Here is a 72,089-nt window from a genome sequence, read left to right as displayed (position 1 = left end):
CACTGAATCATGCATAACACTTGTGTTGACAACCACATCGCGGGCCTTGGTTACATTTGTGGACTTTCTTGCCTGTTCTCCCTAATTATTCTTCTCCTGTGTTTCTTTTCCTCTTATTTATATTCCTGTCTCAGGGATGTATACACCCTGCCCTCTTCCTTCCAGTTTTCCACTGTTTCTTCGTTATTTTTATTGCTTGAGACATCACTCTGGCCCTGAATGTCAGCCATACTTGATGTTATTACACGTGATCCAGATACTGACCTCTCATTGGCTGTTTGAGGTTGGAACAATGTTGCACTCAAACAAAACGGAAGTTTGTTCAAGGGAAGAAATTAATGGCTTCTAAATAATATGTACAAGGTGATATTGGTCTATGCTACATGACAGAAAGGTAGTTCACCTCACTAGACAACAGATGGCACCAATATCTCATTTTCGTATTGGAGAGAGTTAGACAACTGTTGCGCCCCCCCCCCCCCCCCCCCCCCCCAAATTGATAATGGAAACAAGAGTATAGAAAAAATCAAGGCACATTCAAAGGATTTGTTGATCTGGAAAAAGTGTTCTACAATGTAAAATGGTGCAAGATGTTCGAAATTCTGAGAAAGATAGGGATAAGCTGTAGGAAAAAGACAGGTAATATAGAATATGTACAAAAGGGAACAGTAAGAGTGGAAGACCAAGAAGGAAGTGCTCAGATTAAAAAGAGTGGAAGACAATAGTGCAGTCTTTCATCTCTACTGTTCAATCTATACATAGAAGAAGCAATGACAGAAATAAAAGAAAGGTGTACGAGTGGAACTGAAATTCAAGGTGAAAGGGTATCAATGTGATTCACCAATGACATTGCTATTTTCAGTGAAAGAGAAGAACAATTACAACACATGTTGAACAGTCTAATAAGTACTGAACAGGAATTGAGAGTAAATCAAAGAAAAACAGATGTAGTAAGCAGCAGAAATGATAACAGTGAGAAGCTTAATATCAGGATTGCTAATCACGAAGAGGGCATTCCTGGCCAAGAAAAATCTGTTAGTAGCAACAGGGTTGCCACAAGTTTCCCCAAGTGAAATTTCCTGATTTCCAGAAAAGTTTTAGCATTTCTCCCTGACAAATTTTGAGTTGTCAAGAGTGAGTAAAGACATAAGTTGACAAAAAAATGTAAGGACTCCCGTATTTCTTCCCTGTTCCATTTTGTTTTGTTTTAGTGTACAAAAACAACTAGGGTCATACATGGCAGGGATGTGAAGGTCTATAAAATATGCTATAGACAAAAGGAGGTCCAGAACAAAACATTAAATGGCCTTCGCCATATTGCTACAACAGACAAAACATAAAACATAAAAAAATGGCCCGCATGCCATTCGCTAAAATCGCCTATATCTCGGACAGCAAACTCAAACAGGAAAGTAACCGTTAAAAAAAGGGAATTCCATCAGGAAATGGTGGACAGTTAAAAGTTGGGCGCAATGTTCACAAAGTGCTGGAGGAATGCCACATGGAGGAACACCACTTAAAAATGGCAATGGCTAAAAAGGCAGTGTCCAATATGCAATAATTAAAGTGACCTCACAGCGGAAGGGGCGAGAGGATGTCATCCAAGCCGCTGTGAGAGACTTAATAGCCCAGAACTTATTCCCATGAAGGGAGGACGCGTGGAGATGCCAAAGTCACACCACCTCTTGACAAATGGCAACACAGAGATCATCAGAGAGAATGTAAGAACTAGTGGGCTGAGGTACGAGGACTGCACCCTTGGCAACAACGTCAGTTGCCTCATTTCCTGTCAGGCCGACATGACTGGGAACCTGCATCAAAATCAGTGGCTCCCTCAAGAGTGAGCAAGTGCAAGTTTGTCTGGACCCATTGCACTAAGAGATGGAAGGTGTGAAGTGCACAGAGGCTTTGAAGGGTGCTGAGAGTGTCTGAGTAGATGACAATTGAAAAAACGGTATCGCCAGATGTACTCCATGGCCTGATACAGGGCAAAGAGCTCTGTTGAAAATACTGAGAAGTGTGTCAGTAGCCAATACCAAAAAATGTCAATGCCAATGGTGAAGGCACACCCGACACCACGACCAGTGTATGCAAAGGTACTATCGCAAAATTCGATGTGCAGGTTGTGAAATTGAAGGCAACAGAGAAAGGCTGGTGTAGTGCCCTTAGGAAGCAAATGAAGGCCAAGGTGAACACGGACCGCTGCATGAAGCCAAGGTGGTGAAGGGTCCACACCAACCACGAAAGTTGCAGCGAGCGTGAAATTAATCTGCCGGAGCAAGAGATGAAAGCGAACTCCAAGAGGTAACAGGGGAGAGGGACATGCCCCAAACTGGTGATCAAAGGAGTCGTTGAAGGAGGAGCATAGGATGGGTGGCCGTGCATGGCAGACAAACGGCTTGCATATCTGCTGAGGAGGAAGTCACGGCAGTAGTTTGGCAGCTTCTGTATACAAACTCTCAACTGGGCTTGTGTAAAAGGCACCAGTGGCCAAATGGATGACACGATGGTTGATAGTATGGAGACAGCATAAGAGGGACGGACATGCAAGTGCATAAACAAAGCACTCATAGTCTAGTTTGGAACATACAAAGGATTGGTACAAAATTGGAGGGTGGTTCGATCTGCACCCCAGGAAGCACCATTGAGTACATAGAGGACATTGAGGAACTGCGTACAGTGGGCTGCCTGGTACTGCGCACAGCAGGCTGCCAGGTAAGATATGGAAAGACCGAGAGTTTCCTATTGAGTATGAGACCCAGAAATTTCGTAGTTTCAATGAATGGGAGAGCAACAGGCCCAAGACGTAAAGATGGTGGGAGAAACCAATTGGTTCATACAAAGTTTTGACATTGGAAAAATGAAAGCCATTTTCAATGCTCCACGAGTAAAGACAATCAAAACATTGCCGAAGAAACTGCTCTATAAGACAGATCCAAGAAGAACTGCCCACAGTGTGTAAATTCATCTACAGAAAGGGAGCTGGAAATACCTGGCGGCTGAGAGGCCACTATACGGTTAATGGCGATAGCAAAGACGACGACACTCAGGACAGAACCCACACGTACTTTGAAAACTCGGTCTTTTAAAAATTCCTCAAGAAAACGGCGTAGGCAGCCATGGAAGTCCCACGTGTAGAGAGTATGAAGGATACCAGTCATCCAGTAGGTGTTGCAGGCTTTCTCCACATTGAAAAACACTGCCATAATCTGGGATTTCTGCAGACAAAGTGACAAGATGGTCAACTACAGAACAGCGTGCTCGAAATCCACACTGTGCAGCGGTTAGTAAATTGCAAGACTCGAGTCACCGTACCAGCTGGACATGAATCACACATTCCATCACCTTGCAAACATAGCTGGTGAGAGAGATGGAGTGGTAAATAGAAGGAAGGTGTTTGTACTTATTGAGCTTGAGTATGGGTATGACAGTGGCTTCTCTCAGCATCTGGGAAACTTGCCCTCTGCCCAGATGCAGTTGTACGCATTAAGCAGAAAGTGCTTGCCTGCAGGAGAAAGGTGCTGCAACGTCTGAATGAGAACAGTGTATGGCCCTGGGGTGGAGGATCTGGATGAAGTGAGAGCATGATCTCGCTCCCTCATAGTAAATGTGGCATTGTAACACTCTTGATTCTGAGATGATAATAGCGCCCTAAGGTGTTGGAGTTAGCAATAGGGTCGATGATGGCATCGTCTGCTACTGTCAGGCCGGAAACTGGTGAATGGATCTTGATTCCAGAGAGCTGTCGGAGGTTGGCCCACATGACGGAAGAGGTGGTGGAACTGTTAAAAGAACTAGTGAATGAAATCCAGCTAGCTTTTTTGTTATGTTGAAGAATGCAATGACACTGTGCACACATCTGTTTATAATGAATGCAGTTTGCCATCATAGGATGATGGTTAAAAGCGCGTAGAGCATGTCTCTACACACAAATTGTCGCGGCAGGCCTCACTCCACAAAGGGAACAGGACATGGTGTGGCAAAGACTAAAATTGAGGAATGGAACGTTCTGCAGCAGTAAGGATAATGTTTGTACGATATTCCACCTGGTCATCACAACTGTGGAAATCGTGTTCGTTGAAGGTTGCCTGGGGAGGGTAAAGCCTCCAGTCAGCCTTAATAAGCTGCAATCTATGTGTGCACGGAGGTGGGGTAGGAGTCAGCAAAGGGATAGCACACAGGAAATGGTCGCTCCAGTAGGTGACAGAAAGAACAGACCACTCCAGATGATGGGCAAGATGAGCAGTGCAAAAGGATAGGTCCAAATGGGAATAGGTGTATGAGGAGTCTGAAAGGAACACGGGTGCTCCTGTGTTAAGGCAGAAAAGATTAAGTTGATTAAGAATGTCAGCCAAGAGGGCACCTCCTGGACAGGTAGTTGGAGAACCCCAAATGGGATGGTGGGCAGCAGAAATGGGTGAGGTAGCTGCCAAATAATCTGGAGGAAGGCGGTCCTGGTTACATAGAATGATAGAGAGATGTGAGTGGGACAATGGCAAAGGTCAAGTGAGGAAGGAAAAAGCAAACTGCAACACCTTGAAGATGGGTAGTCAGGGAGATTGGCTGACTATGAAGGCCCTCCCATATGAGCAGCATGACTTCTCCTGAGATGGAATGCTGACCTTGGGCACAAGGTCAAAATGGACCAGGACGAAATGAAAAAAGCTCAAAGTGGTCGTGAGGACACAATTTTGTTTCCTGAAGGCAGAGTACAAGTGGATGCTGAAATTCTAAAAGCGGCCATAAATCCTCTTTGTTGGATCGAAGGCTGTGAGCATACCATTGGAAGACAGTCATGATGAGGAAAAAATGAATTGGTGTCACCTCAGTGGCTGCTGAGTGCCAACCTGTGAACACTCGCTGCTACAGGACACTGAGACAGGAGGATCCTGCTCCATGAGGTCCACAAAAGTGTCGGTTTTCTTCTGCTGTCAGCCTGCAGAGTCCACGCAGAAAAACGGTTGGTGATGCGCACCAGGGTGATGGAGGCAGGCCGGGTGAAGGTATCACACGGCAACACTGTAGAAAAGGATCTTAGAGTCGGCGAAGGAGAAGACCGGCTGCCTTTGTTGGACTTCTTCGAGCCTTTCTGGTTAGCAGAGGAAGACTCAGATGTTGGTTAGTTGGCTGGAGGGTCATAAAAAGTCTTTACAGGAGCACTCCTTATGTCCTTTCCGGCCTGCCAGTTGTATAGCTGGTGACTTCGCCCTGCAAGGTGAGAGTTTGACAGTTTGTTGCGCAGCTGGCCGATGGGACTGCGATGCTACCATGACACTAGGTAATTTCACAACCTCAGAGCTGCATCTGAGGTAATATGTCTGCGTGGTTATGTTATTCTTGGAGTGGAATGTAGCAAGAACAGTACTGTAAGTGCCAGATGGTAGAACACAGGGCTTGCGACTAGACAATAACTTGCGAGTGACTGGGTATGGATTTTTTTCCTTTACCCGGATCTCCTGGACAGCCCATTCATCGAGATATACAGGACAATCTTGAGAGGAAGTGGCATGGTCGCAATTGCGGTTGATACAACTGAGAGAAGGAGGTGGACAATCGCCCTCGTATACATCCCTACCACAGGTTACACATTTGGCCGGGTGCCGACAAGACATTCAAGTGTGCTTGAAATGATGACACTGTTAGTAGTGCATCCGGTTCGCAATGTACAGTTAGACTGTGAGAACCTTATAGTCCACTTTGATCTTGGACGGAAGCACCACTCTATCAAAGGTGAGAAAAAGAGTGCATGTGGGCACTAAGGAGGCATCTACCTTTATCATCAACCGATGGATGGCAATGACACCCTGATCAGATAGGTATGTTTGGATTTCAGCTCCAGTCAGTCTGTCGAGCAGCCTTGTGTAAATAACACCACGCGAAGAATTCAGTATTTGATAGGCCTTGACACAAACAGGATAGATGTGGAGAAGTGAAGCGGCAAGAAGTTGTGCTTGAGAACCAAAAGTAGTGTCCAAAAGCAAAGTGCTGTTCCGTAGGGGGGGAAAAAAAAAAGATTCCACAGGACCGGCAACTGCATCAACACCTTTCTGATAAATAAACCGTCAACAGTATGTGAAACCAAGAGGAACTGTGGTGCAGCTGGGAGGGTCTTTTAATCATTAACCTCATTCCGTTTATGTTTTGTAGACACTGACTGTGAAGATGACCGATTCATTACAAGAAAATCACCCACAGTTGCCAGTGCTCGGATGGCACATTGCTTCCAACTGGGGTCCCCCCTCACAAAAGGGGTGCACCCGCCTTTGTTGACTGTCAACACCTGACAGAGGTACCAATTGGCAATTAGGGAATGTAGCAGCTCAGTCAATCACCCCTCTCTGAACCTGGCCTGTACCCGGGGATATGTGCGAAACCTAGCTGTTGACCCGGGGTTGGGAATTGTGTGTTACCCAATCAGCTGTTATGCATCAGACGTATGGGCTGTCTTCAGAAGTGCACAGGGAGGAAGCAGAAAAAAAAAAGGAACCTCAAACACTGAAGCGGAGAAAGAATAAGACTAGGTGAACGAAGAAAGGAAAAAGGAACAAAATACAGTGGTGAGACTGTTCTTATGTCGGCTAAGGACATTGAAGAACATTCCTAGAAACACCCCAGACATGTTCCCCAAGGGAGGGGAAAAAGAAGATAAGACATGCAACATGAAAGGGAGGCTGGGGGCCCATGGTAGATTTCTCCCCCATGTCAGCTATAATGTGAAGTAGTAACATCAACACCTTTTGTAATGGACTGTTTTTAGATGGAGAAAGCAAAGCAAATGGCATTGTGTTCAATTAAGACCACTGTTGTTATTTTATTGCACTACAACGGAACATTGGTCACAAAAATACGCATTTCCTTGGAGTTGCAAGACATTTAAAATAACTTCAATGATTTCAGGAATAACATCAGAAAAAAAGTAGGTCTCTTGAAAGAAGTGTATAAGACAGGGAAGAGTTGTGTAAACCAGCACTATGTGTTACCACCAATAAAACGTTAGTTCTACTATGTTCATAATTGTCGGTTATAAGTCACTGTGTTATGTCTATTATTTTACAGATAATGTGTGATTTTTCTTTCGAGAAATATATGAGTACATAGTGTACAAACCGTCAGCAACTGCCACAGTTTTCTTACTCTTATCATCCATCCTTTCTAATATATAAATTATTTGCCAAGTGCCAAAATGTAGTAGAATAAATAAAACGTCTATAAAACACCACACTACACAATGTACTTGCGGTGACACAGTCGCAATTCCTGAAATTCATCGCCTGTAGCCTCTGGCCTGCCGAGGAGCACTGCAGTCCTGGGTCCCTGGATAAACCACGAAAATCTGCCACATTATGCCACTCACAAACAGACCCAGACTGCAGACAGATCGGTGAGACTAGGTCTGATGGGCAGGGCTTACAAATTAGTGGGAAATGATGGGCTTCAGATCAGCAGGCCCAATCCGTTAGAGATACCCACAGAAATGGCCTGTACTTTTGGCCCGTCGTGGAAGTCCACTTGTGTAACCAGCTATTCATGTGCCACAGACACATGTTTATGAAATGAGACCAATGAGATTTTTCCAGCGTTTTTCCCCCAATTTTCCCTGATACATTTCAAATTACCCAATTTCCAGAATTTGTGGCAACCCTGATCAAACATACGCCTTAATTTGAGGAAGAAATGTCTGATGATGTATGTATGGAGCACAGCATTATATGGTAGTGAAACATTAACTGTGGGAAAACTAGAACAGAAAATAATAGAAGAATTTGACATGTGGTGCTACAGAAGATAGGTAAGGAATGGGGAAGTTCTCTCGAGAAAATTTTGCAAGGAAAGGACTATAAAGAAAATGCTGAAAAGAAGAAGGGACAGGACAGTAGGGCATATGTTAAGGCATCAGGGAATAATTTCCACAGCACTGGAGGGACCTGCAGAGGGTAAAAACCATACAGGAAGATAGAGATTGATATATGTCCAGCAAATAATTGAGGACGTAGATTGCAAGTGCCAATCTGAGACAAATATGTTGGTACAGGAGAGGAATTCATGGTGGAACGCATCAAACCAGTCAGAAGACTAATGACTCTGAAACAGAGAGAAGGAGAGCAAGAGAAAGTCCTAATTTCTTCTATCTAATCTTTGTAGTCCTTACGCAGCAGTAAGATTGTTCCCAATCAGCTTTGATTGGTGGCTCTCTAAGTTTTCTCAATAGTGTTCCTGTAAAAGATCATCCCTCCAGGGATTCCGTCTGAGTTCCCGAAGCATCTCCGTAACAGCTGTGTGTTGTTCAAACAAATCTAGCAGCCTGCCTCAGAATTGCTTTGTGTCTTCCCATCCTATTTACAGTCTCCTTTACAGATGAACCACACCTTACTAAAATTCTAACTATAAACCAAAGTCAACCATTTACCTTTCCAACTACAATCCTCACATGCTCATTCCATTTCATATTGCTTTGCAAAATTATGCCTAGATATTTAAATGCTATGACTGTGTCAAGCAGGATACTACTAATGCTATATCTGAACATACAGGTTTGTTTTTCTTACTCATCCACAATGACTTTTTTTTCCCTACATTTACAGCCAGCTGCAATTCATCACACCTACTACAAATTTTGTCTAATTCATCTTCTATCACGTTAGTCACTCAACTTTGACATCTTACCATGCACCACAGCATCATCAACAAACTGCAGATTGCTGCCCACGCTGTCCAATAGACCATTTATATAAACAGAAAATAATGGTGGCCCTATTACACTTCCCTGGGGCGCTACTGACAATTCCCTTGTCTTTGATGAACACTTGCCGTTGAGGACAACACTGAATTCTATAACTGAAAAAATCTTGAAGCCAATCATATATTTGGGAACATATTCCTCATGTCTGTAATTTCTTTTAACTCTGCAGTGGGGTACTGTGTCAAATGCTTTTTGGAAATCTACAAATATGGAATCTGTCTGTTGCCCCTCATACACAGTTCACAATTCTGTGTGTCACAAGCAGTTAAGCTGAGTTTTGCATGAACAATGCTTTCTTAAGTCATGCTGACCTGTGGGCAGAAGGTTTCAGTGTCAAAGGAATTTATTTTTGTCTGAGGATATGTTCAAGAATTCTGCAACAAACCAGTGTGAAGAATATTAGTCTGCAATTTTGCAAGTCTGTTCTTTTACACTTATATACAGGAGTCATCTTCACTTTTTTCATTCGCTTGGGACTTCCATCCAGAACTGAAGGCTAATTTGTCTTCAGTTCTTACTGTACACCAGGGATGCTTATTACTACATTTCCTAGTTTTCAAAACTAATAGTCCCTTTCTTGGAGAGGTGAGATGGACAATTTGAGGGAGGTTAAATGGACTGGCAATCTCTCCTACCCACGGACAAGAGGGACCCACCTGTAAGCTTCTTTCAATTTCTCGTAACTATTTTCTATGGACTGATAATCTCGCCGTCTAAGTTATCCTCAGATGTGTTGCCAGACACCCCCTGCAAAAGATAATAAAGACAAAGTATGCAATGTGTACCACTACTGTTTACATAAACCTTTTTTAAAATTTGTTACAATTATTTCTCAAATAATCTTTTCCAAGCAGCCTTATCCTGCCCAAGATTTCCTTGCACACCTCTTCCTTCCACAACTAGGGACAGTTGTTTTCCCCATACCTCTCATGGTCTCTTTTTTTCACTTGTGGATGCAATTCCAATATTCTCCTTGGCCAACAGTATCATCCAAATTTCCTCATGTGGCCATAGCATTTCATTGCTCCTCTATTCTCCAGTACATCTTTTTTGTATTCCCCCCCCCCCCCCCCCCCCAATACTTTTTATTTCTTCATTTTTCTGGTGTTGTTGTCTCAATCTTTGACAGCTTTTAAAATCAATTTCCAGAGCTGCTAATCTTTGTCGGTCTCTATGCATTAAAGATTTACTCCATGAATATACAGAATTAACCTGAAATTTAATGACAAAATATCAGAGGCTGTTCAGGGATATTTTCTGGGTATGTTGGTGTAAGAAACCCTTAGTCTCTGGAGGCTCATTACACACAGTAATAAAGTAATTATTTATTTGGTTTGCTTCCCCAATTATCTTTGTTTCTGTAAAAAGATCTTCATACCAGTGAAGAAGTGTGCAATACGCACATCATCAAAAGGCACAACACATAACATGGAGTAATGCAACAACGATCACAAACAGAAGTACTATCACTGTGGGAACAGCTCAGTATTTCGTCATCAAGCTGTTCTCTCACTGCATTCAGTGAACCCATACACTAGCCGCATATCAGCCAATTGTTCATCAGTAGATTTGTCTATACTGCTTTGTATCACTGTTGATGTACAACCCTGCTGCAAAAACAAACCAGAGAGGGAACAAAGCAGTGCTGAGAGTAAATTGGGCTTTATCATTATCAAGGACTGTAATGTTTGTTTCCAAAGTCACAATGTGTATACAGTCAAAATATGCACTGTTTCTGCATTTCAATGAAAATATATGTGCAACAAAGATAAATGGTGATAAGAAATAAAATGAAATGCAATTATTCTTTAAGGAGGTACCAGAGATGAATGTATCGAAGTACCTTTGAGAAACCACATTTTTACCCTCTCCCCCGCCCCCCATTAGAGTTCAGTTTCACTGGGTATACACAGCCCGTATCACACGTTGACTTTTCGCAATTATTGAGTCCACTTGCTGCAAATTTTCTGTGTTATCTCAACCTCCCCCCCCCCCCCCCCCAAGAACTAATGTGCTATGTATGTGTCACTTGATATAAAGTACTAAATTCCAATACATCAAATAACTTCAACCAAGCTATAACTGTCTGAAGTTCTGCCTTGGAATAATTGCCACAATAACCACAATTCTTTCAGTACAAATCATTGTTAATTTCTTGTTGCTCTCTGAAAATCTGCAGCATTACAGGCAGCTGCTATACTCTTACTCAACCATGTCCCTTGCTATATGACTCATGTCAACACAACTGTTCCTGATTTCATAACCCCAGACCTACCCAAACCACTAACATGTGAGGAATCTATGAAGCAACCTGTGTCATACACCAGCTGATGTGATGTGAAACCACTCTTCAGGTTTAAAGGCTGGGTATCAGAGACTCTTTAACTGAAGAAATATAGATAACAATCTCTCACTGTCAGTCACACACTTGTGCAACATGTGATTCAACAGATATGTATGTACAGAACGCCCAAATTTCATTTCCTTACAAAATAAAATTCCACCTCAGACAATGCTTATACCATCCATGCCCACTTAAATGTCAATATTTAGTGGCGTTACACACAACTCACAGAAAACAATACACCACAAGACATTTCAAATTCATGCCCTCATTCTGCTTTCAGGAGCCATCACAATGGATCAGACCAATATCTGTTATCAATGGCACATAGCACAAACACCGACACACTACCCCAAAGAAAATAACAGACCCACACAAGAAAAATACACCATCTCCAATAAAATCTCAGTCTGTGATGAATCAGACACACATCCATGACAAACACAATTATGCAGGGCTAGCAAAGTAATTACTAGCAAAACATGTTACCTGGAAAATTTACAGGAGCCCAAAAATATAATTTACGTTTCTAACAGCTTGGCTGCTTCTCTTTGATAATGCATAAGCTTTCCACAAGCCCAAACATTATCTTACACGACAAAATCTACAAAACAATGACTGGATGGGTATCATATATTATTAGGGACCTATACAGTGTTGTACAGGAATGTGGGAAGAATACTGCTGTAAAAAGACAGTGCAAAGATATTACACTTTAGGTGACAACTGTTCCACCAATAAAAAAAGATGCATTCATTACATTTTTTTTTTTTTTAATACAGAAAAGATGTTTACATTATATTGAGAGTCACTGAAAGCACAAGCAAATTATTAATTTAAATAACATTAAATTTAATTGACGAAAGTCAGATGAATAAACTTTTTTACGGACATTTAAATGGTTTACCCTCAAGATCAACACAAAAATGTATAATAAGACAACTTAATACATACTGTATACATGAAAAAGGGCAAGGATGCACAAAATGGAAACAAACAATTATAAATAAATCTGAAAAAGACATAGGGCAACAAAGAAACAGATGGCTTCCCTGAAGGCAGAACAGGCTGTAAATATACTCCATAAAGTGAAGAACAAAGTATAAAAATTTGTCAGGTGTAGAATGCAAAAAGAGAATACAGATACCAAAACAAAGAAATTGTCGGAATATGCAAAGTGGTGAAATAGGAATGGCTACAGAAATGCAGAGATGTAAAAGTACGAGTGACTATGGAAAATATAAATGGAGGAAAGGACACTACAGTACTAAACAAGGGGAAGGCTGCTGCTGCTCATTGGAACATTAGAAATCATCACAGTGGTTGATTCTTCCCATTGTGTTGGAGTATTAAAACACTAAGCATTTTGCTTTCCTGTTGTCTTTGGTTGTGGTTGCTGTAATTTCTTGTCCTATCATCAGTGCTATCAGTATGAGGGTGGCCAAAGCAGCTGACTAGTCAGAGGCCTCTGGAGCTTTCCATGATGCAGGGACTGGCAGTTCAGTCTGCTGATTGTTGGGAAGCGGGCAGCATACCTGTTTCCACAGCCATCTTTACAGCAGCATAAATCCGTTGTGGGAGATTCCTGATTGTCTCCTCCAGCAGGGCAAACTGTCTAGGTATATCTGAAAGCTGTTCAGCAGTGGTAAAGCTGTTGCTGTGCATTATGTCAGTGCAGTTGGAGCCTTCAGCATGAACACTATCTTCACCTTTGAAATAGCTGGTGCCATTTCTGGAACTATTCTGGCCCATGGAGGTGAAGACCAAACCCTCCTGTTCTGCCTCCCCCGCGGCATGTGGACATCGCAGCTTCTGTTTTGGTGCACTGTCAAGCTGTAATTCAGACATACGCTTTTTGGCATGGGTCTGCCCACATCTGTTGGCTGTTGGGCCCATAAAGCTTGTGTCTGATGAGGACAGCAGCTTTGCTTTGCTAACATCACTAATGAGGTCCACATGTGGCAGTGCGGTTGGACCTAGATGGCAGACAGAATGGTTAGCCTTCTCTTGCTTAGGCTGGCTGTAAGGTACTTCATGCTGGTGAGCCCCACAGTTCATGAACTTCAGTGCTTTTTTTCCGGGGAGCAGACATTTCTGGCTTTGATGTTCACTGGCACACTGGATGCAAATGTCAAGCTGTGAACAATGGTGTGCCATATGTCCAATGGCCTGGCATCGGGAACATCGAGGGCCACCCCGCCTTCTCTTCAGGTTTTCCACACTAATGATTGTGTTGGCAATCAGCGTGATGCTAAAAATTTTCCTGTTCTGTGGGGTCTCAGGAACTACAACCAGAAATAGAGGCATTTCCCTCCCTGTCTTTGGATATTTCATGCGCACCACAAAGTGTACAGCAAATCCAAGCTCTTCCAGTTCCTTCCACAAGTGATGTGGCTGAAAAGTATGTGGTAGCCCACGGAAGACTGCTGTGATGACTTTGTCCGAGTGGGTAGTATGAGTGTAAAACAGAATTTGACGTGCTGCTGCTTCACTCTCGACTCTTTTATAGTCCGCAATGTTACAGAAATTGACCCGGATGAGGTCTTTACCTGCAGTTCTCACACTGAAGTCCTCTGTTGTCCACTCTTTAAGTAACTGTAGGAAATATCTGTAGTGGTCCTTGATGTGTAGGATGATTGGTGGTGGCTTAAGCTCTGCCTGCTTGACAGATTGTAGATCACTGTTGCTGGAACCAGGCCCTTCTTTCATTCCTCCTCCTGTGACTTCATTTGTTATTCTTCTTCCTAACACACCTCCGTTTGCTAATCCTCCTCCTGCGACAACTCCGTTCGCTGCCCCCCCTCCTGCGACAACTCCGTTCGCTGCCCCCCCTCCTGCGACAACTCCGTTCGCTGCCCCCCCTCCTGCGACAACTCGGTTCGCTGGCCCCCCTCCTGCGACAACTCGGTTCGCTGGCCCCCCTCCTGCGACAACTCGGTTCGCTGCCCCCCCTCCTGCGACAACTCCGTTCGCTGCCACCCCTCCTGCGACAACTCCGTTCGCTGCCACCCCTCCTGCGACAACTCCGTTCGCTGCCACCCCTCCTGCGACAACTCCGTTCGCTGCCACCCCTCCTGCGACAACTCCGTTCGCTGCCACCCCTCCTGCGACAACACCGTTCGCTGCGCCCCCTCCTGCGACAACACCGTTCGCTGCCCCCCCCTCCTGCGACAACTCCGTTCGCTGTCCCTCCTCCTCTGACTACTTGAATTGTTACTCCTCCTCCTCCGACTATTAAATTCTTTATTCCTCCTCTTATGACTACTAAATTCCTTATTCCTCGTCCTACGGCTACTCCATTCGTTATCCCACCTCCTCCAACTGTTCCATTTGTTATTGCTTCTCCTACAACTGTTCTACTCGTTATTCCTCCTCGTACAACTACTCCATTCCTTATAACTCCTCCCACGACTGCTCTGTTATTTATTCCTTCTCCATTCCTTATTCCTCTTGCTACGACTTCTCCATTCCTTATTCCTCCTGCTGCAACTTCTCTGTTCCTTAGTCCTCCTGCTACGACTTCTCCATTTGTTATTCCTCCTGCTACAACTTCTTTATTCGTTATTCCTCCTGCTATGACTTCTTTATTCGTTATTCCTCCTGCTACAACTTCTTTATTCGTTATTCCTCCTGCTACAACTTCTCCATTTGTTATTCCTCCTGCTACAACTTCTCTGTTTGTTATTCCTCCTGCTACAACTTCTCTGTTTGTTATTCCTTCTTCAATTTCTTCATTCATCAATCCCTCTTCTTGTTCTTCTGTTTTTTCATTCTCTAATCCTTCGACTTCCTCCTTCATTATTTCTTTATCATCAATTTCTTCTTCAAAATAAATTTCTTCTTCTTCTTCAAAATAAATTTCTTCTTCACCTATTATTCCTCCTTCTACTACTTCTCTATTCATTATGCCGTCTTCAGTTTCTTCATCCAATATTTCCCCTCCTTCGATTTCTTCATTCACTATTCCTCCTCCTTCAGTTTCTTCATTAATTAAATCTTCTTCTATTTCTTCATTCCTTAAATCTTCTTCTTCTTCTTCATTCCTTAATCCTCCTCCTCCTCTTTCTATTTCTTTATTCATTAATCTTTCTTCTATTTCTTCATTCATTAACCCTTCTTCTGTTTCTTCATTCATTAACCCTTCTTCCGTTTCTTTATTCACGAATCCTCCTTCCGTTTCTTCATCCATGGATCCTTCTTCCGTTTCTTCATCCATGGATCCTTCTTCCGTTTCTTCATTCACGGATCCTCCTTCCGTTTCTTCCTCTTCATCAATTTCTTGTTCTTCATAATCAATTTCTTCTTCGGGTATTTCTTCATTGACTATTTCTTCTTCACCACCATCATCATCATATTCATGATCTTGCACTATGGAGGCAATGTCAGTATCACTGTACAATGAATTAGCACAATTCTCCCCATCAGACGGGTTTTGTGGTAGAGCTGTGTGGTCAGTAGACAATCCTCTTCTATCGTGAACAACCTCTGTTTTCCACCTCCTGTTCAAGGGGGGTATGATGGCAGCAGGTCTCTTGCCACTAGCATATGCTTTCTGAAATGCAGTCAAGAAACGTTTGCGTAGCTGCTCCGAATCGATGTGATTTGACTCTTGAATTGCATTTTGTTGTTGTTGCTGCTGCAGCTTATATTCCTGATGGCACTCGGGAAGCTCTGCATGGACAACAGCGTTTTCTTCTGGCATCAGCAATGGCACTGAATTCCCTGCAGTTTGGAAGTGGCGAGGGTATACCAAGCAATGGTATTCCCCTGCTACATGCTGTGGTACCATATTGCGAGCTCCATCTGCGTCACATACCTCCATCTCCTCAGTTTCAAATTCGCCCATGAAGTGACAATAAGGCTGAAAGATGGAAATAATACATATAAGGTCTACATGAAGGAGAGAGACTTGAAGACAACAGTATGGAAAGGATAGAAGAAATGGATGAGGATGATGAGATGGGAATGTGAACTGCGAGAAGGATTTGATACAGCGCTGAAAACCTAAGATTGAACAAAGTATCGGGGTGCATGGCATTCCCTCAAAATTATTACGTTCATTGAGAGAACCAACCAAATTTTCCACCTGCCAAGCAGGATACATAATACATAAGAAATACCCTAAGGCAGATTATAATATTAACGAAAGTAAAACGAAGATACTGGTGTGAAAGACAAATTAAGTCATGTGATGTTGGTCAATGGAATTCATTTAGAAAATGATACCCTAAAATAGGCATAGACAAATGGGTTCTGCAATTGCGCCAGCCGTGCTCCTGCCTAGCACAGCAGCAAGTGGGGGTGAGGATGGAGGAGGAAACGGAAAGCTGCAGCCGGACACTATTACACATATTCCATCACCTTGTCAAACACAAAGCAGTTTGCCGACAACATTACTTATGTTAAATTAGATTTACATTCTGCATCAGGAATACTATGGCATCCATGCAGTTGTTCAAATACAAAAAAGTGGAGAAGCCGTATCATTCAATGCGACAGAATGGCAGTTGCTTTACTTTTCGTATTGTTTGAAGCCATGCAAAGTGCTTAACATGTTATCGTAAAATTACGAGCTGGAAAAACATTCACTGGAACATCATTACTCCAGCCACAAAGACAATGATGCACTTGTCTTCCAAGGAACAAGAATGAATGCTGGCTGAATTGAAAGAAGCCATACGGGAAAAACTGAGTTAAGGGTAAGGTAGTGAAAAAGTCTTTCATGGTCAACATCATCATTTCTTTGAATTCATTAAGTATCTTAGTGCAAAGGGAGTGTCATTTGGTAGCAGAAATTGCAGACAAAAGACTTATTCTATCAAACAAAAATTTATTCCATGGAAAAATCAACTTAAAGTTCATGATATGGAACATTTCTCAGAACTCAAGGCAGCTATTTGTGGACCAGACATGACTAAATATGTTTTTTAGTAATTGAAACATTTCATCATGAGTTCTCAAACAGAAGACTGATTTTGTTTGTTTGTAATGTACCACTTTACTTCTACCTTGATCTACTAAACATACAGTGTAGCATCCAGTTCAATGACTATTTTGTCCAGTCTGGAAATTTATAAGACTTCTATACAACATTACCCCAAGAGCAATGTTCTTGAATGCAGAGGCAAGCTACTAAAGTTGTTTCAATGTATGGTTCAACATGTGTGAGAGCTTTTTCTCTCTCTCTTTCATTAAATCAGCAAAGCACTGCAGACATTTAGTTGGTTTTAACAGATCTTAATCTGCGTAACTCCATGTGTTCCACTGCATGAAAAACCGTAGATGCAGACACATTATGTATTCTAAAATCAAAATGTGTATAAATTAATAAACATTACGACTTATTGTTAAAAGCCTGTAGGTAAAGCTCTTGTAGCACTGCTAATTCTGTTAGCTCTGCCTAACATAGTAAGTAATAAGTGTTACTGCTCTCACAAAAAAATAAAAAGGTGAAAAATCAACACTAGTGATAAAATCCTGCTTACAAAAGTTTGGTACAATATCTGCCTCTTAGAAGTAGTTGCACTGTGTTGCAAATACATCTTCCTTAGTTTCTCGGATGTGCAGCCTTCAGGATACAGTCATTTCAGTCGCACACCTTCTTGGGATAACGCACTGGTGGGTGAAGCTGGAGCACTGAGCAGGCTTAGCTGCATTAGCGGAGCGCGAGCGCACTTTGGGAGCGAAAATCTTGGTCAGGCCTTTACTAAAAGTAGTAGATGACTTCTGCTATTCAGGGAAGAAAATAAATGGCAAATGTTGAAGTGGTGAGGAAATAAAATATGGATTGGCAATAGTAAGAGAAGCTTCTGAAATGTAATGATACTACAAAATGCTGCAGATTGCGTGGATACATTGGATCATAATGTGGACATAGTGAATCGAAATGGGAGAAAAATTTATGGTACAATTTGAGTAATACAAAAGACTGGTTGATACAGCACATCCTGAAGCATACAGGACTCTCCGGTTTAGTAATACAAGGAAGTGTGGGGGATGAAACTGGGAAAAACAGACAAAGGCTTGAATACAGCAAGCAAGTTCATGGGGAAATAAGTTGCAGTTGTATAGAAAGAGGTTTGTGAAGGAAAGAGTAGCTTGGAGAGCTGTATCAAACTAGTCTTCCAACTGAAGACCCCAACAATAACAACAGGATAAATGAAAACTGTATATCTGTCCATGACCGATTACAACATTTCAGATTTTATCTATAGCTCATACCATTCTCCAAAAATTAATGTTTTCCTTTTTATTGTAGCTTTTCTTATGCTTTAACTCATCATTTATTTTACTTGTAGGCAACTTTGAATAAAATAAGATCATAAACCACATCATCTCACATCTGCAACTAAGCAAAATAATGTAATAGTAAAATGATGAACAACTGAATGCCAAAATGACAATAATAATAATAATAATAATAATAATAATAATAATACATGGAGGATAAGGATTTATTTTAGTTCAATAATTGTCTAGCTGTGACTGCACGATCATTCTGAAATTCATATGGATAATTTGGGAGAAACACAGGAAACTGAAAATAGGATGACTGTATAAGGTACATATAAGCGACAAGATTATGAAAAGGACAGATTGCTGCTCACCATATAGAGGAACATTGAGTCGTGGACAGACACATTGAAAAGACACTATACATTTAAGCTTTTGGAAAAAAGGGCTTCTTCCAATCTGATTGTTGTGGACAACCTGTAGACAGCAACTGCACATGACGAGAACAGCAATTTGGAATGGATAGTGAGGGCATGGAGGAACCATGAGGTGGGGAGGAGGAGGATGGAAAGTAGGGTAAGGGTGGGGGAAGGTTTAATGCTGTTTGTGAGGTCATGCAGGGTCATGATGGGGAGAGGATAGTGCTGTTAGGTGCACTCAGTGTTTTTTCTTTCTTTCCTTTTTATGGGGAGTGGGGGTGACGGCAAAGAGGGACAGGAGCAGAAAAAGGGAAAAGACAAGTGGATGCACTGGCAAAACAGAAGGCTGCATAGCACTGAAGTGGGGGCAGAAAACGGGTTACATAGGATATATCTACATCTACAAAGATAATCCAAAAACGGCGCATGGTACCCTGTACCACTACCTGTCATTTCCCCTCCTGTTCCACTTGCAAATACAGCGCGTAAAAAACGACTGTCTGTAAGCCTCCACATGAGCCCCAGTTTCTTGCATCTTATCTTCGTGGTTATTATGCGCGATACATGTTGACGGCAGTAGAATTATCACCAGTCAACTTCAAATCCTGCTTCTCTAAATTTCCTCATTAGTGTTTCTCAAACAAAACCTTCCCTCCTGGGATTCCCAGTTGAGTTCCCGAAGCATCTCCGAACACTTACATATTGTTTGAACCTACCAGTAACAAAGCTAGCAGCCTGCCTCTGAATTGCTTTGATGTCATCCTTCAATCCAAACTGGTGTGGATCAGTACTCGAACAGTACTCAAGAATTGGTCACACCAGCATCCTGTCTCCTTTACAGGTTAACCACTCACTCTTAAAATGCACTCAATAAACTGAAGTTGACCACTTATTTCCCTAATACAGTTCTTACATGCTCGTTCCACCTCATATTGCTTTGCAACATTACGCCCATATATATATACACACACACGATTTGACTGTGTCATGCAGGACACTAGTAATACTGTATCTGAATATTACAAGTTTGTTCTTCCTATTCATCCACATGAACTTACATTGTTCCATATTTAGGGCTAAGCTTGCATTCATCACACCAACCAGAAACTTTGTCTAAGTCATCTCATATCTTCTTACAGTCACTCAATTACGACACCTTACCGTGCACCATGGCCGCATCAGCAAACAACTGCAGAATGCAGCCCCCCATCCTGTCTGACAAATCTTTTATGTATATAGAGAACAGCAGTCCAGTCACACTTCCTTGGGGCACTCTGATGATATTGCAGGGAGATTTCCCAACTGCAAAATTCAGAAAAGCTAGTTCCAGTATGAAGGTTCCAGATGGCGCAGGCTGTGAAACAGTAGCTGAAATCAAGCACATTGTGTTGGGCAGCATGTTCAGGAACTAGGTGGTCCAGCTGTCTCTTGGCCCCAGTTTGTTGGTGGCCATTCATGCGGACAGACAGCTTATTAGTTGTCATGCCCACTCACATCTATGTCTAATGCACAGGTGTAGGCCATGAGTCAAGAGGTTGTCAGGAGGGATGGACAAGGATATTCTGTAGGTTTGCTGAGCAGTGGAATACCACTGTGGAAGGGGTGGGAAGCATAGTGAATAGGATATTTCCCTTAACTTGGCAGAGAATGTGATTCAGCTGCTCCAGTCCTTGGTGGTATTGAGGGGAGTGCTCCTTTGTGGCCAGAAGGGACTTTGGGAGGTGGCTGGTCCCTTGGTATATTTGGGGAGGGATTGCTCGTCACTACAGGTGTGACAGCCACGCATGGCTAAGCTGTATGGAACACACTTCTTGGTATGAGATGGGTGGCAGCTGTTGAAGTGGAGGTATTGCTGGTAGTTGGTAGGTTCGATATGGACAGCAGTACTAATGTAATCATTTTTCAGGTGAAGGTCAACATTAAGAAAGGTGGCTTGCTGCATTGAGACAGACAAGGTGAAGTGAATGAAGGAGAAGCTGTTTAGGTTCTGGAGGGCTGTGAACAGGGTGTTCCCACACAGTCCGAATCATGAATATGTCATCACTGAATCTGAACCAGGTGATGGGATGGCATTCTGGGAGGTTAGGAATCGTACCTCTAGAGGGTCCTTGAATAGGTTGGCATAGGACGGTGCCATGAGGGTGCCCATTGCTGTACCACAGATCTGTTTGTAGGTGACACTTTCAAAGGAGAAGTAATTTTGGTTGAGGATACATTTGGTCATGGTGATCCGGAAGGAGTTTGGACTCAATCGGGCTTTGGGAAAAGCAGTGTACAATAGCGGCAAGGCCATAGGCATTGGTGATGATATTAGTGTAGAAGGAGATGGTATCGACAGAGAAAAGCAGGATGCCATGTGGAAAAGGAACAGGGACTGCAGAAAGTTGGTGGAATAATTGGCTGATGTCTTTTAGACTTGAGGGTAAGTTAAGGTCTTCGCTCCTCTCTACATTAACTGTTATTTCCCAGTTTTCAATTTATTTTACTGAGAATTACAGCAACACTATCAAGGGCACTGTTGCAAGCGTGTGCATGTGTGTGTATGTGTGTAGTGCGTGGTAGTCTGAAATGGATGACCAGTAGCACTAACCTTTTACATTATTTAATAACTTATTAATGAAACTGTTGTACACAAAAAATGAGCGGAATGAGGTAACACTATCGTAAAGGGATAGGCCTTGTATATGGAAGGATGGAGACTTCAATCCAGCCAGCCTGATTTAGGTTTTCTGTGGTTTCCCAATACTACTTCAGGTAAATGTAAGGATTGTTCCTACTCTAAGGCCATGATCAACTACCTGTTCCATTCTTGTCAAACTAGACCAGAAGTATGGAAATGGCTGTATATAAGAATTAAGTTTCTTTGTTGTTCTTATTTTTAATACGACTGCTTGTCCAATATTCTTGTAAAAGTAATCTCTGGGTAAATAAAACAATCCTATCATTACTACTACTTTGAATGTTCTTGTAGAACAAACATCTTCAACTTCTATTTGAAAACCTGCATTCCGCCAACAAAGGCCTTCAACTCTTGTGGCGACTTATTGAAAATATGGACTATAGAGCCTTTTTTTTTTTTTTTTATTAACAGGATTTAATGGCAAGGTAGTTATATAAGGTCAATACTTTGTTTTTTGTTCAATGAATCTGCAATGCTGTTTCTTTTAGAAACAGCTCGGCTACTACGAAAACAACCAAGTCAATGTACTCCAGCATGGAGTCCACTTTCCCCAGCTTATCTGATAGATTACTATACGAGATTCATGAATTCACACCAGAAATTACTCTGATGGCTCACATTTGGAACGAAAACATTCTTTGTATCTGAGTTGCAGAGCTAATAATGAATAAGAAAATAGGAATGTGGATTAGTTACAGTGAATAGCACAGTGAACACATTATCATAACCAAGACGGCAAAGTCAATACCCACCACAGAAGTGTTGTTGTTATTGTGGTCTTCAGTCCTGAGCCTGGTTTGATGCACCTCTCCATGCTACTCTATCCTGTGCAAGCTCCTTCATCTCCCAGTACCTACTGCAACCTACATCCTTCTGAATCTGCTTAGTGTATTCATTTCTTAGTCTCCCTCTACGATTTTTACTCTCCACATTGCCCTCCAATGCTAAATTTGTGATCCCTTGATGCCTCAGGATATGTCCTACCAACTGATCCCTTCTTCTAGTTAAGTTGTGCCACAAACTTCTCTTCTCCCCAATCCTATTCAATACCTCCTCATTAGTTACGTGATCTACCCACCTAATCTTCAACATTCTTCTGTAGCACCACATTTCAAAAGCTTCTATTCTCTTCTTGTCCAAACTATTTATTGTCCATGTTTCACTTCCATACATGGCCGCACTCCATACAAATACTTTCAGAAACGACATCCTGACACTTAAATCTATACCCGATGTATAGAAGTATGTATGATACAGAAGTACAAGTTTATAAGGCAACTAGCACTGCCGATGATGAAGAGAAATAGTTAAGGAAGAAGAAAATTTAACTGTAATGGAGGAATGGAATTTAGTAGGCCTGTTAGGAAATGAAATAGAAGGAAAAATAGTAGGAGAATACATATTGGGGGAAAGGAGTGAACAAGGAAGCCACCTGCTATAATTTTGCACAGAGTATAATTTAATAACAACTAAAACTTGGTTTACAAATCATACAAGAAGGTTACATACATGGAAGAGACCAGGAACACTGGAAGGTTTAAGACTGATATTGTAACTGTATAATAGTTTACAGTTATGAACCATAGATTAAGATGGAAAAAGGTTGGTTGGTTTGTGGGGGTTAAAGGGACCAGACTGCCACGGTCATCGGTCCCTTTTTCCAAATACTAAAAACACCCACAGAGAATAAAAACGAGCAACAGACAATAAGACAGACGACACAGAACAAGAGAAACGTAGACAAAGACCAGACAAGACGAACTAAAATCACACAGTGTGACGGTTGTTGGCCGACCATACAAACAAAAAGGGAAAAGCCAACCACCGGGGGGAGGGGGGGGGGGGGGGGAATCAGACAAATCGTAGGCCATAGGCCAGAATCAACACAAAAACACACACTTACATTAAGCGATAAAATCCCCCTGCCCGAATAAAACGCAGAACTATGTCCACTATGGAAGAGTCGTTAGATAAAAGCGCAGAGAGCGTATCAGGCAGCGCAAAAGTCTGCCTGAGCACAGTTAAAAGTGCGCACTCCAACAGAATATGGACCACCGTCAAGGACGCCCCACAACGACAAAGCGGGGGATCCTCACGACACAGTAAATAACTGTGCGTGAGTCGGGTGTGGTCAATGCAGAGCTGACAAAGGACGACTGATTCCCTGCGGTTGGCTCGCATGGATGACTCCCACACAGTAGTCGTCTCCTTGATACGGCGGAGTTTGTTTGGCATGGGCAGGTTGCGCCAATCAGTGTCCCATAAATCGAAAACTTTGCGGCATAATAGTGCCCGCAAATCAGTCGCCGGGAGGCCAATCTCCAGAGATGGTGCACTAGTGGCCTCTTTCGCCAGGCGGTCAACGGTTTCATTTCTGGGTATCCCAACATGGCCCGGGGTCCAAACAAAGACCACAGATCTGCCGCAACGGGCAAGAGTATGCAGGGACTCCTGGATAGCCATCACCAGACGAGAACGAGGGAAACACTGGTTGAGAGCTCGTAAACCGATCAGGGAATCGCTACAGATAACGAAGGACTCACCTGAGCAGGAGTGGATATACTCTAGGGCACGAAAGATGGCGACCAGCTCAGCAGTGTAAACACTGCAGCCAGCCGGCAACGAACGTTGTTCGGAATGGTTCCTAGAGTTAGTGCATAACCGACACGACCAGCAACCATCGAACCGTCGGTGTAGACAACGCCAGAGACCTGATACGTGGCCAGGATGGAATAAAAGTGGCGTCGGAAGGCCTCCAGAGGGACTGAATCCTTCGAGCCATGTGCCAAGTTGAGCCGAAGGCAAGGGCGAGGCACACACCACGGGGGTGTACGTAGAGTGGCCCGGAAAGGAGGTGGAACAGGGAAACACCCAAGCCAGGAAAGTAGCTGTTTGACACGTACGGCGATCGGACAACGCAGATGAATGACTGACTGCGGGAAGAGGACACGATTTTGGATGCCCGGGCAAGCTAAATACATGGGCAGCATAAGCAGCCAGTAATTGTTGGCGTCGTAACCGCAGTGGAGGGACACCTGCCTCCACAAGTATGCTGTCCACAGGGCTGGTTTGGAAGGCACCAGTCGCAAGGCGTATCCAGCTGTGGAGGATTGGGTCCAGCACCTGTTTAAGCTGCCGAATATGAGGCAGCCAAGTCAACCGGGCATCAAAAACCATCCCCAAAAACCTATGTGACTCCACCACTTTAAGAAGCTCGCTGTCAAGATAAAGCCACGGCTCCGGGTGAACAGTGCGTCGCCGGCAGAAATGCATAACGCAGGTCTTGGCTGCAGAAAACTGATAACCATGCGCTACAGCCCAAGACTGCGCCTTGCGGATAGCGCCCTGTAGCTGACGTTCAGCAGCTGCAATGCCAATAGAGCTGTAGTAAAGGCAGAAGTCGTCAGCATACAGGGAAGTGGAGACAGTATTTCCCACGGCTGCAGCGAGCCCGTTAATAGCTATTAAAAACAGACACACACTGAGAACAGAACCCTGTGGCACACCGTTCTCCTGGACTTGGGAGGAACTATATGAGGCCGCGACGTGCACACGGAAGATACGATACGACAGAAAATTGCGGATATATATCGGCAGAGGGCCCCGAAGACCCCATCCGTGAAGCGTAGAAAGGATGTGATGACGCCATGTCGTACCATACGCCTTCCGCATGTCGAAAAAGACGGCAACCAGATGCTGACGGCGGGCACAGGCAGTACGGATGACCGACTCCAGGCTCACCAGATTGTCGGCGGCAGAGCGGCCTTTACGGAACCCACCCTGAGACGGAGCCAGAAGGCCTCGAGACTCCAGTACCCAATTCAAGCGCCGGCTTACCATCCGTTCAAGCAACTTGCAAAGAACGTTGGTGAGGCTAATGAGACGGTAGCAGTCCACCTCCAAAGGGTTTTTCCCTGGTTTCAGAATGGGGACAACAAGACTTTCCCGCCAGTGCGACGGAAACTCACCCTCGACCCAAATGCGGTTGTAAAGATAGAGGAGGCGTCGCTGGCAGTCCACTGAAAGGTGTTTCAGCATCTGAGAGTGGATGCTATCTGGCCCAGGAGCGGTATCAGGACAAGCGGCGAGGGCACTTCGAAAGTCCCACTCACTCAATGGAACATTGTACAATTCAGGATGGTGTGTGCGAAAAGAAGGACTCCGACGTTCTATCCGCTCCTTAATGGAGCGGAAGCCCAAGGGGTAGTTGGCAGAAGCGGAATTCATAGCAAAGTGCTCTGCCAAGCGGTTTGCAATGACGTCGGAGTCAGTACAAACTGCTCCATTCAGTGAGAGTGCAGGGACACTGACAGGGGTCCCATAGCCATAGAGGCGGCGAATCTTGGCCCAGACCTACCATGGAGTGACATGGAGGCCAATGGTGGACACATACCGCTCCCAGCACTCCTGCTTGCGTTGGCAGATAATGCAGCGGGCTCGCGCACACAGCCGTTTGAAGGCGATAAGGTGGTCAATTGAGGGATGTCGCTTGTGACGCTGGAGCGCCCGCCGGCGAGCTTTAATCGCTTCAGCGATCTCAGGCGACCACCAAGGCACAGACCACAGACCCAGAAGAATGGGGAATGGCAGATTCGGCGGCAGTAACGATGCCGGTGGTGACCGATTGAACCACTGCATCAATGTCATCGTTCGAGAGAGGCTCAATAGCGGCAGTGGAGGAGAACAAGTCCCAGTCAGCCTGATTCAGAGCCCATCTGCTGGGGCGCCCAGAAGACTGACGCTGTGGCAGTGACAGAAAGATCGGAAAGTGGTCACTACCACACAGGTCGTCATGCACTCTCCATTGGACAGACGGTAAGAGGCTAGGGCTACAGATGGAAAGGTCAATGGCGGAGTATGTGCCATGCGCCACACTGAAGTGTGTGAAGGCACCATCATTTAAGATCGAGAGATCGAGCTGCGCCAATAAATGCTCAACAATGGCGCCTCGACCTGTTGCCACTGACCCACCCCACAGATGGTTATGGGCGTTAAGGTCGCCCAGTAACAGGAAAGGTGGAGGCAATTGAGCTATCAGAGCAGCCAGGACATGCTGCGCGACATCACCATCCAGTGCAAGGTAAAGACTGCAGACAGTAACAGCCTGTGGCGTCCACACCCGAACAGCGACAGCCTCTAAAGGTGTGTCGAGAGGTACAGACTCGCTGTGAAGAGAGTTCAGGACATAGATGCAGACGCCAGCTGCCCGGTTCTTATAATAACCCCGATAGCCACGGAGGGCGGGGGTTCGCATTGCCGGAAACCAAGTTTCCTGCAGAGCAATGCAGAGGAAAGGGTGAAGGCTGATAAGTTGGCGGAGCTCAGCTAGATGGTGGAAGAAACTGCTGCAGTTCCACTGGAGGATGGTGTTGTCCATGGCTGAGAAAGGCTTGATGGGACTGGGAAGGGAGATTACGCCGCTGGGTCACCTGCTGCCTCCGATTTAGCACCTGTGATAGTGCTTTCCATGGCGTCTGATGGACCGGCGAGATGGAGGTCCTCAGCGGACGCCAGAATCTCCACCGCATCCTCAGACGCAGAGCTGGAAGGTTGCGGTGGGATGGCTGCCACTGCGAGTTCCTTGGGCTGAGAGCTCTTCTTGGGTTTCTCACGCCGTTCCTTGGGTTGCACCGGCTGGGCGGGCTTCACCAATTCAGTCTCCGGGACGGAGGAGGATCGTGAAGCCCTACGACCAGCTGATTGCGGGCACTTACGCCATTGTTGGTCGTCAGGCTTCTCGCTGGCGGAAACCTGGGAAGGGAGGGACCCCTTGCGAGCGTGAGAAGCCGAAGAAGTTGGACACTTCTCCGGCTTAGAAGTGGGGACGGACGTCCCCGATGGGTGGGATGGTGTTGCTCCTGAGGTAGGTGGCGCAGGAGCAACCCGGCGGGTAGAGCCCCCCACTGGCGAGGGGGCAGGAGGAGTTTTACTACTCGTCGATCCGGCCACAATTGGAGAAACAGACAGGGCTAGCACAGGTGTTGTAGCAGCAGCATAGGAAGATGCCATTCTCACAGGATGGAGTCGGTCGTATTTCCTCTTGGCCTCAGTATAGGTTAGTCGGTCCAGGGTCTTGTATTCCAGGATTTTATGCTCTTTCTGGAAAATTCGGCAGTCTGGCGAGCAAGGTGAATGGTGCTCCCCGCAGTTGACACAGATGGGAGGCGGGGCACATGGAGTATTGGGATGTGATGGGCGTCCGCAATCTCGACACGTGAGGCTGGAAGTGCAGCGAGAAGACATATGGCCAAACTTCCAGCACTTAAAGCATCACATCGGGGGAGGGATATAGGGCTTAACATCACATCGGTAGACCATCACCTTGACTTTTTCGGTAATGTATCCCCTTCGAAGGCCAAGATGAAGGCACCGGTAGCAATCTGATTTTCCTTCGGACCCCGATGAACGCGCCGGACGAAATGTACACCTCTGCACTCTAAATTGGCGCGCAGCTCTTCATCAGACTGCAAAAGAAGATCCCTATGGTAAATAACTCCCTGGACCATATTTAAACTCTTATGGGGTGTGATCGTAACGGCAACATCCCCCAACTTGTCACAAGCAAGTAACCGTCGTGACTGGGCAGAGGATGCCGTTTGTATCAGGACTGACCCAGAGCGCATTTTTGACAAGCCCTCCACCTCCCCAAACTTGTCCTCTAAATGCTCGACGAAGAACTGAGGCTTTGTGGAGAGAAAAGACTCCCCATCAACCCTCGTACAAACTAAGAAGCGGGGCGAATAACTGCTACTGCCATCCTGAGACTTACGTTCCTCCCACGGTGTGGCAAGGGAGGGGAACGTTTTCGGATCGTACTTCTGAGCATTAAACTGAGCCCGAGAACACTTAGAGACTGCTGGCGGCTGGCCACCAGTGAGAGACGATGTACCACGCTTCATTGCGGGTCATCTGCCCTGATGCCACCTACTCCGACCAAGGGCCCTCCCCACGGGCGCCACGGCAACAACCACCTGGCAGGATGGCCGTTGGCGGGAGTCCCAATACCCCAGGAGGATAGGCATCTACTCCTTGGCATACATTGGGAGTTAACAGCGCAGGCACCAGTAGAGCGATCCCTGTGTTGTCAGGGGGCTACAACCAACAGGGTACATGGCGGCCCCACCACAACGGACTGGCTACCGTGCTGGATGTTAGGTAACATGTGGTCCATGGTCGCCGTCGGTGCAGAAAGAGGCACTGCACAGTTCAAGGTGTTATCTGCACGCAGAAAAAGAGTCATGCCCAAGAAATGGAGAGCGGACAGGACTGAAGTTCAACGGTGTATAAGCTGGCGAAAGATCTGATCGCAAGATGGACACAATGCACCAAGTAAGGCGCCCTTCCCCAATCGGCTCGCTCTTCTGAAAATTTTGAGAGATGGAGGTCAAACCCAACAGGGGACCATCATATAAGGCCGAAAAATTTGAGACTCCTTTTAGTCGCCTCTTACGACAGGCAGGAATACCGCGGGCCTATTCTAACCCCCGAACCCGCAGGGGGATAAGATGGAAAAAATTACAAACAGATATGAAAATAAGGAAACGAGACCTTGAAAACTTGAAAGAACCGGAGGGTTGTTGAGAGTTTCACAGGGAGTGTCAAGCAACAACTGACAAACAGGGGAAAGGAATAGAACAGAAGATGAATAGGTAGCTTCGAGAGATGAAATCGTGAAGACAGCAGAGGAGCTAATAGGTAATAGGATAAGGTATGGTAGAAATCCTTTGATACCACAGGAGATACTGAATTTAATTGTTGAAAGGAGAAAATCTTAATGAACTAGATGAATGTGAATATACAGGGTGAGTCACGAGGATCCTCCCCCCCCCCCCCCACCCCTTTCTCAAGGGTATTCCTTAGGTTATTTGGAACAAAAAAATGTAAATAAAGTAATGGGGTCAGATCCATAATTAAGGAGCTACAGCAATTGAAAAACTGAGGGAAAGGACAGAAAAAACTTTTATTGTAGGATTTCACTATCAAAACTGCACATAATAATTAATTTAAACAATTTTGTAGCAGTCTCTCACATTCAGAGTGGATTTAAAGCACGTATTCAAAATTTCCTCCCTGAATTTGAAGGCAAAGATTCGCACGGGAGAGAACCGCACGAGTAGCATTTTGTAATTTCACAGTCTCATTCCTTATTGACATTGCGGCATTGAAAATGCTGTGTATCAATTCTTTTCATGTTTCTGCCTAAACTTTGTACATGATGTCTTACATCCAACCCCAGATGTAATCTATGGGTATTAAATCTGGGGATCCAGCAGACCAGTTGATAGGGCCCCTGCGACCTATCCATCAATGTGGGAATTGCTGATTAAAGATAAGCTGTTAACACAAGGTGGAAGTGTACAGGTGTCCCGTCACGTTGGATGTACATGTGGTGTCTTGTTTCCAGAGGAACATCTTCAAAAATTGCGGTAAGTCTTCTCGTAAAAAGTTTGGCACATCTGACCATTTAAATTTCCTGGAAGAATAAATGGCCTCAGTAACTGGTTACATGCAACACCACACCAGACACTGACATTGAATCTGCGTTGAAATTGACATGAATGTTGTTGATGCCATCTCTTGTAAAAGTTGCCTTATCACTGAACATTATGAAGCAATAGAACTGCCAATTTCCATTTAACCAGTTACAAAAGTGCAAACAGCTGGCACAATCATGTGGCTCTAAATGGTGAATTTTTCTGCACATGAAAAGGATACAGTCCACTCTCATGAAGAATCCTACAAACCTTAGATTGTGAAATGTTCAACTGGGTAACTAGGCATCCTGTAATTGAACATCATGATGTCTTTTGGAGTGAATACGAATACTGGGAAGAGTACCAGTTTCTAGCAATATTCGATATGTTCCACTAAATGTTTTGGCACTCAGAATCCTACAATTAGGATACCGACTGCGATATTCAGCAACAGCAGCTTTCACATTACCATAACAGAAGCCCGAAATGTACACCATCTCTCCATACCAGTGCGATGTACACAGGAGACAATAACAGTAAACAGTGACTACAGTATAAACAACTTGGTTGTTATGCAAACACGTATCACTTGCTGCACTTGGATACCCAAGGCTAATCGTGTGTCTTGTGAACAGAAGTGTAGCGCTCCATACACCATGGCATGTTTCGGAACTCTGTTAAAACTCCTTAATTATGGATCTGATCACATTACTGTATTCACATTTTTTGTTCCAAACAACCCAAGGAATAAACTCCGGGGGAAAACTTCATGACTCACCCTGTAGATGTCTTAAAAAATAAGGCTGTCAAAGTTAAAAATGACTTCACTGAAATGATAATAGGGGCAAATGAAAGGTTACAGAAGCATATTTAGCTGTGAGGCAGATAGGTACCATGTATACAAAAATTAAAAAGACCACTGGAGAAAAGAGAAACAGCTGCATGAATTTCAAGAGCTCAGATGGAAAAATCAGTGATAAGCAAAGAAGAAAACCATGAAAGGTAGAAGGAATACACATAGATTAGAGGGGCTATACAAGGGAAATGAATTTAAAAGTAATATTACTGAAAGGCCAAAGTTGAAACAAGGCCCATGGAGTGGACAACACACCCAGAGAACTTTTGGTATTCTTGGAAGAGTTAGCAATGACAAAATTATTCCCTTTACTGTGCAAAATATATGAGACAGGGAAACGCCATTAGATTTCAGGAAGAATGTAGTAATTCCAATGCTAAAGAAAGCAAGTGCTGACAGATGTGGACTTTACTGAACTATCAGTTTAATAAGTCAAGGTTGAAATATACAGACATAAATAATTTACAGAAGTATGGATAAACTAGAAGCAGCCAACCTCACGGAACATCAGCTTGGATTCCGGAGACATGGAGGGACACGTAAGGCAATACTGACCCTACGACTTATCTTAGAATATAGGTTAAAGAAAGGCAAACCCACATTTGTAACAATTTTAGACTTAGAAAAGCTTCTGGCAATGCTGAGTGGCACTCTCTTTGAAATTCTGATGACAGCAGAGCTAAAGCACATGGAGTGAAAAGCTATTTACAACTTTTACAGAAATCAGACGGCAGTTTAAGAGCCGAGCAACTTGAAAGGGAATCAGTGGTTGACAAATGAGTGAGACGGGGTTGTAACGTATTCTCAATGTTATTCAGTCTGTATACTGAGCAAGCAGTAAAGGAAATCAAAGAAAAATCTGGAGCAGGAACTGAAGTTCAGGGAGAAGCAATGAAAACTTTGATGTCTGCCAATGATACTGTAATTCTGTCAGAGACAGCAAAGGACTTGAAAGAACAGCTGAATGGAACGGACAGTGACTTTAAAGGAGGATATAATATGAACATCAACAAAAGCAAAACAAGGCTAAATGAATGCAGTCAAATTATATCGGCAATGCTGAGGGAATCATATTAGGCAGTTAGACAATAAAAGTAATAGATGAGTTTTACTATTTGGGCAGCAAAGTTAGTGATGATGGTCAATGTGAAGAGAATGTAAAAAACAAGACTGGCAATGGCAAGAAAAGCATTTCTGAAGAACAGAAATCTGTTAACACTGAATATAAATTTAAGTGTAATGAAGTCTTTCCTGATTTTATTTATCTGGAGTGCAGCACTGCACAGAAGTGAAATGTGGACAATAAGCAGTTCAGACAAGAGAATAGAAACTTTTGAAATGTGGTGTTACAAACAAATGCTAAAGAATAGATGGGTATATCACACAAGTTATGAGGCTGTACTGAACAGAACTGAGGGAAAATGAAATTTTTGGCACAGCTCGATTATAAGAAGAGATCATTTTACACGGCACATTCTGAGGCATCACGGAATTTTGGGTGCGGGGGGTTAAAAATTGTAGAGGGAGACCAAGATAGGAGTACCTTAAGGAGGTTCAAGTGGATGTATGTTGAAGTAGTCATTTGGAGAAAAAGAGGCATGCACATAATTGTGTAATGTGGAGAGCTGCATTAAACCTGCCTACTGACTGAAGACGACGACAACAGCAACATCCGAACTGCGTGGCTCCAAAACAGTAGGCCTATGCAAAACAATGTCAAGGAATTTAACTACAGACTAGCTGAAAAAAGACCAATTTTACTTCGCTTTCCTTTTCACTTGCTTTCTAAAAACATTCCAGTTCACTCCAGAACAACATAAATATGTATACTGAGAAAATATTAAAAGTATTGGTACTTCACGCTTCACTTAGTATTCGGTACACAACTTTAAGCAATTCACTTTCACTTAAATGTATTTCACTTTCTATCATTTTAATTTTCCCTTGATCTGCTTGAAAACTGCTAAGGTCATAAGCACCCGTATCATAAAGTAAGAAAAAACACGTACTAAATAAAAAGCTGATGCGAAAAACGCAAAAATCCAATGAAGCAACTTTAAAAAAGGAGCCGCTAAGGATAAGGATGTCCCTATGGAAAATTTCTAAAAACATTGTTGAGATGGCAGAGGTCCCTGCAGGGAGCATCAAATTTGCTTCACCATGCCACTGCAGTGAATAAAAAGTAAAACACAAGTGACAACGCACATCATCCACTAAAAATCTGACAAAGTAGATGACAAACATAGATATAACCATAAACAATTAAAAAATTGGCACCAAATAAGAAAGTGGTATACCGTCAAAGGTTGAGAGCATTAGGCACAGTGAGGCAAGGTCACCCCTTAATAAATGGTGATGACTAAAACCACAGCATCCAGTACATAGCCGGGCTAAAATGAGCTCCTCAGGATGTGAGGGCTGAGAGGAAGTCGACCATACTATTGGGAAAGGTTTAGTGTCCCAGAGTTTGTTTCCCTGGAGAGAAGACTACCATGATACTACAGGTCAGACAGTGACATGAAGATCATGTAAGGGAACAGAATGATTGGCAGGCTGAGGGAGGAGACCTGGAGCCTTTACAGCAGAATCAGTAGCCTCATTCCCTGGCTTGCCAACGTGACCAGGAACCCACAAGAATACAACGTTGGCTCCCCCCACAGTTAGCGAGTGAAGGTATTATTAGATCCATTGCACTATGGAGTGGACTCAGTACATTGCACGAAGACTCTGGATAGCACTGAGCAAATCTGAGTAGATGAAACAATTTGGAAGCCCATGTTGCCAGATGTAATGGATCGCATGATAAACGTCGTGGAGGTGTGTAGTGAAAATCTAACACTCGTCAAGAAGCCAAGTACAAAGGCACACCCAAAACCGTGTTCAGTGTCGGAACCGTCAGTGTAGACAAAGACGCTGTCCCTACTATCAAAATGCGAGAAACTTGCAGTAATACACCAGGCCAGGAGTGATGTACTTGGGAAGCGAATGGAGTCCAAAATGAACACATACGTCAGCAAAGGTGCTGAAGAGCGCACTTGTGAGGAACATGGCAGCAATTGTAAACCAAAGCTGTTGAAGCAGTAAAAAAAAGTGAACTCCGGGAGATAACAGAGAAGATGGGCACAGCACTTACTGGCGGTGCTGGGATCATTAAGAAGGGGAGTATAGGATGTGTGATTGTCCATAGAAGACAGACAGCTGGCCTGACGACTGAGAACACCCAGCCTGTAGGACAAAGGTTTAGTCAGCAGCCGCAACATACGGACTCTCAACGGGCCTAATACAGAAGGCACTAGTGGCTAAATGTAACACGCAATGGTGAATGGTGTTAAGACGACTTAAGACAGATGGACATGTGGATTAATATATGATACATCCATAATCCAGTTTCAAATGGACAAGGGACCAGTATAAACGGGAGAGGATGGTGTGATCCACTCCTCCTAAGGTACCTGAGCCGTACACGGCTTGCGTTCTTCCCATTTATTGTTTGTCACTTTCTATTATGGTACTGCCACCTCGTTTTTTTTATTCCATTTACTGGCATCACTAACTTCCTGCCTTACTTGTCCATGAGCGACAGCAGCAGCGCATATTGATAAGTGCACTGTCGTACCACCTCTGGAGTGACCGATAGTTTTTCCGGGTCATTGTGTGTCTGACTAGTCAGTTCGGGACGGACCAGCAGTACATTCAGGATGCACCAGCTGTGAGTCAGGGACGGAGCACCGGTGAGAAGCCGACAGCCAGTGCTCGCCGACCACTGGTGACGCACATGAACTGTCCGATGGAGGGAGATTGGAGCGGGACGACTGTCAGTTGGTTGTCTCATCGGCAGACATATATTTGGTCCTTTCACCATTTCTGGGCCTGGAGTTGGTCGGTTGGCATGGAGCAGTGAGGAAATATCTGCGGCACGTTGTTTGGCCAATGCGGTGTAGGAGTGTGTGGTGCTGTCACCATTGCTACGAGGTTTGTGGCTCACCAATCCTGGACATGAAAGTTGAGTTTTTGACTTAATCTACCAGCAAGTCATGACTGTTCACATTGTGTCATTTGGAGTTCATTGTCAGCTGTTGAGATATCACCGCAAGCAACGTGTGTTTTCAAGTTGGCAAATTTTAGACACCCTCCGGTGGAGTTTAATTGTACTTGGTTATTTGAATTTAAGTGTACCAGTGGAATGTTCTGCCTTGTGGTCATTAACATTCCGGTTACCTGCCCTGGCCATTGACGTAAATTCAGGCAGTGTATTTTCCTCATAGTGTTGTCGGTGTCCAGCATGGTGTGTAGTTTGACAGCTCAATGTATAATTGGTTGTGGGCGCCAATACCTTCTACATTGTTCCATTGAACTCCGTGTTGTGTGGTGGTCGGGTGAAGCAGAGGTTAGCTTTTTGGTGGGTCCGTTGACTGTCTGTCGGTTGCGCTGACTGCATGTATCACCTAAGCAAGCGAAAGAGTTTGAATTCCGACCCTCTGACCTTCTGAGCGCCCCTGGGTATACTGCCTTTTCTTGTTTGTTCTTGTCGTTTCTACTTGTATGCCTTCTAGGTGATTTTTAGATTAAGGTTGTTTTGCCCTAAGGCATCAGATGGTTTGGACCTTCAGCCTAATTTAAGAACTGTTTTATGTAAAGCCTTTGGCATCTTTAAAATTAATGTTATTGAGTCTTAAGTGTTGGGCCTTCAACCGATTTTGAATTTAAGTTGTTTGCTCTTAAAGTGTCAGATTCTTTGGGCCTTCAGCCTAATTAAGGAACATTTTTAAGATAAGGCTTTGCCTTTTAAATTTCTGATTTTGGTTAAGCTTTAAGTTATTGGCTTTCCACAACTTAAACTATCTGTCCTGTCCTGCCCTATGGGTTTAGCAGGGCATTTCAGTACCACATAAAACATGTAGAACATTGAGAAAGCGAGTACAACAAGCTGCCTGGTAAGAGATGTGGGAAGACCAATAGAGTTTCTATATCAAACGTGAGGCCCAAGAATTTTGTTGTGCCAATGAATGGAAGAAGGAGTGGGGGCGAGACATAGGGACGGGGGAAGAAACTCCTGGTATTGCCAGAAGTTCATTCATACAGTCTTGTCAGCGGAAGACTGGAAGCCACTGTTGATGCTCCATTAGTATAGATGACCAAGACATCGCTGAAGATGCTGCTCAGGTGAACAGGTTCTTTGAGAGCTGCAATAAATCGCAAAGTCATCAATGGAAAGAGAGCCAGAGATACTTGGTGGAAGACAGTCCATAATAAGGTTAATGGCTATATGGAAAATAAGATGACACTGAGCACAGCACATTGAGTCACCTTATTCTTTTTAAGAAGAGTGTGACAGAGCCGAGCCCAAATGTACCTTAAAAACAAGGTCTTTTAAAAATTCCTGGATAAAAAGGACCAGGCAATGCCGGAAGCCCCACTCATATATAAATACGGAGAATACTCATCCTGCAGCAAGTGTCATACACCTTCAACTCAAAAAACACCACCACAGTTTGACACTTCCGCATAAAAAAACTGTTCACAGTATGAGTTAACAAAGTGACGAGACGATCAACTGCAGAGCAATGCCTACAGTATTCATACTGGGCATTAAAGAGAGCATTCCCAGACTTGAGCGACCACACCAGCTGATCACTAATCGTATGTCCCATCACCTTGCAAATGCTGCTGGTGAGGAAAATTGAGCGGTAGCTGGAAGGAAGTTGTTTGTCCTTACCAGACTTAGGTATGGAAATGACAGTGGCCTCACTGGGAAATGTGCCCTCTTTCCAGATGCAGTTATAGGTATGGAGGAGAAAGCATAGGCCCTCAGGAGACAGGTGTTGCAACATCAGAATGTGAACCCGTCTGGCCCTGGAGCAGATGACCAGGACGAACAGAGTGCATGTTTAAGGTCCCTCATAGTAAAGGCAGCATTGTAACATTTATGATTCTGGAAGGAGAAAGATATCGTCCTTGTCTTAGTTGCCTGTTTCAGAGGGAGGAACTTGAAAAGTCTGCAAAATATTGGCTCAAAGTGTATGGAGACGTCAAGAACATCTACAATGACATTGTTCATTATGGTCAGACCAGGAATTGCGGAATGAACCGTGGTTCCTGAAAGCCAAAGGACATTACCCCAAACAGAAGAGGGAGTAAAACTGTTAAATGAGCTTTGAAACAAAAGCCAACTAGATTTTTTTCTATCCCTGAAAATATGGCGACACTGCATACGTAACTGTATATAATGGATACAGTTTGCCATTGTGAGATGGCATTGGGAAATGTGGAGAGCTTGTCTCCATGCACGGACTGCCTCAGTCCACCAGGTGTGAGGCGTGGAACATTCTGCAGTGGTAAGGATTGTGTTTTTAAAGTACTCTACTTGATCATCAATGCAACTGGTACACATTTTGTAGTCTCATAGAACTGAAACTGGTTCTCTGAGATTGCAGACATGTGTGCAAGTTGCATTTGCGTGAGTGTGTGTGTGCGCTAGACTTGGCGACTGTTTCTATGTTTTGATACAGTGTATTGATACGTGGAACTGTTTCAGTGTATCGGAATGGCTGTGGTTCACTGTTTCGAAACAGTGGTGTTTCATTCCGCCCCCGTCTCGGATAACCGGACGAGATTCGGTCTCGAGTCGCACACAGAAACTGTATCATTGTTTCAAAAGGCTGTTTCAGTCCACCTGAGCTTGGAACGGACTAATTGTATCGGAACAGTGATGTTTCATTCCGCTCTGTGTTGGACGAGATTCGGGCTCAGAACAGGTACTGAAACACAACATACCACTTCATGAAACACTTTCAAGAGCATTGAAATCTTTTTGACAAGCATTTGCATGAAGCTTAAGATATCCGAAAATAAAGCTTGTTTCTAGCTGACTGTCCTATTCTGAAATGGAGTAACATCTGCTTTATAAACACTAACCAAACAATAAAACAATGAATAGTATTCACATTCAAAATAATAAATATGTGAAAATCATTCAGTGAAATTACACTTTTTTTATAACATACCTTACTCTGTTCATGTACAGTAATCGTATTAAGAAGTGCAAGTAAGCCTACAACATTTTGAATAAGAAAAGGCGTAGAGTGACGGTTATTAGACATATACATAAATGTGATGTAGGTATAATTGCAAGCAATCTGTTTGACATATCACTTATAGTGTAATGGTGAACGAGAAGGGCTGGGAAGCATGGTGAATTTATAGTAACGATTCGAAACTCCTTGAAAGGCAAAATTTTTTCTGTTATATTTTGTCATTTATTCGAATTATTTGGCTTTATTTGTGAGTCTATAGTCACTGTGCCTATTATCCACAATGATTCCCTTTGTGTGCATGGAAATTAGCAGGATGGGTATATTACCCATACTAACGGAATGTGGGGATCCCAGTAGCATATCCATTGTTTCTGCAGTTTGCTCCCACCTCCAGTTCCGTTCGTGGTGGTTCTTCTGTCTTCAGCTATCGCTGTCAGCCAATTGAAAAGTATGAAAGTCACACGACACGAAAGCAGCGCATTTGCTGCAGGAAATACGAAACTGCCAAGACGCCTAAGTGATAGTTTCATACTTTCTGCGACTTGATAAGCGCTCTCTCGCACCTCATTTGTGTTTATGTGGACATCCTTATACAGTAGACATTTAAGATGATATAATGTGTAGGTTTATTAGAAACAAAACACAAACTGTTTCACTGTTTCGAAACATTACATTGTACTGTTTCATTTGTTTCGAAACAGTTGTGTGTTTCAGATTGCCCATCTCTAGTGTGCGCATGTGTGTATACTGCTGACAAAAGCCTTAATGGCCAAAAGCTATAATTGTGTGAATTTTTTTGTTGTGCCTATCACGACTCAGCAACTCCACGAGTAGCAACTTTCCTCCTCTGGTATTGTTACATTCCATCCTGGATTTTCCATTGTTTGATCATCAATGCAGAAGAAATGGTGCTCATTGAAAGTGACCAGTGAGGAGTAGAACCACCAGCCAGCTTTGGAAAGCTGCCAGTTGGTTGGATGCACAGATGGGACAGCCGTTAGCAAACAATTGACACATGGGAGATGGTCACTCGAGTTTGTGCTGGAGAGAACGGACCACTCAAGATGACGAGCAAGCTGAGCATTATAGATTGAAAGGTCCAAGAGGGAAAAAGGCATGCATGGACTTGAAGAAGAAGAAGAAGAAGAAAAGAAAAAAAAATGTGGGTGAAGTTAAAAGGTGAAACTGGGGAGGGAAAGACAGACAGCAACACCTTGAAGCTGGGTGTGGAAGGAAATGGTGTGACTATAGATGTTGTCTCGAATGAGTGACATGACACCCTCATGAGCCGGAATCCCCGGCTAAGGGGGAAGGTAAAAGGGACTGAAGTGAAGCACAGGAGGTAAAAGCAATTGTGAGGGTGTAATTTTGTTTCCTGGAGGCAGAAAACCACTTGGACAGTATGATCGCAAGGGGAACTGGAATTCAACACTATTGGATCTGATGCCGCAAATGTTCCATTGGAGAATAACAATATCCAATGATGCACAGGAGATGGGCCAAGTAAGGGGACAGTCGCCGCAGTGGCTTCCTAGTGCCAGAACTCAAAAGTACACATTGATCAAGTTGAGACGCTTGAAGATCCTGATCCACTAGTTTGACAGAGGCGTCGGTATTCACCTTCGGTTAGCCAGCGACTGGTTGTTGGCGGTGTGTCCTCCTCAGTGAAATGGGTGAGGGTATTGCATGGTGACACTGTTGAAGAGAACACTGAAGTGGAGAAGGGGAAGATGATTTGGCTTTGTTTGACTGCTTAGAACCTTGGCATTTGTCTGGCGCAGACCCAGACATTCGCTGGCCAGATGTGTGCAGAAAGTCGTTACAGGAGTACTCCTTTCTAGATTTCCAGGCTTCTGTTTGTGAGGCATGCTATTTTGCTGGTGCAGGCGAACGTTTGTTGGTATGGTGTGCACACATAGCAGGTAAAGATGAGCCGATTTTACAACGGTGGCACTAAACTTGAAGTTACAAGTCTGCATAGCCATGTGAGGGTGTAGCAAAAACTGTACTACAACTGTCAGAGGATTGTGTGCAAGGTTTGCAGCTAGCCAGCATTTTCCGAGCAATGTGAGTAGGAACTTTTTCCTTCACCCAGATTTCCGGAACAGCTCTCTCACTAAGGTAGATTGAATAGTCACAGGATGGAATAAGTTGATACAATGAAGGGAAGGAGGTGGACACTCACCCTAATGAGCATCCCTGCTGCAAGTTATGCATTTGGCTGCATTTTCATAAGATTTATAGCAACAAGTGGGATTCAGGATATTTGAACTAACAGTAACAGCTTCGTAGCCAGTCTTTATTTGTGATGGAAATACCTCAAGGTCAAATGTAAACTAATTCTTTATCAACCCTTATCATGACACAGTGAACTGCAGTCATTCCCTGGTCAGATAGACATCCCTTTATTTCAGTCTTGGTCAGGCCATCAAGCAGCCAACTATATGACACCAGGGGAGAAAATTAGAGTGCAGTGGATCTCTACTTTAACAGTATAGCTGTGGGGAAGTGTTGCATTACACTGTTTATGCGCTTGAAAAGCACTATCCGTCTCCAAAAGCAAGGTCCCACTACGCAACCAAGGGCAGACCTTCACAGGACCAGGAATGGCGTCTACACCCTTCTTAACAACAAATGTATGAACTGTCGTGAAAGTGTGAACATTTTCCATTTGTGACACCACGAGGTATCGGGGTGCAGCCGGGAGAGGTGTCGAATCTTTCATCTCAACCCATTAACGTTTTTGAGATGAGGAACTCATCACGGAGAAATGCTCCATGATTGCTATCATCTTCATGGCATGCTCCTTCCTACTGGGGTTCCTCCCTGACGGACGGCTGGTCCAACTTAGGTGATTGTTCACACCTCCTGGATTCCAGACAAAGGGACTAATTGGCATAGAGGAAGGTACCAACCTAGGCCATTACCCTCCCTGAGCCTGGCCTTTACCAGGGGTGTATGAGCCCTAGTTCTCAACATGGAGCTGGGAATTATGCATTACCCCATCATCTTTTACATGTCAAACGCATGGACTGACCTTCAGATACGCACAGGGAGCAAGAAGAAGAAGAGAGATGTCAAATGCCAAAATGGAGGAAGGGTAAGAAAAGGAAGGACACGAAAAGAAAGGTGGATGGACAATACAAATGCATACACAGTTTCATCAAGAACTTCGGTTTCCCAATGGGGGGGGGGGGGGGGGGGGGGGGGGGGGGGGAAGGTACTTTATTGCTCGAAGCAGCACACTCATCGAAAATTATCTAGGAACAGAACTGCGATTGGAAGTGGACCAACAGCAGTAATCAAAATGTTACTTCACTTCAGTTTGTTACCTACTTGGATACTAAGGAATTTTGCATGTGTTTCATATGACGTGAAACTACATGTATCACATATTTTGAATAGCGCAATATTCATTTTACAACAAAGTAAGTAGCATGAGGAAACTGCAATCCAATAGGTAGTTTTTACTTCAAGCTATTTATTTTCATTGTATAATGATGACAAATCCCAAATCCCGTAATGATATCAAACAATGGATGAATAAATAAATAAACTGTGGGATGTTATACTATGTTTCAGAACTAGAAGATCCATTATTTAGCAAAAGCAGGAAACTGTTCTGCCTAATTCCTAAATAGTCTCCTTCTGCCTTTTGCTAGGTGAAGGATGCTTTAATCCTATGTCCAATGTTCTAGTTTTTCTGCCTCTGGGTGCTTGATTCTAATTTCGATTGAGTAGCTGACTCAAAGCAAGGAGGTTTGATCAGAATTTAGTATGTTATTGCTCACAAGGTCATTAGATAATGAGCACTTAAGTTTTGATTCTACATAAAAATACATAGATAGTTTCAGACTAAAGATTGTAGGATACCAGCAGTAATACTCCGCACAATATGCGTTGCACACTTTATTAACAATCTATCTCATACACATCCATACATGAACATCATCTACTATGCACTGCCACCCTACTATGCACTGCCACCTCACTGTTCGTGAAAGACCTTTCTCAGTGCCTTATCAAGTCATTCCCATCATGGTTGAGATCTACATCAGTGCTGACGCAATCAGATGTGCACGACAGGCAGAGTTGTGGCTGGCTTGAATGTGGGACATGGCCGGTCTGTTTCTCAGTGAAATGTGGGTGTTATACGAATACTGTATTGCTTGTATTGGAGCAAGTGTGCAGCACAGTGGAGAGGGCTTGGCAGGCACAGAGAGTGCAATGGAGGTTTCTTCGTCAAGCAAGGTACCATTCAAGGGTTCTGTAGTGGAACAAGTTGGAGAGGGTTCATGTCAGTCATCTTGTAGTGGCCTGGGATGAGGTGTAGTCATCCCATAGTATCCACACCAGCTTCAGGCGAGTGATGGAAATGGTCGTCAGTGTACCATGTAATAGGACCTTAAGGTCTGTGACCCTAGGATGATGACTGAGTGGGCCCAAGTATGGAGGATACAAGGTGGCCCTTATGAAGTCGTCCTGCAACATGACATAATCGCACTGTGCCATATCCTTGTGGACAAAGACCTACAGTGTTGACTGCGGTGTTTGTGGCATGACGCTAATTGTGCAAATATTCTGGCGTAACCAATGAACGAGTGATGAGAGGTCCATCTGAATGGGATCTGTAGTACTTGTGTAAAGTCTGCTGGCAGGGGGAGACGTTCGCCTCATAGTACTTGTGCCAGCAATACCTGCAAGTCATCCTTGCATGCTGTTCATATGGCATGTAGAATCCAGAGAAGGCCCGATGACTCGCCATCAGGGCTGCTTTCATCCTGTGCCACCTCTCCATGAGCCCATTACTCTGTGGGTGATAAGCAGTAGTGGGTATGTGCAATATTCCGCAGAGGCAGCACAGTGTGTTAAAGAGGCTGGCCTCAAACTGATGGCCCTGATCAGTGGGACAGTTTCTTGCAGAAAAACCAGAGCATCTGAGGTTCAATGTCAAGTACTTGTTGCACAACTGTACCGATAACAGAATTGCACAAGTCAAGTCGTGAGAGTCAATTGGGCTTTGGGACAGGGGTGTGCCAAAGTGACAGCACCCGCTAAGCACTACTTGGCACTTCAAAATGTATTCGCGATCTCTGAAGTCCACTGAATTTTCTCTTGCCCTGTTTTTCCATGTCTGACATAGCGTTCAACAGAGGCACCTATTGCTCAGTCACATGAGGCAGGTGGTCACGGTAGAAATCTTGAATTCCCATGAGGTGCTGTAGGTCATGATAGTTTCAGGAAGAAAAAGATTGCTCACCATAGAGATAAGCTCCTCCTACTTTGGTAGCCCTGTACCACCGAGGAACAGGCATGCATTTGATGTTTGTGAAAATCCAGCCTGGATTATTGTGTTCCAACGATGTGGCCACCCCACATCGATTGGTCCTCAACGCCAATTTCTGAAGACAACAGTACAAGGACTGCAGTGCAGGATGTGCAGTCTGTTACTTGGGTGATTAAATAAGTGTGCAACATTCAACAGTAAGACATTTATGCAGCTAACAGTGGCCTTTTCACATCTCAACAACAGTTGCCTACTCCGAATCTATTATTAGAGTTTGAGAGCAATACCACATCTGGCTGCAGCTCCGATAAGCAATGCCCTAAACTATGTATGAATGCGTATTCGCATATCCTGTGTTACGCACTGGATTGAAGCAACTGCTAACCATTTAAACACAACTAGCTGTTGCTTAAGGCAATAAAAGATGCGACTCTTCACATGGTCTGGTTGTTGGGCCGTTTCGACTGGCTGCTGTGGCAGGGAGGGGCACCGTCTCCTTTGGCAGCAGTTGGGTGCACCATCTCCTTCGGCGGCAGTCAGGCAAAATCGTGTTGTCTCTGTTTCTGTTGCCGTTCTGCGGCATCTGCAAATGTGGTGAGAAAAGATGGCTGCCATTACTAAGGATTTCATTAACACACTGTCGACCACACAAAATCTTAGCACAAAAAAATTGTTCAAGCAGCAAGCAACTAGTTGAATCACATGCTCAGAATGAATTGCATAGCAAAGATGTGGTTCAGTCGAAGCTCTAGTAAAAGAGTATCCAACTAGTTGGGTAGTGTGGAAATGTTGAACACTGCACTGACTCACAGTATCTGCATCGTTATTCTGTGGCAAGTGCTGGACATGTCAAGCAGGTATTTTCTGTCCGGGCGAGCTGCATCCTGGGCATGCCTTAATGCAAAACAACAAAATTGTATGGCACTGTCGGTTAATTGTCAGCATCAGAACAATGTTCAGTAACGTTTGTGGTGATGTTTACACATGTCAGGCTTTTGGTAGACCACCACTATAGATACTTTCCCCAGTGAGATGTATGGATAGCACTACCAATGTATACGACATGATATTGATGTAATAATACTTTATTAATAATTTTTGTGAACATTTCTCATGGAGAAACAACAGTCTGGTTAAAAATACTTTTAAATGGATAAGAAGAGTCTTGACTGCAATACAATGTTTATTTACGATTTCCTGTTTTGGTTACAATGTGACCAAAACTTGTAATCATTGTAAATTAATGTGCTGTGGCCAGAACTGTTCTTAATCGATTTTTTTAGCTTTATTAATACCACATAATGCAAAATACATCCATATGGCAGCGACAGCTAAACTCGACTGAAGTCTAAAGACACTGCACTAGTCAATCGGCAGTCCCTGGTCATAGGTGTTGCATCACTAGCTGCCGCACAAGTATTTTATTCATTACCACATACTTGCAAAATGCAAATCCTGTATCATATCACTGTTGTTGTTGTGGTCTTCAGTCCTGAAACTGGTTTGATGCACCTCTCCATGCTACTCTATCCTGTGCAAGCTTCTTCATCTCCCAGTACCTACTGCAACCTACATCCTTCTGAATCTGCTTAGTGTAGTCATCTCTTGGTCTCCCTCTACGATTTTTACCCTCCACGCTGCCCTCCAATACTAAATTGGTGATCCCTTGATGCCTCAGAACATGTCCTACCAACCGATCCCTTCTTCTGGTCAAGTTGTGCCACAAAGTTCTCTTCTCCACAATCCGATTCAATACTTCCTCATTAGTTATGTGATCTACCCATCTAATCTTCAGCATTCTTCTGTAGCACCACATTTCGAAAGCTTCTACTCTCTTCTTGTCCAAACTATTTATCGTTCATGATTCACTTCCATACATGGCTACACTGCATACAAATACGTTCAGAAATGACTTCCTGACACTTAAATCTATACTCGATGTTAACAAATTTCTCTTCTTCAGAAACGCTTTCCTTGCCATTGCCAGTCTACATTTTATATCCTCTCTACTTCGACCATCATCAGTTATTTTGCTCCCCAAATAGCAAAACTCCCTTACTACTTTAAGTGCCTCATTTCCTAATCTAATTCCCTAAGCATCACCCGACTTAATTCGACTACATTCCATTATCCTCGTTTTGCTTTTGTTGATGGTCATCTTATATCCTCCTTTCAAGACACTATCCATTCCGTTCAACTGCTCTTCCAAGTCCTTTGCTGTCTCTGACAGAATTACGATGTCATCGGCGAACCTCAAAGTTTTTATTTCTTCTCCATGGACTTTAATACCTACTCCGAATTTTTCTTTTGTTTCCTTCACTGCTTGCTCAATATACAGATTGAATAACATCGGGGATAGACTACAGCCCTGTCTCACTCCCTTCCCAACCACTGCTTCCCTTTCACGTCCCTCGACTCTTATAACTGCCATCTGGTTTCTGTACAAATTGTAAATAGCCTTTCGCTCCCTGTATTTTACCCCTGCCACCTTCAGAATTTGAAAAAGTGTATTCCAGTCAACATTGTCAAAAGCTTTCTCTAAGTCTACAAATGCTACAAACGTAGGTTTGCCCTTCCTTAATCTAGCTTCTAAGATAAGTCGTGGGGTCAGTATTGCCTCACGTGTTCCAACATTTCTACGGAATCCAAACTGATCTTCCCCGAGGTCGGCTTCTACTAGTTTTTCCATTCGTCTGTAAAGAACTCGCGTTAGTATTTTGCAGCTGTGACTTATTAAACTGATTGTTCGGTAATTTTCACACCTGTCAACACCTGCTTTCTTTGGGATTGGAATTATTATATTCTTCTTGAAGTCTGAGGGTATTTCGCCTGTCTCATATATCTTGCTCACCAGATGGTAGAGTTTTGTCAGGACTGGCTCTCCCAAGGCCGTCAGTAGTTCCAATGGAATATTGTCTACTCCAGGGGCCTTGTTTCGACTCAGGTCTTTCAGTGCTCTGCCAAACTCTTCACTAAGTATCTTATCTCCCATTTCATCTTCTTCTACTTCCTCTTCCATTTCCATAATATTGTCCTCAAGTACATCGCCCTTGTATAGACCCTCTATATACTCCTTCCACCTTTCTGCTTTCCCTTCTTTGGTTAGAACTGGGTTTCCATCTGAGCTCTTGATGTTCATACAAGTGGTTCTCTAATCTCCAAAGGTCTTAATTTTCCTGTAGGCAGTATCTATCTTACCCCTAGTGAGATAAGCCTCTACATCCTTACATTTGTCCTCTAGCCATCCCTGCTTAGCCATTTTGCACTTCCTGTCGATCTCATTTTTGAGACGTTTGTATTCCTTCTTGCCTGCTTCATTTACTGCATTTTTATATTTTCTCCTTTCATCAATTAAATTCAATATTTCTTCTTTTACCCAAGGATTTCTACTAGCCCTCGTCTTTTTACCTACTTGATCCTCTGTTGCCTTCACTACTTCATCCCTCAAAGCTACCCATTCTTCTTCTATTGTATTTCTTTCACCCATTCCCATCACTATATCTATATATAATAAGATACCAGAATGCTTATAAACTGAAACAAAAATCTGGAAGAATCCACTGTGATTTTTTTCACAGAAATCATACCAGAATATTTCTCCGACAACTTAAGGGAGCCACAGAAGACCTTAAACTTGATGGCTGCACTGAAATTTGAATACTGCTCGTTTAAAATGGGAGACCAGTACTATAATCAATGTATAACATAGTTTGGTAAGTAACTTATAAAATTAGTATTTGTATTATTAAGATCTTTATGTATAGATCATTTTCAATTGACATAGGACTTGTCCCAATAGAGTCGGATATGAGCTTTTGAATAGTATTTTAATGCTTTTGGTCAATAGTCAATATATGTGATATGAGGAAGAAAAGCAAGCCAAAAATAATCTGTCATCCAATACATAGAATCAAGTGCAAATTCACTAAAAATTTTAAGTATCAACAAAAAAGAACACTAGTGCTGAAACTGTGTCTCTATGCAAATGATAGCATAAGCAGTCTTATTTTTCTGCAAGATATCTTATTTTTCTATGAGTAAATCTTTAATCAACACACTAAGAAACACTCCGAGCTATATATTGTGATGAGAAAGGAAACCATCAGGGATTAGGATCAAATTCGATATTAGCTATGTAATAACGAGATATTGCTAGTTATGATAATTACATACTGATAGTTTTCTGTCAAAGTTATGCTTAGACCCACACGCAATAGCAATTGCATCATATTACCATACATAAACAGAATCTAAAATTTTCAACATGTTAATACTTTCCTTTAGTGCACCAACACCAGTGCTAAGTGTTCACATGAGGGCTAAAAATTTTACTACATATGGGGGGGGGGGGGAGGGGGGGGGGGACCGCTGATAATTTCATGTTGTTGTCAATGTTGTTTAAGCTGTTAGTCACAAGTTTCCTGCATCACCAGTCACAGCCCAACGATTCTTATCGAATATTCCTCTTTCACTTCTAAATCTACGCGATTGCTCTGCTATTCACAATTAAGTGCCTGGCAGAGGGTTCAATGAACACCTTCAAGCTGCCTCTCTACCATTCCACTCTCGAATGTCGCACGGGAAAAACGAGAACTTAACTTTTTCTGTGCAAGCCCTGATTTCTCTTATTTTATAGTGATGAGCATTTCTCCCTATGTAGATGGGCGCCAAGAGAATGTTTTAGCAAGTGCATAATTCTAATGAGTTCTATGCACCATGAGAAACAGATGAAACAACTGGAGAAGAAATGAAATATGAGATGATAACCCGGTAAGATGTGTACCATCTTTGTACTACTAAATGAAACTTTAAATGCAATTGACAATAAAGAGCATATTTCTGCAATTTTTCTAATGTTCTCAAAGGTATTTAATGTCATAAGCCAGGACTTCTTGCTCATGGATCATTCAACCTCAAAGGAACCAATATTTAGAAATTTCCCCACTCTACCGTCTCCAATCCTATGTTTTATATGGTCTTTGATGGTTATATACCGAGGTTCAGCCCAGTATCCTCAGTGTTTGAATTTTTAGGGGCTTTTAAAGACAGACTACTCACCTTCACATAACATATGAGGGCCCAAATGTGCCAAATTTGTTAGGCTTTTTAATTAAATAGTTGTAGCAAACATCTGTTGACTTTCTTTAACATACATAGACACCTTTTTTACACTGTAACACACCATGGCAAAAATTAGGTAATTAGTCACACCTAAATATAGATACAAGCCTTCTAAACGGCTAAAAAATTCATCACATTATTCTGAGAGCCAACGTTTGACCGACAGTTGTTACTTTTCATATGAGCCAATCATACCAAAATGTCAAAGACAAAGATTCCAAGACTGTCTTTGGAATCTTTGTTTTTAATATATTTTTCCCATGTGGAAGTTTCTTTCTATTTTATTTACAAAATGTCAAAGAGTTATTCCTACCTACAATACCTGTATATAGATCAGATTTAATTAAGATTGGATGCCTAGATGAAAAGATAGGCATCTGCAAAGTTGGCAAAGATTTTCTATATGCAAATTTTAGAGTACTTTTGGGTGGGGTAGGGAGGGGCAATATCTCAACTGTGTCTTGTTATATAATTATTTTCTTGCCACAGATGAAAAGAGCATGCTTTAAGCTTTGAAAGATATATTGTTTAATTTCTGGATCTTGCTTATTGACGAGTAAGAATACTTATCAAAGGTAGGGAACATGGACTATCAATAAATACAAAAAATTAATACTATTTGAAGTAAATCAGAGACATGTAATTGTACTATTAAAATTTGCCTATGGTTTAAGAATGTAACTACACTAATAAGAAGTATTTTACACTGTTTTACCGTATAGAATATAAATATAATAAAACCTCAGAAAATGCTTTTAAGATTATAAAATCTAGATCATCATAATGGAATGATATGTTGCTTTAGAATGTTTTAACCCTACAATGCATGATGGTGCATATATGCATTGTCACTTAGTTTGCATCGGCCTCGGCATTATCAAGCAGTAGTAGTTTTTTTAAGGCTCTATCTTCAAAACAGTGACACACTGCTGGAATCACCTCTTTCAATAGTTGCTTTCATTATTGGCAATTTTCACAGTGTCTTTGTTCTGTGCGGTGTAATCTTCACTGTTGATGTTGCACAATCTTATTGTTGAGTAGTGTTTGTATAATCAGTAATCACTGTTGTAGGTGAAGTTAAGCACTAAAGCAACAGTTTTGATAGCCTCATTTGTATATTTTATAGACAACCAAGACTGAATATGATACGCTTCAAACCTGGATATTCCTGAGCTTTCGCAATTGCTTGCTGTACGTAAAACTATTGTATGAAATTTGTACCAGATGTAGAGATGGGAGTGGCCAAAAGATAATCATTACACCATTAATTATATTGAAGGATTTTGCTGGCAATTAATAATTTGTTGTTCAAAATGCCATGAAATGATTTCATTAGGAGAATAGTCAGGCCACACTGCATTCATTTGTTGTCTATTTTGGTGTCAAAGAATGACAGAGTATTAGCAATTTATGATCAGCAACTGTCTTTGTTATAATAACAATATTGCCCATGCTTTTCAAAGAAAGTTAATAGCATATTTAAAGACAAAGACTGAAAACATTAAGAACATTTATTATTTTAGTGATGGTTCAGATGCTCAGTATAAGAATTTCAAGTATTTCATCAATTTATTTCTGCAAGAAAAAGATTTCAGCATCACTGCCGAATGGAATTTTTCTGGAGCAAGCCACGGTAAATTGCTTGTGATGGCATTGGGGGAACAGCAAAAAGACTAGCATTCTGTGCTAGTCTGTGGAGGCCCTTAGATGACTCCATATGATTTGTTCAAATTCTGTGAAGATAGTAATCTAGGCATAAAGTTTTTTTTATGTAGGCCTACTACAAGAAGCAACTGAAAAACTTCAGCCTGATCAAGAAACAAGGTTTGCCATGTAACGTAAAATATCTGAAACAAGAGAAAAACCATCAATTTAATATAATTAATTGCAGTCAGCTCAGAGTAAGCAGTGTTTCCAATGATGCTACATCATTCACAGTTAATGCCTTCGAAGCAAATGGAGAAATTCCAGCAATCTCAACTGCAAGTTTACAACCAGGACAATATGGTGCAAGTCGTTATCAGGAGGAAACAAACTGGCGTTCTACGGATCGGAGCGTGGAATGTCAGATCCCTTAAACACGCAGGTAGGTTAGAAAATTTAAAAAGGGAAATGGATAGGTTAAAGTTAGATACAGCGGAAATTGGTGAAGTTCGGTGGCAGGAAGAACAAGACTTCTGGTCAGGTGACTATAGGGTTATAAACACAAAATCAAATAGGGGTAATGCAGGAGTAGGTTTAATAATGAATAGGAAAATAGGAATGCGGGTAAGCTACTACCAACAGCATAGTGAACGCATTATTGTGGCCAAGATAGATATGAAGCCCACACCTACTACAGTAGTACAAGTTTATATGCCAACTAGCTCTGCAGATGACGAAGAAATTGAAGAAATGTACGATGAAATAAAAGAAATTTTTCAGATAGTGAAGGGAGATGAAAATTTAATAGTCATGCGTGACTGGAATTTGAGTGTAGGAAAAGGGAGAAAAGGAAACGTAGTAGATGGATATGGATTGGGGCTAAGAAATGAAAGAGGAAGCCAGGCTGCAGGAATTTTGCACAGAGCACAACTTAATCATAGCTAACACTTGGTTTAAGACTCATGAAAGAAGGTTGTATACATGGAAGAACCCTGGAGATACTAAAAGGTATCAGATAGATTATATAATGGTAAGACAGAGATTTAGGAACCAGGTTTTAAATTGTAAGACATTTCCAGGGGCAGATGTGGATTCTGACCATAATCTATTGGTTATGACCTGTAGATTAAAACTGAACAAACTGAAAAAAGGTAGGAATTTAAGGAGATGGGACCTGGACAAACTGAATGAACCAGAGGTTGTACAGGGTTTCAGGGAGAGCATAAGGGAACAATTGACAGGAATGGGGGAAAGAAATACAGTAGCAGAAGAATGGGTAGCTTTGAGAGATGAAGTAGTGAAGGCAGCAGAGGGTCAAGTAGGTAAAAAGACGAGGGCTGGTAGGAATCCTTGGGTAACAGAAGAAATATTGAATTTAATTGATGAAAGGAGAAAATATAAAAATGCAGTAAATGAAGCAGGCAAGAAGGAATACAAACGTCTCAAAAATGAGATCGACAGGAAGTGCAAAATGGCTAAGCAGGGATGGCTAGAGGACAAATGTAAGGATGTAGAGGCTTATCTCACTAGGGGTAAGATAGATACTGCCTACAGGAAAATTAAGACCTTTGGAGATTAGAGAACCACTTGTATGAACATCAAGAGCTCAGATGGAAACCCAGTTCTAACCAAAGAAGGGAAAGCAGAAAGGTGGAAGGAGTATATAGAGGGTCTATACAAGGGCGATGTACTTGAGGACAATATTATGGAAATGGAAGAGGATGTAGATGAAGATGAAATGGGAGATACGATACTATGTGAAGAGTTTGACAGAGCACTGAAAGACCTGAGTCAAAACAAGGCCCCCGGAGTAGACAACATCCCATTGGAACTACTGACGGCCTTGGGAGAGTCAGTCCTGACAAAACTCTACCATCTGGTGAGCAAGATGTATAAAACAGGCGAAATACCCTCAGACTTCAAGAAGAATATAATAATTCCAATCCCAAAGAAAGCAGGTGTTGACAGGTGTGAAAATTACCGAACAATCAGTTTAATAAGCCACAGCTGCAAAATACTAACGCGAATTATTTACAGACGAATGGAAAAACTAGTAGAAGTAGTAGAAGCCTACCTCGGGGAAGATCAGTTTGGATTCCGTAGATATGTTGGAACACGTGAGGCAATACTGACCTTACGACTTATCTTAGAAGAAAGATTAAGGAAGGGCAAACTTACACGTCTAGCATTTGTAGACTTAGAGAAAGCTTTTGACAATGTTGACTGGAATACTCTCTTGCAAATTCTGAAAGTGGTAGGGGTAAAATACAGGAAGCGAAAGGCTATTTACAATTTGTACAGAAACCAGATGGCAGTTATAAGAGTCGAGGGACATGAAAGGGAAGCAGTGGTTGGGAAGAGAATGAGACAGGGTTGTAGTCTCTCCCCAATGCTATTCAATCTGTATATTGAGCAAGCAGTGAAGGAAACAAAAGAAAAATTCGGAGTAGGTATTAAAATCCATGAAGAAGAAATAAAAACTTTGATTTCGCCAATGACATTGTAATTCTGTCAGAGACAGCAAAGGACTTGGAAGAGCAGTTGAACGGAACTGACAGTGTCGTGAAAGGAGGATATGAGATGAACATCAACAAAAGCAAAACGAGGATAATGGAATGTAATCGAATTAAGTCGAGTGATGCTGAGGGAATTAGATTAGGAAATGAGGCACTTAAAGTAGTAAAGGAGTTTTGCTATTTGGGGAGCAAAATAACTGATGATGGTCAAAGTAAAGAGGATATAAAATGTAGACGGGCAATGGCAAGGAAAGCGTTTCTGAAGAAGAGAAATTTGTTAACATCGAGTATAGATTTAAGTGTCAGGAAGTCTTTTTTGAAAGTATTTGTATGGAGTGTCGCCATGTATGGAAGTGAAATAAGGACGATAACTAGTTTGGTACAAGAAGAGAATAGAAGCTTTCAAATTGTGGTGCTACAGAAAAATGCTTAAGATTAGATGGGTAGATCACATAACTAATGAGGAAGTATTGAATAGGATTGGGGAGAAGAGACGTTTGTGGCACAACTTGACCAGAAGAAGGGATCGGTTGGTAGGACATGTTTTGAGGCATCAAGGGATCACCAATTTAGTATTGGAGGGCAGCGTGGAGGGTAAAAATCGTAGAGGGAGACTAAGAGATGAATACACTAATCAGATTCTGAAGGATGTAGGTTGCAGTAGTTACTGGGAGATGAACAACCTTGCACAGGATAGAGTAGCATGGAGAGCTGCATCAAACCAGTCTCAGGACTGAAGACCACAACAACAACAACAATATGGTGCATGTATGTTTGACAATTTTGGTGGGTTGTAAATGTGTGTTAAGTTTCATGTGAACAACAAGATGTCCTCGTCAGCTTTATGCATCCACGCAGTTCTGCTCATTCCTTCCACTGCCCAAACCCTAAAGACACTTGCTGGATTCTGGGGCAAGATATTTTCATGACTTTAGATACCCCACCAACATCATCATCAGGAAGACAATACAGTTATCCACAAGCTGTCCTTGATAAAATTGTAGAACTGTTTAACCAAAAATGAAGCTGACTCTTTATTATTTCTGTTTTGGAAATTTGCTGTATTGTGTATTATACTTAATTTTATGGCATGTGTTTAAGAAATGTCTTAAAGTGATTTATATACTTGAATAAAAAAGTTTATTATGGGGCTTAATGAGCAAAATATTTCATTTTTCAATCTTCTTGAAGTGCTAAAATAATAACTTTTGAAAAATACTCTTACTCATCAAAATACAAGATCCAGAAATTAAACAATATAGCTTTCAAAGCTTAAAGCATGCTCTTTTCATCTATGGCAAGAGAAAAAAAAAAAAAAAAAAAAAAAAAAAAAAAAAAAAAAAAAAAAAAAAAAAAAAGAGAGACTGAACAAGACACAGTTGACATACTGCACCCCCCCCCCAAAAAAAAAATACCCTAAAATTTGCACACACAAAATTTTTGGCTAATTTTGCAGATGCATATCTTTTCACCTAGGCATCCAATGTTAATTAAATTTTATCCATATATAGGCGTCATGGGTAGGAATAATTCTGTTAAGTTTTGGTGTGATTGGTTCATATGGAAAGCAGCACAAACCTTAGCTCTCAGAACAGTGCTACATATTTTCTCACCACTTCAGAGGATTGTATCCATATTCAGGTGTGCCTAAATCCTTAATTTTTGCAATTGTGTGATACAGAAAAAAATTTGCCTTTGTATATTAAAAATAATGACCAAATGTTTGCTAGAACTTTCAAAAAAAGCCTAGCAGACTTGGTACATTCGCACTTTAATATGTGATGTGAAGATGAGTAGCCTCTCTTTAAAAGCCCTAAAAATTAAACCACTGAAGACACCGATCTGAAATTTGATATATAACCATCGAAGACTATAAAGAACTTTCACACCAAACTTCATTAGAGTTTTTGCTCTACATAAATGATCTGGAACCAACCAGCCCACATCACAAGTATATTAAATTTGCTGATGACACAAACGTGTTAGTCAAAGGAGCAACTGAACAACTGCTGCAACATGAAATCAATACTTCACCTCAGATATTACAAAGTGGTTCTCAGCAAATAATCTAATAACAAATATTAAAAGAAAAAGTTACTATAAATCTACTTACAGTACAGAATAAGCACCCATTAAACCCAACCTGCAGAATTACTCACCAGAAAGTTGGAAAATGTAAATGCTACAAAGTTTCTTGGACTATGGATTCAGGATCTGAGATGGGTAATCAATAAACTGAACACCATTTGTTACTATATAAAAATTCTATCATGCTGCACATCAATGTAAACAACAAAAAATTTGTACTTTGCCAAAGCAGAAGCCCTACTGTGATACAGCATAATCTTCTGGTGAAACTCAAGTGCTAAAACAGTTGTTTCACAATGCAAAAGAGAAATGTATTGGAAAGGGCAGTTCCCAGAAGTACATGCATAAAGAACTAGAATATCATATAACCTATCTACCTCTTATATATCTCTTTCACCCCATTCTATCGTCTTATGTCTCTGCTCGATGAGAATAACTCACAAGCTGCAATAACATAACGAGAAAATTCCCAACTAACAATGGGACTGACATTCAGAAAAGAAAAGTATGTTTACTTTCATATACATAGTCATTACTACTACTACTACTACTATTATTATTATTATTGATTGTTATAATTATTTTTTATTGTTATAATTATCATTGTACTACAGTTATAATATCTATTTTTTTCTTTAACATCAATACTGCATAATAGGCTATATGTCCTTAATGTTAAGTAGAAACTGTAACTCGTTCAACCTGAGTATGCCTGGTTAGGTGTAAGAGAGGGCCTGAAGGCCCTAATCTTGCCAGGTAAAATAAATGCATAAATAAATAAAGCAGTTTCATCATTATGTATAAACTGTAAATATCTTTTAACTTTCAAATGTGTGCCTATTGTACAAAAATCTGCAGTTGTAAACTATTATCACAAACACACTGCAAAACTCGAAACTTTTTAAACTACATTAATTGTGCTAAATTCATAAGTAGAGTATGACAGTGTATAACTGTATGTTTTGTGGAAAAAAATGACGTCGTAAACTACGATCACCGATGCAGTAAGAATGGTACACATATACTGCTTTTTCGTGTTCTTGGTAGTAGCATCCATCCACTTCTTGTGGTTCAATCACAGTATGAATTAAACAGATTACGTACAATTGCGAGTATGTACTAATTTGCTTCGAACTTTTTTGCATTTGTAATCGCTACTCAAAAGGAGAGAATTTCTGAAAATGCTTTGAAAGACACCAGTCAATCGTCAATTACTTCAGAGAGATGACAAACTCAAAAAATCCGTGGACAGACTGTACCCGAGCAGCTAAAAGATGAAAGTGTGAAGTAAAGTGCGGTGTCTAATAAGAGAAGTCAGTGCTGCGAGTGTATTTATAGGTCACCGTGTGTTTTTTTACAAATGCTCTAAGTTTGTGTGTCTCAAAAAAAACCAGTTTCATTTAAAAAGCCTGCATGATGTAGCTTTATACGTTAAAGATGAATGTTAAAAAGAAATTGCAGACACTCAGTTAACTTACAAGTTTTCTTTCGTGGTTTATACTTAAGTCTCCGCACTGCCCGAATGTGATTTTCTTAAATTTTTGCCATTACACAGTTCTTGTGAAACAATAAAATAGCGTTAATTCGATTTTCACATTGTCATGCAATATTCACCCTTCGTAATCATCGTGTTCTTGAACGTAAATGTTGGACTTATTTTCTAATTGCATTAGTAAAACAAACAAAAATTTACTATAATTAAAATCAAATCGTGTTTGCTTAGTTTGTATACACAACATAATTAAATAAGAAACCTTTTGTTATCAACAACAACGCGTGATACAAAACAATTATTCGTAATTACTTACAATGGTTAGATATAAGCCTCTAGATAGCAAAGGTTTTCAGAATGACAATATCCTTGTATTATAACTTATTTAGGAATCCTTAATGGGCCTATAGCATAAGACAAAAATCCTACCTCGCCAGTCAGAAGTAAGGTCTTACAATAAAGACTTAACAGAACAAGATACAAGCAAATTCCGGGCTCCCGCCACTATTCAAAACACACGACATCGATAGCTCGAAAACACTGCAAGGAACTTGATCTTTCCAGACGGCTCCGCCCATTTGGATGTCAGAGGTGTCGAGAACATTCTCGTACAAAGCCGCTGGCTATTTAAAAGCGCCGACTGCGCGTACGTACATCGCAGATCGAAGTTGTGTGTGTGAGTGTGACGTACGTACTACGTCGTTTCTCCTGCTCCGATTGTTGTGGTTCTTAACAGAAAGGTAAGGGTTTTATGTGATTGTAGTTTTTGTAATTTTATATGTAATTCGTAGTGGTGGGTTTGTTGTAATAGTTAACGCTATCTTACAAGCACGCATGTTTGTCGCTGATAAATTTATAATTTGAGAATTTTACTCTCATTCTGAGAAGTGCAGTTGTGTTGAAGGGAAACGCTATGGTTATTAAGTTCGTTAATTTCTCGAATGGTCGTAGTGTTCTAAATTTAAGCGTAATTTGAAGAAACTTGTTGCTCAGCCGCGAAAGAAATGTAACTGATTTTTTTTTAAATTAAAGATGAAGCACACTGAATGTAATATTGTATGTACATGTTACGTTGGCCTTAAAACTTCCAAGATTACTAGCGCTTTTCCTGGAATGTGAGGAAACTTTCTTGATCAGACGCAGGGATATGTGGATTGGTAAAAGATGATTGTGGAAAGAGCGTAAATTACGCGTGGTTGCATCGTGCGATGAAATAAATAAATTTATTATGACTAGACGGGGCATATTTCGATTGGCGTATGTGTAAATAACTTACCTGCTGTGGTCTTATTAAATTTCTTTTCTCTCCTCAGATGGCCCTTGTTCGTGAACTATTCGACGAACTAAATCGCCCAATGTATCTGTTTGATCAGAATTTTGGGCTTGGGATGTTGGGTGATGACCTACTGATGCCGCGCACAGCTACAGTGCCTTTGCTGTCTGGTTACTACCGTCCGTGGCGTCATGTTGCAACGAGGCACAGCGGCACATCGAACATTCAGAATACAAAAAGCGATTTTAAGGTGTGGTACTAGATTATTAGTTGTTAATGACCATTTTTAGTTGAAATTGGCCCACACTGAGTACAAACTTAATTTGTCTGTGTGTTACAGGTGAGTCTTGATGTGCAGCAATTCAAGCCAGACGAAATAAATGTAAAAATGGTTGACGATTTCGTCGTCGTTGAAGGAAAACACGAGGAGAGACAGGATGAGCACGGTTTTATTTCCAGACAGTTTACTCGCAGATACAAGCTACCAAATGATGTTGAACCAGAGGCAGTAACGTCAAAACTTTCATCTGATGGTGTTCTTACCATTACAGCTCCAAAGAAAGTAAGTTGTTTTTGTATGCTCTTAAGTTTTCATCATTGTGTAACATATCTTTCTGTTGCGTGGGGCCAGAAATGTTCTTTTTCGTATATAACTGTCTCGATTTTTATCTATGACAAATACTACGAAGAATAAAAAAATGTAAAAATACTTTTTTAGGATCGTGCAGATTTTTGTGGATGTAGCGTTTCGTACTTCTCACAATAAGAAAATATATTAAATCTGAGTACAGAATGGTTAAATCAGTCAAAAATTGTGAATTTTAAGAGACTGCTCAAAGACATAAATTGGATATATGGTTGAAATACTTCTGACTCAAATGGAAAATACAAAGGTTTCGTAAATAAAGTTACTTCCTCTAGTTTTCCCCTAAAGGGAACTCAAATCAAGCAGAACCATGGATTGCGCAAGGAATAAAAATATTATTTGGGGAAGAAAGGAGACTGTTACTCCATAGGAACATCTGATATTAGCGTTGTTTTACATTACAAAGAAAACTTAGTGTTGCAACCTATTGAGTACACTGTTACTTACATCTTGGGGGCTATCATGTTTGACAAACTTTGCAATGGAGTATTTGAGACCAGTCTTTACTAACAACTTCTGTAAAATGTCAGTGACATTCATGTCTCCCAAAGAAGTAGCAGCCTTCATAAAATTAAGTGTCTCGTTAACCTTCTGACAGCAAATAATGTATTATTGTAGTTCTGTTTTTTTTTAATGGCTCTAACAAGGGAGAAGTTATGTACACATACATTGCTTTCTCTTGTGTACATTAATGACATTTTACCTGTTACGTTGCCAGCTGATAAGTTTGTTTTGTTTGCAGATGATACAAACATTACATGTAGAAATTGCTGGTGATCAAAATTTTCACTGACATTGATAAATGGTTAGAGCTAATTCAATGTCTTTGAACTTTGAAAAGATGCACTATATGTCCTTCAAAACCTATAAGGCATAGTCCAATGAATGCAGGTGGACTAGGAAAAAATTTTACCTTCATAGTCTCGAATGTTACTGAATTTACCATATGTTAAAATGAAAGACGAAGAAACACATTTTTGCTTTCACCAAAAAAAAAATTCTGCTCAGATACAGCCCTCCAAAGATGACATTGTGCACACCATTTTTTTGAAGATGTGAAGTTGGCCAAAAATTTTAAAATCCTGTATATCTTGAACAGTTGTAGATTTTTTTTTTCCCCCCCCTTCTTACAAAAGTGAATCCATAGTTTTATCATACAGTTCAAACCTGCTTTATTATCACATAACAGACTCATAAAAATCAAAACCTAGCCTAATTTAACATTAACATAGTTTTAAAGGATGAGAAAGAGACTTAAAAATGTGTTCCACTGCTTCAGTGTCTTCCTTTGACAAAGTGATGCATTCCTGTTAAAACAAAGTTCACAACTATTTAGTTAACTCCTAACTGGTCTCTGCAATCCACCAGTTACAGTTATACACACATGCCTCAGACACCCTCCTCAGGTTGTGAATCTGAATATTATTCTGCTTGTTACTGATGTGTTAGCCAAACTAACAATTTCTTCTTTCTCACTCTTTAAAGTGCGGGCAATATGAGTTCGTCCATAACGTAGTCCAAAAATGCGTCTTCTCAACTCCTTTCAAAGGAGTACCTCATTTGGGATTCCCCCCCTCCCCCGCGCTCACAGAATTTTTAGATTTCCTCCTTGGACAAAAGAATTAGGGCTGTGGATGTGTAGGATTTTGACTCCCTTAAAATCTCAGCTGGCTGCCTACAGCATCACAAGCCCCTTTCCCATGACCAGTTGGACTGTATACATATTCAGTTGGCACAAGCACCTTACTCAATTCAAACAGCTGGTAACGATTCCTAAAATGACTAGGAGCACCATCAGCAATAATGATCTCTGGCCCTGTTTGCAGTTAAAGAATTTTTTACGTTGCTAGCCTACTTGTGCTGAGTCATGTCATGTCATCACATAACTGCAACACTTATGGTCTGGGTTTAAAAATGTCACTCCTTAAAAATTGGAACCTTGTTATTTCTCCAATGATACTCTTGTACTTCTTGTGGGATAATTACAGACCAGTTCTCAGCAAAATCACAGTGAAGAACTAAACACAGTCAGCCTTTACACACCCTTTAACTTCTGCAATGTGTTGTTGCAATTTCTTCAGATGGTGGTGTGGTACTGCTTTCACTGACAATTTACAAAGTTCAATGAGGCTGTTAAAGGCAACAGTTTTCTTAATTAGTTTATTTTCCTCCCATGTCACACGTGTAGTTTCTGCAGAGTTACCTGCTACATGTTCCAGGTCACGTGTCTGTGAAGACAGTATTCCCTTTCCAGGGCAGTCACCACATTCTTGAAACAAACAAATCTCTCACTTTGTCACAGACTAATAACTTCACATTACCTACAAAGGTTGTCATATGTCATGTGCTCCAGTAAGTTCTTCAAAATTACCACATAAAGTTCAAAATTTGTGCAGCACACACAGACAATTCTAGGTGGTTGTGGAACTACCCACTTAGGTTGTAGTGCAGAAAATTTTGATCTTACTATATGTGAAGTTGTGTAGTTGCTCTTATAAATTGCAAAAAATTTCTTTAATTCTGCGAGTCATGTAACTCTTCACTTTAACAACTTTTTGACCTTCTACCTTTAAGAGTTGTGGTGTGTCTTGTTGGCACTCTGGTGAGAACAGTCTCATTTATCTTCCAGATAAAATGACTGCACTATTCGATTTGAACTGCTTCTACAGGAAGACCTAATTTCTTGCAAGAATGCTTTGAATCATTTTCTTCCGGAGATAGAACTTCTACTTTGAAGAGTGTGGTCAGTTTTGCTGTAGTGTATTCATCTATAGCTTTAGTAATTTCTCTGCACGTTCTTGATGCATAGAGCTTATGACTAGATCTCACTAACAATGGTTTCTTAACAGGACTTAACACCTACCTCTGCCTCTGTAGGTGACTGATATAGGGTATTTGATTCTTCTTCTACTGATGCAAAATCTGCACCATGGGATGCTTAACCTTGTTCAGATACTATTGTCAAAACATATTCACTTTGTATCCCCAGCCAGAAGACATTTCAAATAGTCCTATTCACACAAGACAATGCAACTGTGTCAACTGGCAAATTCCTCATGAAAACACAGAACTGACTGGATGGTGTCATATTTCTTAGAAGCCCCTTCCATAAACAAATTAGTACTGAACAACTACAATACAGAAACCTGCAGTAAACAACCCCAACAAAGAAACAATAACTTCAACAAAGACAATAGAAATCAACATTGTAACAAAAATTAGTAAGAAACAACTTCAGTGAAGTCATACACTACTCTTGAAAGTTAAAAGAAAGACTTTTTTTTTTTTTTTTTTTTTTTTTTTTTTTTTTTTTTTTTTTTTTTTTTTTAAGTAAAACCTATCCAACTTTTGTGGTGTAAATTCAAGAACATCATGTAGAAAACTGTTCAAGGAACTAACCACTGTTCACAGTATATTTATTCCTTAATGAAATTTGTTGCAAGTAATATCTCTGTTTTCAAGCAATAGATCAATACTAAGAAAAAGAGCAATCAACATAAATACCTAAAGTCACTTACCTTGGTCTGGAAAGGGGTCCAATATTCAGGAACATACAATTTTCAACAATATTGCCAGCAACCATTAAAAACTTGGTTTCATATGTCATAAGTGCACAACTAGGTTTTATTTTGACTGTATTGGCTCTGTAAATATTAGCAGTTGCACTTCAATGTATTCATCTATTTTGACAATCTCCCGACAAATGATCAGAATAGTGAGTATTATATTCATCTGTTTTTATAAAAACTTTCACGTGTTCCACACCCAAAAGAATCATCTCATTTTTGGGTGTATGGAACAAAATGTGAACCTAATCTATTCTAATGCAATGTGTGTCTTTCAGCAACTGCCTCCAGCAGACTCAAAAGAGAGGGTCATTCAAATTGTGCAGACCAACAAACCTGCCTTGAGATCTGCACCTGGAAATGATGGTGACAAACAGGAGAAGATGGAACAATAATTTCAAAAAAAAAAATTCATTGAGCAACTGTAAACATGACTGGTTCATTAAATTTTGAGACTGAAATAAGCTTGAATTCTCATATTTGCATTTCTTTGTATTCTAAGTAATAAAGAACTTTTTCTCAACTTAGAGGTTCTTAATCAACCTTACAAAAGCCACAGTTAAAAGTAATGGAATCTTGCTATGTATGGGCAGTTAATCTGAAGGGAGGGGGGATGTGAATTTGAAGTGTATATTGTGCACTGAAAATAATTTATTGCACAAACTGCAAGGTAAATTTCCAACACTTGAGTGCTAAAGTATGCTAAAGTCAAGCTTTGCGTTACAGCCACTGGAGTGTCAAAACTTGTCAGTGACTCCGCTTCCTTTTAACGCCCAGTCATTAGGAACACTGCAGATTGTTATCGGCAACTGTTTGTTATTGTATTTGTTTTGTTGGGTATTGTGTTGATTGGCACATAGTTAAGGGTATGTTATTGTTGCCTTAGTAACTTAATGTGAGTCAGTATGTGTAGCAATTTAAATGCCAGTATTTCAGATAAATTACCTGGGCAAAACAAGAGCCATACATTAAGAGATTCTCGCCTTGACTAAGACATTCAGTTCTAAAACGATATAAAACGATAGAACAGGTCCCCCCCCCCCTCTTTATGGGGGCATTCATGCAACCAAAATTTAGCGCAGTAAAAAGTCCCATTAGGAATTGCCTTCATCTACATTCTACGTGAAGTTTGCAAGCTTATAGTTTATGCTGAGAAAAAGCATCCAGGGACAATTATGCCAGTCAAGACCAACACAATCATTGGGTTTGTTGTTCATTGACCTACTTACTGTAAGCTGTCAAACCCTTTTGAAGCCAGATATCTTCCAGGAAATGGGTGAGAAAGCAGTTTAGTATTTTCAAATGTCATTATTTTGAGTAACATGAACACAAAGGTATTGTGTAAACAAGTGAGTACATAGTCAGGTGATTTTCAAAGGCTCAAGTACCTTTATCTCTAGGAAACCAATGAAGCATCTTTTCCTAGTCAATTATCCATGAGGAAATATACCTATCATAAACAGCAAATCTAAAGACTTAAAAAAGTTATGCCATATACAGTGTGCCTCAAACCTTTTGGGTCGAATTGAAACAGGTGATAATTGGTCCACAACTGGTTATATTGAGATAGGAATGCAAATTTGAGGCTGTCAGCACTATAGTGGCCTAACCCACAGTCCACTGGTTTGTGGCATGGCCACTGGAAGATATCGATGTTTGCAGAATTGGTGTACAGCAGTGATTGCGGCATGTAGCGATGAATCTGGTATAGATAACGAGGTATGGTGTCCGGTAATTCACTATACGTGGAATTAAGTGCAATAGTGTTTTTAGACTGTGTGGGTCAGGCAACTATTGTTTCAGTGCACTTGGCCATAGTACACAAAACATTAGATAGGCTGTTATTGCTTTACATACTGTAGTCAAACAATGGATGAGATACAGATGAGGCATTAACGTTCATCATCCGTATCACCATTTACAGGGATGGTGTCGCCACGTGGCTGTGCAGATGTCTTCAAATTACGGTAATTAACCGTGGTACACCGGGGATACAGATTGCAGCAAGGTCATTAAATCGGTCTTTTTCAGTGCGCTAATAGCGTGTCCATTGGGATATAGTATGTCCAGAGTCTCAATTACTTTGACCCTTGTTTAGCAAAACTGACGTTGGCAAATGCGACATCTGGCTCATTGGAGTACGTATAAAATGTGATATGGGGACGGTATGCTTTTGTGTCAACACTTTACGGTTATGTACGTTTCCCTCTAAACGTACTGTGGACATAATTTCCTGTACTTCACGATGATACTGAAGTCCTGGTCACATGGTAGGTATGAATGCCCACAGGCTAAGAATTTATAGAGGGTTACTTCTGGTGTGAAGTCTGCATGCAGAACCATGAATTGACACAGTCACGTTGTTTGGACCTTATGGAGAGACAATCCAATTTCTTTCGGTCTTCAGGATGCTTCGCTCTCACTCCATACACGATTACTTTCTTGATACATAGGTTGTGTACTCTAAAGCAGTATGCCCACAATTGCTGCTTGTAGTAACACCTGTCGTAAGTACCAGTGTCAGTAAAGTCCTCATCAAATAAAGGGCAAACGTGGTTCTATTGTTGTCCTGGTGCCTCCTTTCTGCTGCGTTGTGATGCATTCCTGTCTGCATGCTCTCAGCCTTTCATTGATGTTACTCTTTCATGTTCCCATTTATCCTTCTCTTCCGCAGTGTCGACTCCAGTGTGTTTGATGTTAGAGGTCACATTTACGGCAGGAATCACTTACAGGGGGATGCAAGGACAATATTAAATCTTGTATTAAATATTGGACCAAAGAGATAGGATCATCATGCTCGGCTTTGTTAAATGGTATTGCTTCTCCATGCTCAGTTTTAGTGAAAGATACTTCTGATCCACTGTTTCATTAATTCTAGCATAATGGCTCCGATATACTGGAAACCATTTTATAAGTTCTCTACCGCAACCGTCTTTGCTATTCGTGTTTTGTTTTTAGCAGGGCATGCGCCTCACTTATCGATGAGTGGGGTCTGGTGCTTCACTTTGTGTGAAAGAATCTATGTAATCCTGCTGTCTGATATCTGCAAAATGTTCTTAAAGAACATTTTACACACCATCACGTCCACTCCCTGATCATTCTGGAAATTGCACAGGCGTGTTGTTACTTGTCGCGACTCTGTAGTACCAGAGGAATATGCGTGTGCTGTAGGGACTACCTTAACCGTAGCAAAAATGTATGCCGACTGCAAATCAACTACCTACTGCATAGAACAAGTCAAAATAGATGTTGCTGGTGTTCAGGTGAAAAATGTTTACCACATTCCTTCAGACGCGCATGTTCAGAGAGTGGGACATTTGTTTAGCACTACATTTCCCTTCACGTTAATGTATTCTTCCCTTCTCTCTCTCTCTCTCTCTCTCTCTCTCTCTCTCTCTCTCTCTCTCTCACACCCACACACCTCACTCACTCCATACCGTGGTGCAATAGCAGCCCATGTGGCATAGGCCACTACTGTTTCGTGTGGCCCTGCATGGTGTAAAAACACCTGATTCTACCTCATTGTCCATGGTGTTCGAATACATGTCCGGCGATTGTAGGAGGTAATGGTAGGGTGTAAAGTGATGTTCTGTGTGAATATCATTTCTTCAAAAAAAAAAGAAAAAGTGGGTTAGGCCACAGTTGCACTGATAGCTTCATTTATTGTGTACAGTGCATAACGACAACATGGCTCATAGTAATTGTTGAAAGTGATGCTGGGTTCTGTTGTACACTGGAACAGACAGCAAGTGGTAAACCGCATATATCCCTGACCATCAGACAGACATACTCTATGTAATTTAGCTCTTAGCTTGTAGATGTGTTTTGAAGAATGCACCCGCGCAATAACCTGTGACGTACGCGCATGCAGCAGGATGTAGTGCCCATAAAGCTTTCCCAACAAGTGTTATCTTAAAGATTGTATGTTACTCTTTGTCAGACGTGCATTTATTGTATGGTGCAGCAAGATGTACTGCCCTTAAAGCAGCACAAATGTACAGAGAAAGTGTAGTGATCCACGCAATTTATGGAAGGGCACATATCATGTACATCAAATATAGAGCTCATAGTAAAGATGTGTGTGGTCACAATTAGTTTGTAAACATTGGGTCACATATTGTGGGAAAGTGTTACTTGACAGCTACGGAGTCTACGGGCTGGGGAGCATTTGTAATATCTGTGGAGCAAGGAGAAATGAAGGAGCTCTGGTACCAAGGAAGACACCAGCACCAGGGAAGACAAATATGATGTACAGAAGCAATTATTGTTTTATACTATTGACATGTTAATGAGAGGTCTTAGAGACAGTACTATTCATTATTTCTGGGACTAGTAATTTCCCATGTAATGTGTAACTGTTTATGAAAGTTTGTGACATTATACAGAATTAGTTGGAACCAATCTAGATTTTATTTAACAAAATCAAACAATGGAAAATCAAAGATGGATTACTACACAAAGCACAGCTGGACTCTGAGGTAAATCAAGAGAGTTGCAAGGGTGAATCTCGACATGAATCTAATAAGGAAGTGTTAAGGTGGTAGTGTTAAAAGTAGCTACGTGGAGTAATAGATATAGAACATACATTGCTCAATCATTCGAAACATTGCCAGACAAGCTAAAAATAGCAGTCAGCAGCCATTAATAAACATACCAAATGCTATCCCAAAAAGCATTATCCTAATGTCCTGGATATACCTTCCCCTGAGATGGCCAGCATGGACACAGTTGCCTCACAGGCCTTTGTAGAAGTGCAGGAAGCTGGGGAGGTGGCCATGTATGTGGAGATATGACTCCCCTGCTCCCTCTCCACAAGCAAGGGTGACAGAGTCCAAGGTAAAAGACAAGCCGTCTTTCGTGTGTCTGTTTCTCCTTGACGGGAACATTATGAGGTGTTGCTCCACAAGATCATTGTCTCTCTTCAAGCAGCTTCTTTCGTCACCATGACTATACTATCCCTTCTCCCATACCGACATCCTGAACTGCCACACAAACCCTACCCTTTTCACTGGGGGAATCATGAGGCCCTCCGGCTTTTATTTTTCTCCCTGAACTTCAATTTCTGCTTTGGGTTTTTCTTTGGTTTCCTTTAAAACATTCTCATTGTGTATACTGAATAACATTGGGGGTGGGCTACAAACATCTACATCTATACTCTGCAAATCACTCCAGTTGCATGAGTGATTTGCAAGCAGTCTACTTTGTAGACTGATTGCACTTCCCCAGTATTCTACTCATAAACTGAAGTCTACACCAAATTTACACACAACTGAACATGTTACTCCTTTCTCAATCACTGCTTCCCTTTTATGTTTTTCAACTCTTGTAACTGCTGTCTAGGTCATAACTCTGTCTGAGACTGGTTTCTTTTCAATTTTCAAAATAGCAAAAATTCAGTATGTGCAGTAGCATAGATTTACTAATCATTACTTTATGAAAAAAGAATAGTCATCATAATGTAACTTAATTACTACTCAAATCAAAATTAAGGGGATGGAAGTTGTACCAAATCATTGCCCTACTTCTCAACTTAACTCTGAGTACTACTTTCATTCAACCAAAAAATTAAAACCTCACTAAATGTTCCCAAATAGGTGACCTATCAGAATATTCACATAACTTTAGAACAACGGTTATCGGTTAAACAGCCAAATTACTGTTCTTCCTTCCAGTATTACCACTTTAAGCTTGTAATTCCTCAGAACACAAATAGAAGTTTTCAGATCACCTATAGATCTGATAGTGCAGCATTATATGACTTGTACCTCACTAAAATATTTCCGTTTCTGTTAAGCTCTCATTCCCAGCTGCAGTGTCATGAATTGCACAATATACACAGTACTGAATGTTGCAGAGTTCAAAAATAGATCATTAGTATAGTTACACCACATTTGTTTGTATACAGTTATCTTTTTCATTATTCACTCATGTCTGTCAGCTCCATTATTTTACTTAAATTTCTTACATCTTTTAGCTAGTGGAGTGCGTGAGTGCATTCTCAAAGAATATCCCTACTGTATAGACAGGTTCCCTAACCATTAAGACCCCAACTTTATTGATTATTTCATTATTGTTTCATTATCTAATAAATAAACACTCACTCTGCTTATCCAATGCAAAATTGATTCTACTGAAAAACACTCCACAGCAACACATCCTTATGCTAAGGCAAACTTAACTCTCATTACTGATTTGACAGAATTATCACTTAAAAAAACTATTATTTTACTGTATTCCATCAAATTGCTTGAGATTATAGCCTGAAGGGAAATATACATACAAATCCTACTTATTCTTTCCATACATTACTCCAGGCAACTATGTTTAAAGTTTTATTTCCTTAATGTTAGACAAGGCTGCACTATGACATACTTCTGTAGTTGGGTAGTTATCTCCGTATACTGATTGCACTGAAAACAAACACTTCTGTTATTGTGTTGTTGTGGTCTTCAGTCCTGAGACTGGTTTGATGCAGCTCTCCATGCTAATCTATCCTGTGCAAGCTCCTTCATCTCCCAGCACCTACTGCAACCTAAATCCTTCTGAAGCTGCTTAGCGTATTCATCTCTTCGTCTCCCTCTACGATGTTTACCCTCCACACTGCCCTCCAATGCTAAATTTGTGATCCCTTGATGCCTCAGGACATGTCCTACCAACCAATCCCTTCTTCTAGTCAACATGTGCCACAAACGTCTCTTCTCCCCAATCCTATACAATACCTCCACATTAGTTACGTGATCTACCCACCGAATCTTCAACATTCTTCTGTAGCACCACATTTCAAAAGCTTCTATTCTCTTCTTGCCTAAACTATTAACCGTCCATGTTTCACTTCCATACATGGCTACACTCCATACAAATACTTTCAGAAACGACTTCTTGACACTTAAACCTATACTCGTTGTTACCAATTTTCTCTTCTTCAGAAACGCTTTCCTTGCCATTGCCAGTCTACATTTTATATCCTCTCTACTTCGACCATCATCAGTTACTTTGTTCCCCAAATAACAAAACTCCTTTACTACTTTAAGTGTCTCATTTCCTAATCTAATTCCCTCAGCATCACCTGACTTAATTTGACTACATTCCATTATCCTCGTTTTGCTTTTGTTGACGTTCATCTTATATCCTCCTTTCACGACACTGTCAGTTCCGTTCAACTGCTCTTCCAAGTCCTTTGCTGTCTCTGACAGAATTACAATTTCATCGGTGGACCTCAAAGTTTTTATTTCTTCTCCCTGGATTTTAATACCCACTCCAAATTTTTCTTTTGTTTTCGTTACTGCTTGCTCAATATACAGATTGAATAACATCGGGGAGAGGCTACAACCTTGTCTCACTCCCTTCCCAACCACTGCTTCCCTTTCATGCCCCTCGACTCTTATAACTGCCATCTGGTTTCTGTACAAATTGTAAATAGCCTTTCGCTCCCTGTATTTTATCCCTGCCACCTTTAGAACTTGAAAGAGAATATTCCAGTCGACATTGTCAAAAGCTTTCTCTAAGTCTATAAATGCTAGATAGGTAGGTTTGCCTTTCCCTAATCTTCCTTCTAAGATAAGTCGTAAGGTCAGTATTGCCTCACGTGTTCCAACATATCTACGGAATCCAAACTGATCTTCCCCGAGGTCGGCTTCAACCAATTTTTCCATTAGTCTGTAAATAATTCGCGTTAGTATTTTGCAGCTGTGACTTATTAAACGGATTGTTCGGTAATTTTCACATCTGTCAACACCTGCTTTCTTTGGGATTCGAATTATTATAGTCTTCTTGAAGTCTGAGAGTATTTCGCCTGTCTCGTACTTCTAGCTCACCAGATGGTAGAGTTTTGTCAGGAGTGGCTCTCCCAAGGCTGTCAGTAGTTCTAATGGAATGTTGTCTACTCCCGGGGATTTGTTTCAAATCAGGTCTTTCAGTGCTCTGTCAAACTCTTCACGCAGTATTATATCTCCCATTTCATCTTCATCTACATCCTCTTCCATTTCCGTAATATTGTCCTCAAGTACATCGCCCTTGTATAGACCCTCTATATACTCCTTCCACATTCCTGCTTTCCCCTCTTTGCTTAGAACTGGGTTTCCATCTGAGCTCTTGATATTCATACAAGTGGCTCTCTTTTCTCCAAAGGTCTCTTTAATTTTCCTGTAGGCTGTACCTATCTTACCCTTGTGAGATAAGCCCCAACATCCTTACATTTGTCCTCTAGCTATGCCTGCTTAGCCATTTTGCACTTCCTGTTGATCTTATTTTTGTATTCCTTTTTGCCTGCTTCATTTACTGCATTTTTATATTTTCTCCTTTCATCAATTAAATTCAATATTTCCTCTGTTACCCAAGGATTTCTACTAGCCATCGTCTTTTTCCCTACTTGATCTTCTGCTGTCATCACTACATCATCTCTCAGAGCTACCCATTTGTCTTCTACTGTATTTCTTTCCCCATCCCTGTCAATTGTTCCCTTACGCTCTCCTTGAAACTCTGTACAACCTCTGGTTCTTTCAGTTTATCCAGGTCCCATCTCCTTAAATTCCGACCTTTTTGCAGTTGCTTTAGTTTTAATCTACAGTTCATAACCAATAGATTGTGGTCAGAGTCCACATCTGCCCCTGGAAATGTCCTACAGTTTAAAACCTGGTTCCTAAATCTCTGTCTTACCATTATATAATCTATATGATACCTTTCAGTATCTCCAGGATTCTTCCATGTATACAACCTTTCTTCTATTATTCTTGAACCAAGTGTTAGCTATGATTAAGTTGTGCTCTGTGCAAAATTCTACCAGACGGCTTCCTCTTTCATTTCTTAGCCCCAATCCATATTCACCTACTATGTTTCCTTCTCTCCCTTTTCCTACTATCGAATTCCAGTCACCCATGACTATTAAATTTTAGTCTCCCTTCACTACCTGAATAATTTCTTTTATCTCACCATACATTTCTTCAATTTCTTCGTCATCTGCAGAGCTAGTTTGCATATAAACTTGTACTACTGTAGTAGGCATGGGCTTCGTGTCTTTCTTGGCCACTATAATACGTTCACTATGCTGTTTGTAGTAGCTTACCCGCACTCCTATTTTTTTAAATTTATTATTAAACCTACTCCTGCATTACCCCTATTTGATTTTGTATTTATAACCCTGTATTCACCTGACCAGAAGTCATGTTCCTCCTGCCACCGAACTTCAGTAATTCCCACTATATCTAACTTTAACCTATCCATTTCCCTTTTTAAATTTTCTAACTTACATGCCCGATTAAGGGATCTGACATTCCACGCTCCAATTCGTAGAATGCGTTTTCTTTCTCCTGATAACGACATCCACATGAGTAGTCCCCGCCCGGAGATCCGAATGGGGGACTATTTTACCTCCGGAATATTTTACTCAAGAGGACGCCATCATCATTTAACTGTACAGTAAAGCTGCATGCCCTCGGGATAAATTACGGCTATAGTTTCCCCTTGCTTTCAGCCTTTCACAGTACCACATGTTAATGTTACAAGGCCAGATCAGTCAATCATCCGGACTGTTGCCCTGCATCTACTGAAAAGGCTGCTGCCCCTCTTCAGGAATCACACGTTTGTCTGGCCTCTCAACAGATACCCCTCCGTTGTGGTTGCACCTACGGTACGGCTATCTGTATCGTTGAGGCAAGCAAGCCTCCCCACCAATGGCGAGGTCCATGGTTCATGGGGGGGGGGGGGGGGGGGGGTCTCCTGTTATACCACGATTAGTATAATTTGGTGCAGCTGAAGAGGCAATTTACAAAAAGAAAAAAAAATCTTGAATACTAGGCTTTAATATTAATTGTGGTGTATTTTTGTAAATTGCCTCTTCAGCTGCACCAAATTATACTAATTTCACACATGAGCTAATTACCTCAGATGTTATAGTTTTCAGATCATCTGCACCTTCTTCACATTTGCTGAGACCTTTCATGTTCTGTTTACCTTACCTCTTTGACAGAAGTTCTTTAACTATGACACCAATTTACTTTCATAATATTTCATAGTATCTCGTAGATATTTACCAAATACCACTGCTGTTTGTTTTTTTTTTAAATTTTTTTATATTGCCTTTTCTTCCATCATGTTATGATTCCATTACTTATCAGTAACACAACATTATATCACTGGAGAAACCTCTTCTATTCCTACACTAAAGTATCGTGCTATACAATATCACATGAAAGTTGAAGATAGAATGTTTCTGATTCACTTATAAACTACAGACAGGATAGGAGAAGAGATTGACTGCCTCATGAAACACGATAAATGAGACAGACAGCTGGGGTAAGCATTATCACCACACAATGAATTCAACACACAATGTTGAACCCCCTACGTGGATGTAAGTCTTACTTTTGGTTCAATGCACACTCCATTCTCCTAACAAAATCAATTTTACCCAAGCTTAGATACTTTTTAAACTGTCATGGATCAATATTCAAACATCTAATTGGTAATACATATGGTTTTAGGACAATAATATTCTTTAATCCAAAATCCTGTTAGTCTTTGTGTAAGCCAATTCATAAGAGTTGTCATGGGTAATGTGTACCACTCTGAAAGGACCATGATACATGTGCAAAAATTTCTTTACATCATTTACTTTGTTAGATTTTTCTTTGGTTTTGATGAGGACAAGGTCACCTATTCTGAAACTAGTCAGATTCTCT

The 72,089-nt window shown here is 41.5% G+C and overlaps 2 protein-coding genes across 2 annotated transcripts; one reads left to right on the top strand and one right to left on the bottom strand.

Annotated features, from left to right (window-relative positions):
* Positions 1–12,584: 12,584 nt before the first annotated feature.
* Positions 12,585–55,746, bottom strand: LOC126285185 (uncharacterized). The gene is made up of 4 exons (XM_049984492.1): positions 55,696–55,746; positions 43,432–43,650; positions 14,260–15,945; positions 12,585–13,742 (listed from the first exon to the last, which is right to left on the bottom strand). The coding sequence occupies exons 2-4, from the start codon at positions 43,453–43,455 to the stop codon at positions 12,585–12,587; spliced, it is 2,868 nt and encodes a 955-aa protein (XP_049840449.1). The 5' UTR covers positions 43,456–43,650; positions 55,696–55,746.
* Positions 55,747–56,541: 795 nt separating this feature from the next.
* LOC126284639 (protein lethal(2)essential for life-like) lies at positions 56,542–61,936 on the top strand. Its single transcript, XM_049983716.1, has 4 exons — positions 56,542–56,668; positions 57,242–57,451; positions 57,542–57,763; positions 61,692–61,936. The coding sequence occupies exons 2-4, from the start codon at positions 57,242–57,244 to the stop codon at positions 61,806–61,808; spliced, it is 549 nt and encodes a 182-aa protein (XP_049839673.1). The 5' UTR covers positions 56,542–56,668; the 3' UTR covers positions 61,809–61,936.
* Positions 61,937–72,089: the final 10,153 nt, after the last annotated feature.

The sequence above is a fragment of the Schistocerca gregaria genome, chromosome 8, assembly GCF_023897955.1.
Source record: "Schistocerca gregaria isolate iqSchGreg1 chromosome 8, iqSchGreg1.2, whole genome shotgun sequence".
Taxonomy (NCBI): domain Eukaryota; kingdom Metazoa; phylum Arthropoda; class Insecta; order Orthoptera; family Acrididae; genus Schistocerca; species Schistocerca gregaria.
This window is presented reverse-complemented; position numbering and strand designations above follow the sequence as displayed.

Excerpts from the sequence above, each read along its gene's own strand:
- LOC126285185 (XM_049984492.1), bottom strand. The coding sequence starts at position 43,455 with ATGGTTAGCAGTTGCTTCAATCCA. Across the intron at positions 15,946-43,431 it reads TTAGCAGTTGCTTCAATCCA|CCTTATTGTCACTTCATGGG; the intron begins GTGCGTAACACA and ends TCCATCTTTCAG. Across the intron at positions 13,743-14,259 it reads GAGGAGGGACAGCGAACGGA|GCAGAGCTTAAGCCACCACC; the intron begins GTTGTCGCAGGA and ends TCTGTCAAGCAG.
- LOC126284639 (XM_049983716.1), top strand. The coding sequence starts at position 57,242 with ATGGCCCTTGTTCGTGAACTATTCGACGAACTAAATCGCCCAATGTAT. Across the intron at positions 57,452-57,541 it reads ATACAAAAAGCGATTTTAAG|GTGAGTCTTGATGTGCAGCA; the intron begins GTGTGGTACTAG and ends TGTGTGTTACAG. Across the intron at positions 57,764-61,691 it reads CCATTACAGCTCCAAAGAAA|CAACTGCCTCCAGCAGACTC; the intron begins GTAAGTTGTTTT and ends TGTGTCTTTCAG.